Below are 71475 nucleotides of genomic sequence, written 5' to 3'. Positions count from 1 at the left end.
CATCCAGATAAATTAACACCTTGAGTGGCTTCCTTCTCTGAGCAGGTAACTCTTTTTTGACAAATTCTCACACTCATTTGATCAGACCTAGTTCTATTTTATTCAAGACAACACCTGCCTCCAGGTCACTGCACAAATATTGACTTTCCACTAATTTTTAATAGAAAGTGGGAGAAATTTTACTTATGCAGACTTCTGTCCCTCTTTAAGAGCCTTTTGCAATTTTTATGGGATTTTTGTCCTAACTCCTCACATTTCTGTTAGTATTATTATTGCTAAAGAAAAGGAAACATGAGCAATCATAGCAATTGTAATAATAATAGAAAAGTAATAATAATTAAGAAAAAATATGATGTCTTGCATCTTTCAGACTATAAAACCAGATTTCAGCCTTCTCTTTTTATCTTCACTCATTTTCTATTCTGGTTTTTCCTTCTGTCTTCTTCCTCTTTCATGAACCTACTATCCTATTTGTTCCCCTTTCTAGCAATTTTTTGCCTCACTCTGCTCTGGCCTTGTAACTCGCATGCTGGCCATTTACTTGCTGTTCCTGATCTTTGTTTCTCACACTAAAAAGAAAAACTCTCTGATTCCTCTGGAGCCTTCTAAAGACCACTACTCATCTCACATGCAAAGATGAATAAAATCCCTGATGATAACAAAGCCTGAGTTAATATCTTGGATTTGTTGGCTTCAGCAGACTTTCCCAACTGGATAAATGTGTTCATTTCAATATAACCATTAATCACATACTTTGAATTCTTTGTTGCTCAGAACCACTACCCAGCTGAATATGCAGAAAGAGCACTGAACCATGCAGGAGTATGGAAAAAGAAAAGGAAAGGCAAAAATCCTATAATTACACTAAAACACTATAAAGCACTTCAATGCACACAGAACTATGTATTGTTCCTAGGTTTACTGGAGCTTGGTTGAACTTTGGGAAGAAGATACTGAGCCAAAAGACACAGCTGCATTTTAAAATATATTTTAAAATAATTTGAATAATTTTAAAGTATATTAAAAAGGAAGAATCTATTTCTTTCAGAATACAATATATTTAATTCAACATTTGGTTGAAGTGATGTTGTCTGAAGGTTAATCGCTGATGTTTCCCTCTCACACAGCTGTGACTCTTACAAAATGTCTGTAGCACTCATGAGAAAAATTACAAAGGTTTATGTCACTTTCCTATTGCTTTGTTAAGGTTTGAGATTATTTTTTTATCTGCTACATTGTGTGAGGCCTGTGTAGGCAAAATTGATCTTGAGGGTGGGTCAGCCTAGAATGCAGTCTGTGCTAGGTGTTCTTCAGCCTCCTCTCATTCACTTTATGAATGGCCAGGAAGAAAGAAAGCCTATTTATTGAACATCCTCAGGAAAAATCCTCTCCATAAATATCAGCTATGGAAAGTCCGTGTCAGACCAGAAACCACCTTCCCAACAGAAATCAATGAAATGTGTTTATTTCCAACAAAACCAAATATTTTTTGAGAATTCACACTTTGCAGTGAACAGCTGTTTCACTGGAAAATTCCTGACCAGCAGCAGCATATGGAAAGACAAGGTCATCGTGACTCGGTGTTGTCATCTCCAATTCCTTGGAGGATTAATGTGGATCAGTAATAACGGCAGCAGCCAGAGCAATTAATAATTGAAAAGGCGCTAATGAGCGCATTGATGATGTCAGCAGAGTCAGACATTTCTTACTCACTTCTTACTCATAGTATTTTGGCTCTTTTTGATCCTTTTACACCATGTGCTGAGCAAAGAATGGAGTTTGTCTCCTTATGAGGCCTGACCATCCTTTATGAATGGAATTCTCTTTGATGATACTGTGACTGCAAGTAGATTCCTGGCCACTAAAATCCTGCAATCTGTGCTTATCTTTTGAAGTTCCATGTAGTCCATTAATTTAGGGACCCGAGATTATCTTTGTTCTGTGAATTACTTTATCTGTCAAATATGCAGGCCATCAAAGAGGGGTGGTGACTACACATTCCCTGTACATTTCCGTCTTTACCATTTAAGATGAGCAATCCTACCTGGTTAGGCCCTTTACAGTGCTTGCATGGCCTCTAGTAAGATCCACCACAAACAGAGGAAAATCTTAATCTCTAAATTCATCTGCCATCTTTGATGTAAAATCAGCTTGAGCTGTAATCCAGGAAATCCTTGCTAGATGCTCAGGCTGATGCTCTTAATGGTTTTGCTGTGCTGAAAGCTCTGGGCTGGATGGTGTCTCAATGAAATGACTGTGCTGCATAGGGGAGCTGCTGCCTCTCAGATTGACTCTGTGGGGAACAGAAAAGACCTGACCTTGGGGTCACCTCTTGTTGGTTAACTGCGGGATAAGGAATGATAGGGCAAAGGAGAAGCAAGAACAAGTAAGTAGCCTCATTTTCACAGCTGCCTCATCTCTTCCCTTTGCAAAATCATTTCAAAATTACATTCTTCCTACATAAAATGTCTTGGGGGCTTTATCAGGGATAATTTAAATTAGAATTTGCATTTTTTTTTGGTTATTGCAACTCTACATTTCATTTATGGCACCTGCACAATGCCACCTGTGCTTGACAGGGATTATTCTGCATGCAACACATGGATCAAATGGAATCTCTAGAGCCCTGAAAAGTGTTCTAAATGTATGCCATAACCATGAAGTTAAGAAAGAAATATGCAGCCTGCAAACCTAAAATTACACAGTGGCCATTAGCAGCCATGTGCCTGCTGGAGGAACCTGAAGTGCTCTGGGCTCCTGTGAAGGGATGAGGGAACAGAAAGAGGAGCATCAAGCTGCAGTTTGTGGGGCTGCAAGCAGAAATTTCTGTTTCCAGGAGGAAGAAACTAATTTGAAGAGATAAGAAACAGTACAGAATAATGTCTCTCTGTTCTCAGGAGCACTGGAACAGAGTAGTAAGTGCTCTGTCATGCCCACGAGGGCAAAGGCAGCAAAGCAGCATGTGGGAGGGAGCTGGGAAGGACTGTGTGTGGTTGATGGCATGCCATCCAGCTCCAAGTGACCCACTTAATGGCTGCACATTCCCAGCAAACATGACTAATGCAGATGAGGCAGATGGAATGCACATGCTCATACTAAGGAAGAAAAGAAATTCAATTATACTGTTCCAGTGCAATAATCCCATTAAACAAAAGTTGCACACCAAGAGGATGAGAAATCAAAGCAAGGAGCAATTGTAGGTATGGCTGAAAGATGCCGAGCTGTTCAGGTTGGGATCTAAGAGGAGTTCTCTTAAGGACCAAGCAAAGATGTGTAGATCTCTCCTTTGCTGATGCATGCCCTGCCTGCTGCTTAATCCCGGGGGACTTTTAATCCTTTTCCAATGGCTATGCAGGACTTTCAATACTTGCTTTTTTCCACAGATTTCCTGCAGTGTACAGACTCTTATCCAAACACTTCAACCAGTCTTGACAATATCCATCTAAGTCCAAAGCAACAAGTGAGTATTTTACAGACTATAAACCAACTTCATTATAATTTTCTGCTGAGTAATGCAAGAAGAAGATTAGGCCTGCAATCACCTATCGCTGCATCTGCTTCAATTCTTTTTCCAGAACATTCTGACAGAAAAAAAAAAAAACAAACCAAAACCCCACAACAAAAAAAACAAACAAAAACCCCAAAAGTGGTAAGTAAACTAGTGAGAGCAAAGATCATATTTTTACACACAGACAGTGCAAATAGTTAATTAGCTGAAGCAAATGAATTAAAATTCAAGAGGCCACACATTCTTATTTCCTTTGAAGCTGTTCTTTCATTTTAGCTATGTCAAAAGTGCCTTCTATTAAGGTACCAAAGTTCAAACAGAAAATAGTTGTTGTTTTAATGGTTGGAAAAACTTGTATATCTTTCATTACAGAACCCTCAGGTCCATGCAGCTGCACTTTGCTGTACCTGCTTTCCCAGCCACCACCTAGGAGATGTTTTCAGTTCCTTGGTAGGAGTACAGAAGCAAATAGGTGCAACGCTAGTGAGACCTTAGATGACAATTATCAGCCACAGTTATTGATTACAGGAACTGAAGGCTAAAGCTGGAGCCAGGAGCCAGGGGTAGGAGCCCCACTGAGCTGCAGAACAGCACCAAGGGGAACCACACAGGAGGGAGGCTTGAGCTGCTGCAGCCACACGCACCAGAATGGAGTTCAGAGGGCAGCACAGCAATGCTGCCCATTTTGGCACAGGACAAGGAGTCACTGGGACTGGGATTAGACTGATTGCTTGGCAGCAGGAAGGAGGGCAGCAGGAACAGAAGAATGGCTGGAATACTCAGCATCTAATGAGATCCTGAGAGAATGAAAAGCATTGGGGTGGCTGCTGCTGCCGTCTGCCTCGTGGGATTTGGGAGGAAGAGCTGTAGATGGAGATATTTTTGGAGTAAGCAATCAATTTAATGAATTAGGATTCCTCCAGTTCATTGACTGTCGAGAGCATATATTTGCAAAGCAGTATTTCATCAGTTCATATTTTGCCATTAAAAAAAACTAGAGCTTTGAGCATGCTAGACAATCATAAATATTTGGAGCACTGCTTGCCTATGAATTTATATTCCCTGTACAAATTACTTAATTATTGTATTCCTATTCCTCTAATACAAGTAATTCCACTTTAATGTTATAAAATGCCAGGTAACATGTAAGGTATTTTAAATACCGTGACATTTTAATGAATATATTCATGTCTGAATATCTAATAGGAAACAATATTATAAAAAAAATGCTTTACTGATGGACTGCACAATAAAACGTACTAGTTTATAGTAGTAAATATTTATATTAGTATTTTATAGTACATTATATATTGATATGTGAAATGCCAATACTTGGGTAGCTATGGAGAATTTAAAACCAATATGTTACCCTAAATGTAAAACTGGTTTGATAGAGAAATCCCAAGAGCTCCAAGGTAAAATTTATTTTGTGAACAGACAAATCTTCCCTAGAAATTTCTGAATTCCAGAATTTATTGAAGACATGTTGTCACCGTTGTCATAACATTTAATTGTGTACTGTTGAATTTACACAGAACACCTGATTTTTACAGAACAAATGTAATTATGCTGATCCAATCCTAAATAAAAGGTGGGAATCTTTTTTAAGATTCTTTTTTCTAAGTCTGTATTTCCCGTGATGGCTAATTCTTATAAATTATTTACGTTGTAATCATATTGTTTTTCATTGTGCATTAGCAGTGAATTAATGACTGGATGAACAGCTATTAAGAAGAAATTAAAGAATCTGGCCTTTGACATGTGGGGAAACTTTTTTTCAGAATCCCTTAAAGAATTTTGCAGAAAGGCTCTTTTCATCACGTCTTCTGAGTTCTTTGTTATTTTATCTACCATTTATTATTCCTTTTGAGCTGAAAAAAAAAAAAAAGCTATTCCACAGTGATGTTTTTTCAAGAAGTTGTTTACATAAGAGATGCACTTTTGGATTAACAAGTCTGCTTTCTGTCTTTTCTCTCTGCATAGCTTCTCTGTTGCATCAATTTGCCTCTTTACCTCTATGGTGTCTTGTTTGGATGAATTCCCCAGGCTTAAAAGCTGCTTCATAACCAGGTATTTCTATCTCAATGCAGATTTGTTCACCCAAGGGACAAATAACACATAGCAGTTCTAGGCTATCATCTAGACCTTCCAGGAATCTTGACCATCTTTAGTGTCCTTCTGGCATCAGCAACAATACTAAGATATGTTGCTTCCTAGAGTAGCAAATTAATAAGAAAAGGTATCTTGAGGACAAACACCTCATCTGCCCCAAAACAACAAAGCTGTGCTAAGGGAAAGGAGAAACACATCATATAATATTTGCACATCTGCCTACACCTGGAATTTTTCAGCCATCATAAAGTAGAATAATTCTGGAGCACCTGAGGAAACGGGACTTAGGGAGCCGGGTGAAATTGGGCAGAGATGTGATGCTTACAGATGCAAACACAAGCCAAACAACCTACTGACTGTATGTATACTCGCTGCATTTCAGACCCAGACACCACTGTGCAAAACAGAAAGGACAAATAATACTAATCTTGCAAAATAAATATCCTGGGCAATTTGTGTTCCAGGTGTTCTAGGGCACTCCATTCTGGCAATACAAGCTGCCCAGACTGCTTCTAATGTTCAGCTTTCTGTTCTTCACTTTTGGTGTGGAAAATAGTGCTAGAGAATTTATGTGGATTCGTTAAATGCACACACACATATTTTTGATCATCCTTCAGACCTTGTATTGTCAACAGACAAAAAAAGGCACTTCTAGAGCATAAGTCCTCCCACCTTCCAACAATTAAAACAGCCCAGGTGAGTTATACTGTATGAAGGCTTATCTTTCTCCATTATTAATGCAACACAGGAAAGTGGAGATATTCAAGTTGAGAACACCTGAAACAGGTGGAATTAATTCCACCTTATTTTTAAAGGCTTTGGTTACTTCACTCACCAAACTTCCTCTCCTTTGCTCTTCTCTCACACTTTGCAACTTCCCTTTATTTTTCTGCCTAGTTTCTGCCCTGCATCCTTTTTCAGCTGATGCAGCAATACCACAGAGTTCTTAAGAATCCCAAATCTGCTCATTGCAGTGAGAGATAGAGAAAGATGAAAAGCAAAAGCATCAAAATAAAGCAACAAAACAGAATGACAAGCCAAAAAGTCAAAGCAGTTTTAGCAGTACCATCAGCTTTTAAATACTAGTATATTTTATAAGAAAACAGCCTAAATTAGGCTACAGATATGATTTGAAATGAATAGAGATTGTAAGGCCAAATGATGCAGAAGCAGTCTGCTCTCCTACAGAACACTAAAATGTTATATTTATAGCTGGGACTCAGGGTGGCTTTCTAGAAAGTGACCTAATAAATAACAGAATACAGCCAAATTCCACTTCCCCAAGTATGAACGCTTTCTTTCCCTAGGCAAATCTGTCATGCAAGCCATAGTGAACAATTTTGATTTGCCTTCTTCATGGACATTTTGGAATTAATCAGATGACATGTGAGCTCTGAGTATGTCAGGCATGCTGTGCTACTGTTCTGGTGGTTTTGAACTAAAGGTATTACACTGCATTTTTCATAATGAAAACTTCAGCTGAGAGTGTTTTTCCAGCTTTTCCCTCTAACATCCTTGAACATCAAATGTCAACAAGGCTTTTACGTAAATATCATAGAAAAACAGAACAGTCATCCAGTCTAAATTCCTGCTCAAAGCAGGAACAGCTAGAGCAGGTTGCGGAGGGCTGTACTCAATTGGGGTTTGAGTATCTCCAAGGATTCAAACTGGTGTCCTGTGCCATTCATTTTCAGAGTGAACAAGTTTTCTCATATGTTTAAATGAGATTTACCATATTTCAATTTGTGTCTGTTGCCTGTTGTCTTTTCACTGAGCATCACTGAGAAGAGTTCGGCTCTTTTATTACCCCCAGGCAGGTGTGCATAAATATTGATAAAATTGCCCTTAGCCTGCTCAAGACTAACAGTCTCAGCTCTCTCAGCATTTTCTCATAGGAGAGATGCCCCAGTCTCCTAATCAGGACAGCTCTTTTCCAGAGCTGTCTTACTGAAGGACAGGACTCAGCACTGCAGATACATCTCACCACGGCAGACCAGAGGGGAAGGAACACCTCCCTAGACCTGATGAAACCCAGGAGGCTGTTGTGTCCAAACTTTCATCCTGTCTTCGGGGACCTGGAACTCCTGAAGGCAAATCTTATCTGTGCAAATTGAGGCAAAGGCAGCATTGTGCATCTTGGCCATTTTTGTGTCATTTGTCCTATTCAACACAGGGCCCTTCCTGCTGAGACACTTGTAGAAGCCCTTCTGGTAGCCTTTCATGTCCCTTAACAGAATCAAGTCCTGGTAGGCTTTGCCTTTTCTAATGGTATTCTTGCATGCTCAGACAGCATCTCTATATTCCTCACAGGTTACCTATCCCTACTCCCACCTCTTGTGATGCTTCCTTTACATGACAGTGTTTTTTGAGGAGCTCATTGTCCATGAAGACCTCCTGCCACCTTTGTTTGGCTTTCTGCAAGTCAGGATGGACTGCTCTTAAGCTTCAAGGAGGGAGTCCTTGAAAAATTAGTAAACTCACCTGGACCTCTCTTCTCTGCAGGCCCATCTTCTATGGGATTCATCTCAGTAGGTCCCCGAGCAGGTCTTTTACCACGAAAAGTGTGAGAGCTTCCCTCATAATGTTGTTAGCACTTTCTTATTTGGGTGTATATGCTCAAGGTTCCCTTCAGTCCTGCACTGCTGGTTCCAGTCAAAAGTGTGCTTTGGCTATTTCAGCCAACAGGATTTGAGCATTTGAGAACCCCATTGGTACAAACTCTTCCAGACACCCTCCGGACAGAACTGGTGTCAGCCCCTGACAGACTGTCCTAAGAATCCATATGCAAGATACTGCAGCCATTGACCCAGACTCAAAGATCTTCAGCACAATATCCTCACCTTTCCTTTCCTTTTGACTCCTCTCGGCTCTAGCCCCAAGGCAAAGCTACAGAGGAAGCATTACGGGAGCAAAGAGAGAAAATGAGCCTTATACAAAAGTTTTAAATATGCACCATTTCTTACAAATTTACTTAATAAAGCTTGTTCATATCCCTAAGTTGACATGCTTCAGGTGGCTTTTGCCATGCAGCTGATCAGCCTTTGAATGTCATCTACTTGAAGTGCTGTGTTTTGAACTGTAATTTGGAGGCACCCTTAATTTTTTTGCTGTCTGGAGTAGGCACAATTTTTCCACATGCATTCTCTACTGCTGTGTGGTGCCAAGACGCCTGTTTTGCTCATGTTGCTGAAGAAAACAAAGATTTAGAAAAATGCATTGAGCAAAGCAAGTAGTGTCTGTGTCTGTGCTCGTTGAAGGTTCATCATCTTCTGAGAAACCAGGCTACAAGAGGGGAAGGAAGTAGTTCTCCTGTGCCAGGTCATGCTCTAACTAGAGCTGATGAGAATTTTTATTTTAAAGGTCAAGGTCATAGATTAAATTTGTAATTGTCAATTCATTGAAAATAAATTGCTTGTCAAAAAGGACAAGCAAATTGTCTAAGCAAATGTTTCAACTTGATGTGTGTGTGGGACAAAAGTGCTAAAATTGTCAAAGTTTTATTTTGATATTTCAAAATAATAAATTGTAAGACTTAGCTTTATTGTGATTTTTAATTGCAAACATTGGAATTAATGCTAATAAAGAGATAGTGAAATAGAAGAATAAAACTAAACAATTGAAGATGATCTGAATGGAATGTTTGTAATTGCTCTATCTGTGACTTTTTTTAGAGGGGGGAAAAGCAGGGAGGGAATTCTGCCCACCAGAACAGGTCATTGTTTTTTCCCCCTTATTTGGGATGCTATTTTTTTTTTCATATGGCTCCAAACCATTTTCTCCCTCACTGTGAGGCTGAATATATATCCAGGGGTGCTACTGTGGGCACTTTAATAACAACAGAGAGTTCTGGTGTGGCTAGTATACTCTCTTACTGTGAAAAAACCAAACAAAATCAATCCCAACTCCAAATAATTAAACCTGGGAAGGTCAAAGAACCAGAGTAGTTTAAGGGAGTGAGCTCCCTCCTTTTATGTATAAGGTATTGGACACCATTTAAGCAATAGATTACTGGCATCCTTATGAGACCAAAGCAAGCCCCTGGACTATAACTATCCATTTCATGGCATTTATCTTATCAAGTGAAGTGACCAATAATACTAGACACAAAATGCCTCTGGACATAGTTTTACTGTTAGCGTTACAGATACTGTCTTAGTTTAAGATACATTAGCACCAATCAGAGACACTCCAAGAGATACAGCTTTTTTTCCTCTTATTACTTAACTAATTTACATATATTATAAAAAGATTTTTTCTAATGAAATTATTTAATAATTCATCAGTTTTCACATACAGCTTCTTTAAAAAGTCTGTTCTATGGTGACATTTCAGTTACCACTGATTTTTTCACAATAAAATTATTTCACAGTAAGTACAATATTTAAAAGAACCCAAACCTGCAGAAAGTGCTAGCCCCCAGAAATAACCCTAAAAACATCAAGTGTACTGTACTTGAGATTTTAACTTCTGTACTACCTCTAAAGTAATTGTACATACATTTCTTCATTGTTTTCAATACATCTAAACAATTTCATTTTTTTGCTCCAGCTTATCACTACACACCACATCCCTATATTCTGTCTCTCCTCTAGGTCTGGATTGGTGGGGTTTTTTTCATTCTGTTAGTTTTAATTTATACCTTCTGTATCTATGAGCAATCCCTCTAATGTAAGGAAAAGTCATAATTTAGTCCCTGGACAGTAAAAAATATTGAAAAATGAAAGATGTTAAAGGTTTATTGTATAAAAAAGTATATAGTCTTCTTTCAGCATTTCACTTTTTTTGAAACTATGTAATTTTTATTTGTCTTTTATTACAATATGTCAAAGGTTACACACACTGTATTTCTTTAGTTTGCTGCTACCCCTGTGTTCCCCGAGGGAAAATTTGCACTCATTTCACAAAAGCAGAAGTAAATACAAACCAGAAACCTATGAGAGCTGTTCACTCAGCTCTATGGGGGGATTTGCATGATTTGCCATGTGTTAGCTCAGCAGAACTTTCTATGCTGCCTGTGGCACTGTTTCTAAACTATGACTTGCTTTCTGGGATGATGTGTTTTCCTTTATAAAACAAGTAGCTCCTCAAAAAGTAAACAATACATGGAAAAACTAACCAGCTCTGTGGTGTGTCATTCATTGTCTGGCCATGTAATTTGGAATAATCATCCAGTGAGAGTTGAAAGAATTGCTTTTAGCCACACAAAAGCAATCTCATCTTGTTAAAGGAATACTCTGGACTCTCTGGTTTCACTGTGTACTGATAAACCTAGTAGTTCCACACAGGTTTGAGATTGTACTGAGGAAAAGGCATCTCTTTGTGACACTTGGAGTTTTTGCTCTGTAAATAGTTCAGTGAGTGTTCTCATTTCCAGTGACTGATGATAACTTCCATGGTGATTGCAGTTCAGCCAGCTACCAGAGACACAAGCACACAAGGAGCACTCATATCATCCATTGCTGTGACTCAGTGCCCACATCTGCCAACAGATTTCAGGAGAGGGTAACCTTGGAAAATTGGTCCTTTGGAAAACACTCAGAGCGAGCTGTTCTGAAATCTGCCATGATCAGAAGAAAATGTGTAGTAGTTTTTCATATATTGCAGGTCTGCAGTGTTGAGCAGGACATGAATCCTGTAAAACTGAGCCATTGTTAGGCGCCAAGCCTGTTGCCTAGTAGTCTGAAGGGGTGTCTAGGTGTTCAGGTAATCACATCCAGGTTCATACTAAGGACCTTCTGCATTTTTCAAGTAGTACAAAAGAGAATGAAAGCAGCTTTAATGGTCAATGAATCACCTGCCACAGTGGAGTTCTTGATTTGAAGTAAGCATACTAAGCTCCATGACCCACACATTTTTCTAAGCTAAGGCAGTGCTGCTTTAGCTTGGCTGCAGCCTGAATGCAGCACAAGCACGCTGAATGCTGTGCTTAGCAGGACTGAGCCTGGATCCCAGTGCCAAACCCATCTGTTGCAACAGGCTGTTACAGAAATACTGGTTTAGCCTCCTGCAATAGAATCAGTGCTTGACCTTCTTTAGGGCCCTCCATGTAGCAACCCAGAGCTGTGCTCTGTCCCTGGGTGCCCTCCAGGCTCCTGGAGACAGCCTCTGCTGGAGCCCCCCTCTACAGGCAAGGACTGAGTCAGTGATGCAAGCTCTGGGGGGCAGGATGCAAAGGGAGCATTCCTGATAAGTGCTAGGCACTGAGGCAGAGCTCAGATTCCTGCTATTGTGTAGCTCCATGTGTAAGACACTCAACTGGCACGTGAGGGACCTCATTCAAACTCTTCTGCTGATTTGGAGCAGCAATTTGACCTCAAGTCACTGTCCCCAGAAGACACATCCCAGCTTCTATGCCATAGGGCAGTTCTCCTAGTGTCTCTGTCAAGGCTCTTTGTCCCAGCTGGGAGAAAACGATGGCTCTCTGTGCACTCAGTGACCACATCTGAATGTTTCTTACACACATGTTCTCAGTCTTTTAAAAAAGCTTCAAGATGTAATATTAAAAAAAAAAAAAAAAAACCAAGATCACATTTACAAGGAAAATATATCCATGTCAATGTCTAAGGTATTCTCTGGTGATTTGATTCCCATTCTGCAAAAAATGGCATTAGTTTGATGTTCTGTGCAATTCCAAGGCAGTACTTCAACAATCCAGACAGACCGAAACCACAAGTTACAGAGCATGCCCATGGAAAACACACAAAAAGCAAAGAAAAACATATCAGCCATTAAAACTCAAGTTTTACTGAAGTTTATGTAATTTTCATGACTGTACAAATGTTAGGATGAGTTGAACCATTTGACAGCAAAACAACTGAAACTATAAAGTTTGAATGTGCATACAATTCAGGTAAGAAGTAAGTTTGTTTTCTCCTCTTACCACACATCTGTGATGGCAGATGCCATGTGGAAGCAAGAGCTGTGTCCTTATATCCTGTCTTTTGTCCCTTTCTAGCTGTTCACAGAAACTGCTTCTTACTGAAAAATGTTTCCATATCCGTTGTTCTTCCAAAACTGCTAAAAAGCCCTTGGTTAAGGACTTTGGTTTTATTTTGTCTTATGAGAATAATTCAAACCCCCAAAAGACATTTCTGAATTCTGGTTGGAAAGCATTTCCCTCCAACCTAGAGGTATGTTTCCAGCTTAGACATGCTTAGACTTGTGCCCAGTCTTTACCTGTGGCTGTTGACTACCTTACGCTCTCTACTCCACACTGCTGGCTTCTGCATGTCTCATTTCTCCTGTGCCCCTTCACAGGGGTCACTGGGTGTCACCAGGTGGCAGATGTCAGAAAGACAAGCAAGGCGAGCCACTGCCTTGTGAGTCACTTATTTACAGCGGATTGCCACTTTAGCTGATTGAATAAAGGCAACGCCTGCAATGGCACGTAATTGTTGTTGCAATAATAGCAATCGACTGCTCATTTTTACCACATGCCTGCTGTACTTCTCTGCCCTCTTCATATTCCCAAGCACCAAACACCTCGGATAAATAAGACATTAGTATCCAGTTTTAAAAGGGTTACAAGTGGGGGTACAGGTATTTTAATTTCAGAGTCATACGGCATCCCCATCTCTGTTTCTCCCTAATTGCTGTCACTCAGACTATGCTGTGCAGTCCTTGTCCTGGATCCTTCTTTTTCTTCCTTACAGCTTTGTGGTTTCAAACTATTTAAAATTGAATGATATAAAGAACCTTCAAAAAGTCAGTGTGCTGGGGAATAGGAGGGCATCCTTAAGTTCTCTCCATAAACTTCTGTCTTGCAGATGGGATTTATTTGCCACAAAGATATCTGCTTTTGGGGGCTGAGATTTTACTGCCAAACACCAGAACAAAGCTGGTGTGGGACCATACGGAATAGAATCCTTTATAGTTTCCTTGTTCTTAATATAGAAAATGTTGCAGATACTTGGCAGATCCACCACTTTTTTTTCCCTTTCTGTTGTCATTTTCATTATTTAAATAGATACATTCAGGCTGCAGATTGCTTTGACAAGTAGATGGAAGAATTTGGTAAATTCCAAAGAACACACAGTAGGTATTTGGCAGTATATCCTCAGCAAACAGCTCTAATGCCATCACACCCTGTGTCTGGCCATCCCACCTGATTGTATTTGGAATCACTGGCTCCTTCCAGCCAAGGGGAGCTGGAAGTCTCAAAGACATTTAGATCACAGATGTCTTCTCCAAGTGTGCTCCATGCTATTACTCAAGACCATGGGCATGGGAGTGAAACTCCAGAAAGGAATCCGTTTTAGGAATGGCATTGTTTGGAGCTCAAAGTCAGGCACGACAGGCACTTGCAGGAAACCAAGTCTCTGGCAAGGCAAAATGGGAGGGATGGAGCTGTTGCTGCCTTTGGCCGTTCATCCCAGCCAAGGCAGAAACGGTCGAAACTGCTGAACCACCGCGGTGCCCGGCTTGGTTTTTCAAGGTAAGCTAGTACTGACTGTGGTTTTATGGCACCTGCGGCCTCTGTGAATGCAGTTTACCTGTCCGACTAACTTCTATTTATGCTCAGGTGCCTTCAGGAGCCCCCGAGTCCAGGCTTAGGGCAGCACCGAAGCACTGGGGGTACATCGCCCCCTGAGCGGCGGGCGGCTCCGCCCTCGCCCCGCTCCTGCCGGGGCAGTACCGGGCGGCTTGGCCGGCGGCGAGGGGCCCGTTCCCGGGCGGCCGGTACGTGAGCGGGCGCGCGTCCGGAGGGTGGCACGGGCGCGTGGCCGGGGGTGCCAGCGCGGGCGGCTCCGCGCGCGCCGCCGCTCGGGCCCAACGGCCCTCGGCCAACGGCCGGCGCGCGCTCCCGGGGCGGGCGGGCGGCGCGAGGGCGCGCGCACGCGTTGCCATGAGACGCGGGCGGCGGGGGAGGGGGGTTACGTGGTGACGTTAATTCTATATGAGCGCGAGCGGCGGGAGCGCGGGTCCTTTCACCGCCGGCCGCGCGGCGCCTCCGCCTCGCTGCTCCTGAGTCACCGCCGCCCGCCGGCCGCGCAGGTACCGCCGGAGCGCGGCCGCTGCCGCCGCCCCGGGCTGGGGGTCAGGGGGGCACGGGGGGCGCCCGGGGGGCGCTGGGCCCTCCGCTCTCTCGCGGGGAGGCCGTGGCTGCCGGCCCGGCCTAGCGGGGCCCCTGGGCTGGCGGGACGCGGAGGGCCGGCGGTGCCCGTGCCACACCGCGTACCGGCCCGCGGGGCGGCCACGCCGCTGCTCGCCCCTCGGGCCCGCAGCGAGAGCAGCGCTTCTCGCCGCCTCCCGCGCGTCCCTCCGCTGCGCCCCGCGGAGCGCCCGGGCCGCGCTAGGCCGGGGCCCGTGGCGTGGCCGGCGCTGGGGGGAGGCGGGTCGGCCCCGCAACACGTGGGCGCCCGAGCGGGGCCGCGCCCGGCGCGGCCGGGGACCGGGAGGGCGGCGGGGCCGGAAAGCGGCGCGGGGAGGAGCGGATGAGCGTCCGGCCGGGCGCGGGGAGGGCGCGGGAGGGGCTCGGTGCCGGTGCGGCGCGGGGCCCCGCGCGGTAAGTGCGCACATGGCGGAGCGGAGCGGCGATGGCTGCGCGCCGTGGCCTTGTGCCGCCTCCCGCGCCTTGTTCCCGCTCCGAGCGGAGCCGCGGCGCGGGTGTGCTGTGCTCTGCTGCTGGCAGGGGGACCCAGAGATTCAGCCAGCGGACGGGCTGCTCCCTGCTTCGGGGTACTGTGGTGTCCGGGAGCTCAACATGTCGCTTCTCCGGGCGCCTCTTAGCTGGTATCACTCTGAATAGTGTCCCCAAGGAAGGCTGAGACACTACCTGGATGATTTAGTAATTACAAGTGGAACTACTATCTTGTGTTCAGCATTCATTTAGATGTATAAAACATACTGTATTCCATATTGAATGTTTTGGGGCCTTACACTATCAATACTTGTGAGACTTTAAATATTGGCTGAAAAACCGACATCGTCTGCTTGCAGAAAAAAACGCAAATCTTTTTTGAAGCAACTGGCATAGTGATAATGCAGCAGCACCTTCCACATTTTGTCTCCAAGCTCTCTGCAGTTAGGTATATGTTTGAAGTCCTGTTGAGATACACTTTGAGTGTATCTCACTCTAGTGAGAGCATTTCGTGTTCTACCTCACTTGTGGAGGGTAAGAGAAGTGGGCACAGTGTCTGCAGGGTATGACAAATACTCTCCTTTGCTCAGCGCCTCTTGGGATTTTAACATCTGCTGGTAGATGCTACATTAATCAGGCAGGAGATAATGCCTGATAATTTTAATTACAGTCATGAAATGAAACTTGAGGGAAAAGTTAAGGCCTAAGGCTGTGAACTGCTGAAGGTAGTTTTTGACAAACATGTTGGTAGCTTTTTAGCAGCCTTCCTGCTGAGCCCATTTTACAGTGGTACTCTTTAAAGAATGAGAGAATCACTGTACTTTGATTGAAGCAAGCTGAGTGGTTTCCAGTCTCTTGCAAATCCAGAAACTATACTAACCCTTAGAGGAACATAGTATTTAAAATATACATACATGGAAGTCTAAGTGACTTGGATGCTTCTGTACCAGACAGAAGTTGAGGCCGCGCAGGCTGTGAGTACCTGAAACATTGATAGAAGTGCTTAGAACAGGCCACTGACACCTGAGCTTGTGTGTGTCCCACTTTGTCCCGTGAGAGTGATACATGTTAGCAGTGTTACTGCCCTCCACTTTTTCTGTGCTTTGTGACAAGTCTTGGATATCGTGTGCTCTTGGTTTCTGAGGACCGAATGTTGGTCCTGTGCACAGGTAGTAGATTGGTGTTTTTCAGAGCTCCTGGTCTTTCTCTGCCTTGGACAGACTAGGGAGTGAATGTTGGGAGCATGCAGAAGTTCTGTGCTGCATCTGTGCTGCCAGCCCAGTGTTTCAGAAGTGCCCGATCTGCTGCAGCTCTGCCTGTTTACACGTACACAGCAATGCTCCCACCATCCTGGTGCATCATCTACCGCCTGCCTCACTCAGAAACTAATCCTGGGAGCAGGTGGGGGACTTGTTATGGTCACCTGCTTACTAAACACCCTGGAAAGGGGTGGTGTGGTTTTTTCCTTAGCTTTGAGCATGTGTGCACAAGCGAAACTGAAACCAAGGTGGTGTGGGCATGGTGTTATAAACCTCTGTTAACAGGGTTTTCACAACCCTGAGTGAGACCTGGATCTTCCAGGCTGAGGCCGTGTCCTCTAATAGAGAACTCCACATCTATGAGGAAACTTTGGCTTACTCTGTACATTTGAGAAAAACCTCTTTATTCACTAGGCTCCTAAAAGTTAAAGCAATGCTAACATGAAGAGCTTGACTTATCATGGCAGAAATTGTATTCCTTCAGGGAGTAAAATAGCTTGAGGATATTAATTTCAATAGTGAAAAATTTTAGTGGGGGAAATAAGAATCTTCTATTTTGAATTTTTGTTCAATCCTTTGGTGGAAGCCAGTTTATTCCAGTAGAACATCAGGTATTATGAACATGTCTCTGGTATCTTCACCTTTTTGCTAATGTAGTTGTAATGCAGTTCATATTGAGGTTCTTGTGAAACAGCTGCAAACACGACATATCTCTAACTAAGGATCTGATTCTAAAGGAAACTGCAGGAATTGGACAGGTTACAGAAAATGGAGGTGCAGGTGTTCTTTCAATGCCTGTTTGTTTTTCTGTGTCCCTGTATACATTCAGTGCAACTTAAGCTCTGGGATTTTCGATGAGCTGGGAGTGCTTTGGTATTTGTGAAGTACAAATAGCTATTTACACAGAAGACAGAACTTTGCAAACAGAAGCAAGACTTTTTAATGCTAGTTTTATTTTAGTACAGCTGAGGAGTCTTCTCAACTGCTCTGGGCAACTGCATTGCTTTGAGCTTCTGCTTAGGGAGGTGGCTAGTAAATAACAGAGTGGAACTTCTTAGTACGTGTTTAATCCAAGGAGGGGTTGTGATGATGGGTTTAATGCTTATAGGTCAGTTTTCATTTGTAAATTGCTTGGCGTTCAAAAGTGATTATAATTAAAGCTAATTCAATCTAGCTGATTCTCACTCAGCTCAGAGGTTAGTGCCTTTCCTCATCACCCAACATTGTTAATCTGGAGAGTAGGTCTGGTGTCATGATGTATTTGTCTAGAAAACCGGACATGCCTGGAAGGCATCACAGAAGTTGCTTGGGGATTCATTTGATGACCTTCTGAAAAATTAAGCTATTTAGAAGCACCGTGTGAGGGCTTTGAGGGCTTCCTACACTAAATTATTATATTATTTTCTGAATCAGCAAAGTTAATGCAGAAGTAAAAATCCTAATTATTGATATACTTGTGTATTTAGCCATAATTTTTGACCTTAAGTTTTCAGGAAGACTTCACATATTGCAGATTAAATCTTCAGTTGCAGTCAATTAAAAAAGTTTGCTGGTTTACCTTTGATACTCCAGAATTATTTAAAAATATAAATATTTATAGATATGAACTTCCTGAAAGATTAATATTATAGATGAATTTGCATCATCTGCTTAAATGAAGACATCTGCATCCTAACTACTTGTCAAAGGTTAAACTGCAGGTCTTTCCTGGATAGAAAGCTGTTTCTGTGAGGTTTTCTGTGGAAAATACAATGCATCTGGGGGCTGTGTGCTTAAGTGTACGTCTGCACAGACATGACTTGCAATTGTGATGTTTGTCTTGCAATTGTGCATCAATTGTTTCACCTTGTCATTGAGGACTATAGAAGAAAGTACTACCAGTTGCTCCTTGGTAGATTTTTATGTTCAATGAAAGCCAATTTTAGATAGAAAAGCTTGGTTTTGGATGTACCTGTATCTTTGAAGCATTCAGTTGATGATTTTATATTTATTCTTTAAAAAACTATCACTACCAAATAACAAACAAGCAATGAGGGAACCTTCACCCAAAACATGAGAGATACTAGAATTAACTGAGTGTTGGAGAGTCTTGTTATGAAGTTTGACAAAGTGGGTGCCTGGAATCTGGAATGGACAAACCCCTAAACTTCTACGACCCAGGATAGAAACATAAGTGTTATCTTTTCTGACCATCTGCACTACAATTGGTTCAATCCACTACTTTATTTAGTTATTGTTTAATATGCAGTGTTTCAAAGAACAGAGAAGCAGTTCTTTCAGATTTCTTGTGGGATGACTTGCCCATAAGGGAAAGTTTTGGTTTAGTTCAGGCCCTCGTTAAACCTGATAGACATTGAAAAGTCAAGTTGAGGAACGCAGGGAGGGTCCATGAAAAAAAATTGTTCATATTGAAACCAAGTTTGAATCAGTTATTTTTGAACTTCTTGTTAATGTACATATTTTTGTGTCATTTCTTGTTGCTCTTCACTCAAATGCTATTAATACAAAATGTGAACTGCTTCTGTTGCTCAGGTATTCATGTTGCTAGGCCCTTAGCTGAGCTAGTTCCTCTCTTCAGTGTTGAGCAGTGGATACAGTATTTTCATTAAGGATACATTACTGAAGTGCAGGATGATCATATTTTGTAATTGTGTGTTTTAGTCACCATGGATTCATTTCAGATCTTGCCACTTTTGCATGTTGAGAAGAAGTCTTCAGTGGACTGCGTGCCATTATATATGTCTTTACATAGCAGGTTTTTGATTTTTTGAATTCTAAAGCAGTTGGAATTGCATCTTTTTATTTGTTCTTTTAGATTTAAATACTATTTATTTTGCCTCACTTGACTCACCCTTTTAAGCAGTAGTTAAATCGTGATACTACAGTTTTGGAAATAACTCATCTTTGAATGAAAGTTTCAACTGGTATAGTGCTTTATGCTGTTTCTTGTGTGTGCAGGGTGGCTTTATCAGATGCATGCTTGCTATGCTTGAGCTGGGGAGGTCTTCATGACACAGCCTCTTGATTCTTTAACCACCATCTTCAGTGTTTTGGATGTACCACATACTTCCGTATTGCTGCTGAAGGCAAGATTGAGTGAAATTCACAAGAGAGTATTTCTGAAGATAACTTTGTAAACAGTGCTCAAGTTCCATGATTCAAGTTTTCCGTAGCCCTACTACATGTTTACAATTGCTTTTTAAACTGCACCTGTATTCATTTGAAGGTGACTGGCTGAAACCATAACCATGGGCATTCCTCTGTTGGGTCTCTACTGCCAATTGTAACATCTCATCCCAGTAGCCTCCAAAATGTGTTAAAGTTCTGGTTGTGTTCTTTTTTAGTGCACGCTAACTTGTTGGTTGAAAACTGTGTGCTTTAAAGTTGGTAGTCTAATAGTGGCCTGGCTTCCATAGGAAAAATACTAAACAGAAGCTAACAAAGAAGTTGCTAAATACATTTAGGAATTTCAGTGGCTTCTTGATTAGTGAATGAATTTAAAATTGCATTCATCAGATGTTCTAGCAAAAAGCACACTTCTGAAGCATGTACATTTTTTTCAGTATTTTGTAACTTTCTTTTCACAGAAGGATGCTTAGATGTTTTTGAAGTCAAATTGGATAAAAACTTGAATGCTGCAGCGTGTGAGTTTTGAAGATAGCAATGTAATTGCCAATATGGTTGTGTTTGATTATGTGGCCATCTAGGCAGCCAATTAATGCTCTTTCCCATTGTTTGATGTTGTGGCACGCGCAAGTTTGGTTTTCATTAAGTTGTTACAGTGCACCCTGCTACCTGAAGAACTTTGTTTAAAGACAATTTTTTTTTATTACTTTGCCACTTTTTAACAAACTGAATACCTGAAAACATGAACTGTATTGGGAAATACTGTCATAGGAAATTTCAAATATTTCTTTATACACAAAGACTTTGATTTCAACCCTCTAGGATGGCTGCAGTTCTTCCCGTTATCCATGATGGAAAGTAAAACCATAAAAACACTATAGTAAGTAGTTTGTTTTAAAAAAAAGTAAAGATCCTTGTTAATTTTTCCAGGTTTGTATTTAAACTTGTTACTTACCTAATAACGAAAGATTGTTCTAAGTAGAAATTGTTAGGTTTTTTGCTGCAGAATCTTGGCATTCAGAACAAAGACAACATTGTCTGCTAATTACCCTATTTTTAGAACATGATCACGGAGCTCAGGTCAGTAGCATAGACAAGCATGCAGATGTAGTTTAGTTCTGATTTTAATTTGTAATTTGGTAGTCCATCTCCTTCTTGGTATGGAGGCTCTTTTCTGCTGAAAGAGTAAACAGGCACTATCTAAAATGCAGTTAAAATACTACAGAGAGAGGAGTTCAGTATTTGTTGATTGAATCCTCATTTCCTGATAGAAAAATTAGTTCAGGGGAAAGCTTACAGTGGGGTTCTACATGAATGAAAACAAATCCTGAGGTTACTAATAGCTGAGTAATATTATTACTTATGTATATGATCCCTTTGCTTTGTTTTGCAGAATTTGACTTTTTTCCCATCAACTGGCATTCTCATACAAGTGTAGAGCACTTCTAAGTTGAAATGTGTAAAATGTGTTTTCATGCTGTAACATGTATACATGTATTGTGCAGAGGCCTGCAAGGACTAATGAAATAGTTGCATTGGCAAATGAAATTGATGCCTTTACCTCAGGAGTTACTAGGGAGTGCAAGATAATACCGCTTGAAGGGGAAAGAGCAGTTTCAGTTGTGTTGTGTTACTTGGTTCAGCATTCTAATGTTTTTGTCATGTTTATTTGTTGTCTACAGTCAGAATCTGGATTTTTCCACATTATCATAAGCCAGATGTATCAGTACAGTGTCACAGTAACTTCAAACTTGCCTAACCCTTTTCATGAGTTATAAAAGGTACTTGCCTATGACAGCCTCTGTCTCTTGACCCTGCTGATACTCGGCAACTGAAGGTCTAACACTGTACAACGAAATGCTTTCAACAGTTTTTAACTTTACTGTCATTCAGACATTGATGGAAGGAAGGGAGTATGCATAGCTGAGGAAGAACTACAATAAACTTTTCCAGCAGGGTTTACTTTCTCTGACTTGAAGATCATTCAGAAGAGAAACTGGCTGTTCCCTTTATGAAAGGAATGTATCTCTCACATGATGATATGAGTGCTTCCCATCTCGGATATTTAAGCTCACAGGCATAGCTACAAGTTGTTCTGAGTGTTTTGTGAGACGCCGCTTCTTGTTTGAATTTCTTGGGCTTTTCTGCTTTGTCAGGACACCTTACTTCAGCTTCTGCTCAAGATTCCTATATGTCTCCATGCCAGTTAGCATGTCTGCTGTTAACTGTATATGTTTTTGGCACATAGTGGATGAGTTGGTGCTAGCACAGTAAGTTGTGTCAAAATGATGTTATTTGAGTTACTGCAAGAGTCCAGTGTCGCCTTGTTACTGTATTGAGGCACCTGGGTTCCTTGCTTCCACTGACCTTTAGCTCCTTAGTCTCTTTATGCAGAACTTTATAGCTTTTATATTAGTATTGTGTTCCTTATTAGATCATGCTCCCTTGTTCTGTGCTTATATTTGGGCAGACAATTTTAATTATCTATTCTAGATTTGCAAATTTAAATAAATTTTGTCAATTTTTGTTCCTACATTAACAGTTAGAAATCTTTAGTTAACAGAATAACTTTGCAGCACTAATAAAGGAATTGTTTCTGGAGAGTTCAGTGGCTGATAAAGTCTTTCATTACACAGATGTGATATGTTGATGTTGTAGCACTGCACTACTCTGCTCATTTGATTGAGATTGATTTTCTTTTGGACCTTCAGCTTTCTTAAGAAGGCATATTTTTTCCTTAAGATGAATGATAATGTGTTTATCTGTTTAACATGTTTATCTGCTGTGTTAATCATAGAAACATGGAATTGTTTAGGTTGAAAAAGGCCTCTCCTCTAAGACTGAGTCCAGCTGTTAACCCAGCCCTGCTGTGTTCACTGCTAAACCCTGTCCCCAAGTGCCACATCAACACATCTTTTGAGCACTTACAGGGATGGTGATTGCACCACTTTCCTAGGCTGCTTGTTTCAGTGCCTGACAACCTTTTCAGTGAAGAAAGTTTTCCTAATATCTCATCTAAACAAGCACTGGCATAACTTGAGGCCATTTCCTCTCATCCTGTTGTTAACATCGGGAAAGAGATCACTCCCCACCCAGCTACAGCCTGCTTTTGGGTTGTAGCAGGGAGTGATAGGTCTCCCCTCAGGGTAGTAATAGGTACAACATCCCTTAGTTTCATGACCACTTTTCATGCTAGTGGCAATGGATGCATGAATTTGATCTCATAGGTATAAAGGAAACACTCGGTCTTCTGCTTTATTCCCTTTTAAAATGACATTTTAAACCTGATACATTATTCCATTGCTTCTTTTTGAAGAAGAGCTAAATTTTCTCCTGGTTACTATTGAACTGTATGATCTTCTCTTTCATAATGATTTCCCTACCCCGTGAATGCTACCATAGCTTCTACTAACAGTTTTGGAATGAGTGATGCATTTTTTGGGTTGTAATCCCAAGACATCTGAAGTGTGAAACTCTGTACCATGTACTGTGCACTTCTTAAACAGTCAGTTCTCACAGAATTGTTTAGGTTGGAAAAGACCTTTAAGATCACTATGCAGAGCATCTGAGCTCTTTAAAGTTACAAACTTGTGTTAGAGATTTTGAGCAAAATACCCCAGACAATTGTTTTGACCATGTGCAGTCAAGGAGCGTTTTCTAATTGATCTCTACAATATTTTAATTTTTGTTTCCTGTATTTATTGATGATGATGTAAGGAGAAATCTTACAAGTTACGAAGAAAAATCTTACTGATGATGATGTAAGAGAAATCTTACAAGTTAAGAATTCTAGGCAAGAACATCAGTTAGAAGTAACTTCTAGTGAATGTATTGCTCTTGAGTTTCCCAGTCTTTAGTGAGAGTTGAACTTGGTTGGTATGATGTCATTTGTCTGGCACCTTTGGTTTCTGCACACATTGCAAATAGTTTACCAGACTTAATCCTGATGATTTTTTTTAATACAACGAGCTGTCCTCCTGTGTGATCAGTTTGTCTGGAGAAGGGGAAGAGGTGTTTGCTGAAAGGGGAGGCTATGGGTTCTGTTGTTGGTGTGGTGCGCTCAGAGCTGCTGAACAGCTGAGATGTGCTGTCAGCCTGGCAGCCCTGGGGCTTGTGCAGAAATGCTGTTGTTTTGCTGGAGGAGCTGTGTCTCAGGAATGTCTTGCTGCCTCAGCTGACTTGTAGTTCACCTCGCTGTGACCTGCCTTCCTGAGGGCGAGCGGATGTCCGGGTAATCTAATAGCCTGTGCTTACTTGGGACATGTAAAGCTGATCTGAACGAGAGAAGGCTTCTCACCAAAGCCTCTGTCCTAGCTGTAACATGGCTGGTGCCTCTGTGCAAGCTCAGGTTCGTTTCTCTGTGGATAAAGAAAAGATTAGGAGGCACTGAACACTTGGAGTTGGTATTTCTATCTTCACTTATGCAAAATCACTCAGTGAAGAAATGAAAACCCTTGAAAACTGAAAGCTCACTAATGACTTGAGGATGAACACGTGAACATTCTGCTTGTGTCAAACTCCATTTTGTAAAAAAACATGACAGTTTAACAAGATTGTGTCCTTTAGGCCTAATGAAAATAACAAATTGTCACACAGTTTTGATAAGTTTTAAATTTTAGGGGAGTTTTGCTAATTTTTAGTAATTCTGGAGGATACACTCAAAACAGTGGGTAAGCTAGTGCTGGATTAAGTCTTCCAACCTTTTGATTTTGATAAAGAATGTGCTTTCTTGTGATGGCAGGCAAGCTTAAGGTACCTGTATGAAAGAGGTTTTTAATTTAAACCTATAGGAAGCTTGCACTGTAGCTTGCTTTTCTGTACTTTTGCTTTCTTTTTGTAGCATGAACTTCCTACACATTCTCTTTCAAGCCCTGAAAAGATAACTGTTGCTTTTCTTCTGCATATTTTTACAATGAGCAGCAAAACATTGTAAGTAAAGCCAGTGGGTGCCTCTGTATTTGATGATAATGCATCTACTGCATTCAAACAGTTAGTGGCTGTAGCTGTTCAAGTAAGAGGGAAATGAAATATTTTACTAAGGTGTATATTTCTATTTTTAAGGTTTTTTGCATGCTGGCTTTATGCAGGGGTGTAGATTACCCTTTACCTGTGCTCATAAGCCTCTTCATGCAGTCAGGACTCCTATATTCCAAGCAGTATCTTAGTCCAAAACAGTTACCTGGACACTGAGGCTTGAAGTAATACACCAGGTGTATCCAGGTTTGTTATAATCCTGCAGTGACAACTGGTGAACTGATATCTCCCTGGCACTACTTCAGGGATTGATGCTAGTTAGTGGTTATGTTGCTCACAGGCCAAGGTGTAGCTGCTGTTTATGAAAGTAAATGCACCCATGAATGAACTGTGTCTTATGGAAAGTGGATTGATAGGAGTTCTATATTTAAATATTAATTGCTGGGGAGATCCTGCAAAATAAATACTGCAGTGATCTATTAAAATTTTATTGATTGTGGTATGTAGTGTATTTGAAACTCTGAAGACTAGGCCAGGACCTTGAGCTGGGCACTGCTCAGAGATAGTGGAGGTTGTTTGCTCTCATGGAATGCATTTTCTCAGTGCTTTTTTGCAGTGTTTTTGTTTCTGTTTGGGTTTTTTTAGCCAGTTGAGCTGTGTTTGCAGAGAAACTTATGGTTAAGTAAATGACAGTAAACAAAATGTGGTGCAACTACATCTCTTCCATGCTAGTGGGTTGCACAGATTAGCCTAAGTGTCTGCCAGCATAGTTTTCTTGGCAGTGCCTTGTAGTCTCCTTACTCAAGAACAGTTGTCTAGAGCTGGCAGATAATTGTCATGACAGACACTAGTATCTCCTCAGTTTGCAGAAGAACTCTTCCAACTGTGTACATTCTGATACTGAGTTGTGTAAAAAATGGAGGGAAGATTAAAGGATGGGACATGAAAAAGACTGCTGCAAGGAGAATAGGAAAAATTGGATGAGAGAGAGAAATGCACTGGAGGGAGGCTCTGAAGCTGACAGCTGCTTGATACAGTCTATTTTAATTTCAAAAAAATCTTTGAAGAATGTTATTCAAACTCTCTGAGTAAACTGGGCCCTAATTTGAAACCATACAGTGCTTGCAGGGATTGTTTTAAGAGTCAGGAAGCAGAGGGTGATAACTGCCCATTGCAATGAGGAGAGAGGCACATGCTGGAGTCCCACAGGGTGCTGTGTAGCAAGATGAATGCCTTTAGCATAGTCAGAAATGATCTTGGAAAGAGGATGAGCAGTGAGAGGATGGAGGAAAGTTTGTGATGACAAGTAGTTGTTCAGAGGTTGAAAATAAGGGCCCAGTGAGGAATTCAGTAACGGGAGACTGTTGGTGAAACTTTCTCTGCTACACAGTTGCATAGTGTAGAAAAATCATTGAACTGATCTCTGAGCTGAATATTGCACCTGAGAAACTTGAGTGATATCATCAACTTACCTGCTGGTTCTAGGGAAAATGAGGACTAGTTTCTGAAATAAAAATTTGTTCTGACATTGTCAAATACCTGCACTTCTGATCCAGTGTGTTTTTGCTGAACGTAATTGAAAGCTACAAGTGTTTCTGGGAGAATTCTTACCATGAATTTTTTCCAATGTATTGGCTTTTTTCCAATGTATTGGCTAATGGCCCTTGTTGGAGGTGAGATGGATGTTTCTTAAAGTTTTTAGGCATCATTTGTTTATAGCCGCTCTTGTATTCATTTGGGAAAAAATGTTTAAATGAACTGTGGAAGTTGGTCTCTCAGAAAACCTCTAAGGTGTTTCAGCTGCTGTTTGATCTAGCCCATTGACTTGGAGAGACCACAGGGTTTGTGCTGCCACTGGTCTCTTGTTTGTTGAAAGAACTACCTCCTGTGTTATGGAAATTAAAGTGTTTTTTGATAGGGAGAACAGAGAAAGGAACTGCTGGTCTCTGCAAGGAGCATCACTATGTTGGATTTGCAGAAAAATGTATGAGAGGCAGGTGAGCTGTGCATCTTGTGCTCTTTTGCACAGCAATGCTATCAGTCTTCTTGAAATGCATTAAAAACAAGTTAAGAGGAAGTGTGTAAGGAAAAAGTAGTATGTTTTTCATGGATGCAATATTGTGTACATCAAAAATAATGCTAATTGTTACATTGCTCAAGTAGAACAGGGCCCTGTATGTGAGAGTTGTAATTGTAGTCTGTTGTTTCTGTAGGTCTTCAGTGTATGCTATCTTTGAGAATGATATTCAAAGGAGAGTCTTTTGAGTTGTTGCAGGGAATTGTTACATGGGTAAAACTGAAATCGCAAGACAAGGAAATGTGATCTGAATAAAATGAGTCAAGAATATTGCTGTAATTCTTCTTACTGAATTGTTAGATTTTCTTTGATTTATTGCAGTGCTGCCATCCTATTTATTAGCAAATACTGTATTATTTTTCTGAAATAGATGGCTTTGGTTCTCTAGTTTTTCTGCATATTAAGGAATTGAATCTTTATGGTTACATTCTAGATCTTTATTTGGCACTATGAAGTTGTGGTCCTAAATGAGGAGGACATCAGATACCTTCTTTCCATGTAATTCTTGGGAAGTATTTATGACACCAGAAAAACTATATTTAGATTATATTTACATAAAATGTGGGAGTTTATTTCTGAAGATTCTAAGATGTTTCTTCATATTGACTGTTAATTACTGGGATTGTGTTTTTGTGTTACACTTCAGTAGATCAAATGCAGTTTTCTCTTTTTCTGGAACACATCCATGCAACACTTTGCTAAAATTCCCATTTGAATGCATTGTAGGGAGTTGAAATTTCTGAAGGAAATTTCAATTTGTTTAGCTTACAGGAGAGCAGGTAAAATGGAGACTCCAAAGCATTCGTTTCCTTGCTTTCTGGGCCAGCAAATTATTCTTGGTAGTTGGAGCCTCCTGAATTCCTGGCAGTTGGTAATAACAGGACAGTGTTTTCTTGTGCATAGTATTGTGTTAGACTTCAAGTTACCTGAAAGATCTTTTTGGAGAATATACTCCCAAGTACTGTTTTGCTGGTAGAAAATGTTACTCATTTTAAAATATATTTGAGAACATGGGTTCTTCATGGTATGCAAGATTTGCAATAGTCTCAATATTAAATGCTTCTAGTTACTGTGTATGGAATATGTTTATGATTTCACTAAGATATTTAAGAAAATTGTGATCATTCTGAGCATGGGAATTGGTCATGTTAAAAAATTTTATCCTGGCACCTGGCATAATTTTTTTTGTAAAATGTTGCCATATTGTGGCTATTCTGAGGAATGACTTGGATTGGTTTTGTAAAGTTGGGATTAAAAGTAAAGCCACGAAAAGGTGTCTTCATTCTCAAATTGTTTTAGCTGTAAGTATGTTCTGTCTGCAATCACATGCTGGAAATGATTAAACAGTTACCAGCACCCTTTTTGCTTCAGTTTTTCTCAGGTTTTATTCCAGTTTTATACTTAGGACTAATTTTCAGTCAGTGATATTAGAACAGTCCTACAATCCAAAACTCAACATGGTGTTTTGCTGGTAGTTGGTACTTCAGTTTATGTGAGTAGATCTATGGGTTCTAAACCAGAATGAAGTTTTTCAAAATTTCTGTATGTTTTAAAGACTGACAGCTCAAAATGTGCAAGGGAGATGTGCCATGCTTCAGACTATAATATATATTTATCACGTTTCATAAAGCTGACATGATTTTGTTTCTTTTGGTATTATGGCATGTGGCCGTAGAGTTTATAACTGAAATCTAGTGCTCCTGTTCTAATGTGGTTTTTTTCTTTTTTTTTCCCTAGTGTTTGAAGTCTTGCAGAATGGCAGACGTAGACAAGTAAGTAAAATCTGTCCATGATTTTACTGCTGCTCTGAGTGTGTCCTGTGCTGTACTTGACATGGCTGGGCTCTCCAGATACTGGATAGGCAGGGTCTACACACTGACCTTGAGCACTGTGGCAAGACCTGAGGAGGAAAGCTTATTTTGTTCATGATAAATGGGTTTGTGATCTTAATTGTAAGTAAATAAGAAAGTGGAAGAAGGCATGAGTCAACTTCCTATATTAGTTGGAATTCTGGAGGGGAAAACCAGATAATATTGCCCATTCCTATTGTTTCACTCCATGTAGGGTTCTTTCTATACTTTGAGTGCTCTTATTTTGTGGCATTCAAAGTATAATGTAGGTGATCCTACCCACTCTTAAGGAAGATATGTGGAGCAGAGGGAGGCTTTGACTGGTTAATAAGAGCAGGAGATGAAGGAGTTTTTTATAGAAAGAAACTTTGTAATCCTGGAAAGTTGCTAATTCTGTAAACTGTTCTGGGATTGTCAAAAGGGGAACTTCTGTGAAGACAAATTTGGTTCTGTTTGTCTATTAAGACTTGCTTGTCAAAGGTCAAAAGATGCAACAGTTTGTTTCTACCCACATAACCTCTAGTTTGAGCTCTTTAAGCTCCTTAGAGTATATTATAAAATTAACTACTTGATTGAATGAACTTGTTACTGAATATTTCTAATAGCAAAGAACAGTCTGAACTTGATCAGCAGGATATGGAGGATGTTGAAGAAGTAGAAGAAGAAGAAACTGGTGAAGATGCCAACAGTAAAGGTAATGTTGAAACGAAGAGTTTCTAAACTTCTAAGCGTATGTGCTTTCTAGTTTGTTAAAAAGTTTTTACTGCAAAAAAAATAGGAAGTGGTAAAACAATTTCAGATGGGCCATTGTGTTTAAGTTCTGAAGCAAGGACTTTTTCTTTCAAATTGAGTGATTTTTATTAGTTGCAGTTACTCATTGTAGTCATGTTTAATACCAGGTTCATGCGGTGCCAGCCACCTGTATAATTGGAAAAGACAGGATTATTGTGGATATGTAACAGGATTATTTAAAAACTTCACACACGTGAAGTTTTGAGTATAAAAAATTAATGCGTGCATATGTGTGTATGTGTATCTCTTACTTTTGATTAGTTGCTAATAATTTGCTGTTGAGTTGGCAGTGAACAGAACAAATCATGCTTAGTGTTACCACTCTTGAAATTAATAAATTCTTTTTTAATCCCCCCTCAACAAATAATGTAAGCACATATCAGAATACTTGTTTTGTCAGTGCTGAACAGTCTTACTCATGCTTTGTATTTGAAGTGTGGGGGCACAGATGGAATCTAAAGAGCAACTAGCCAAAAGAGAAATAACTAATAATCTCTGCAATAAAATTACTTGGACTGCTGATAGTGCCATGTTTCAAGTTTGCCCGAGCAGAATAATAACATTAAAATAGAACATTTTGCTCAAGGTGGTATACGTCGCTAATCTATCGAAAGAAGTGTTTTCAAAACTGGATTGCAAAATTTTGGGGAGCGCTAATTAGCTGAAGTAATTAAATGGCCTACAGTAATTAAATGGTAAGTATTCAGGTGTCCCACAGGAGCCTAGAGATGAATAATGTGTATTTTCAGTGATTTCCCAGTTATTTTAGGTGAGAATCAGAGGGGAAATTATACTCTAGAAATCCTAGACAGAAATCAGATTTTATAAATCAGAAACGTATTTTGGTATTAGGGAGACTTCACACAGTTTTAAACAGTTCTTCTGCACCTGTAATTCTTGCTTGTCTAATTTTCTTTATTTTATGCACAATTCTTTCTTTCAAGATTGGTCCCAGAAGATGCACTTTGTGCTTACTTAATCTTCTTTTTTAATTCAGCTCGGCAGTTGACTGTGCAGATGATGCAAAATCCTCAGATTCTTGCAGCCCTTCAGGAAAGACTTGATGGTCTGGTAGGAACATCTGCAGGATATGTAGAAAGGTACAGCATTGGTTTAGTATGAGCAGAGTGTTAAAATGGTTCTTTTAAAATGTTTTCTGAACAGTGCTATCTATGGTTTATGGTCATAAACTACTGTTTATGTGGTTTTATCTGCTCAGATAGCAGAAAAACTGATATAGTCTGTTTGTAGTGCATCTCAGAATTAAAGAGCTTTTAGTTGAAGTTTCATGAAGACTGCTAATATTTAGCATTTAGTGGCTGATGTTTTCATCTGCAATTACAGTATGGCACACTTGTTAGGATACTTTCCTGATCCTTGGAATCTCTTTTGTAGCTTTGCCTTGGTCATGAAACAGTTATTTAAACTGGACAGATGCTTGGAGGCCTGGTGTCTCTAGCATAGTAATTTTATGCTTAGACTGTAAGCATTAGCTGATACAGCAATGTTATTAGCAGTACTTCATGTGGTTTTCTCAGTATCAAAACTTGCTATAAATTCTTGCCAAAATTTTCTGTAGTTGATCTGCATTTATGAGGCATGTAGTAATAGCTTTCCTTTTGCACATTTGTAGTACAGTGGCTCATTTAGCAAACCAGTTCATGCTCACTTTGGATCAGACAGTGTGTTTAAAGACAGTGCTATTAGCTGCTGCACTCAGTGAAACAAAGCAGCAAATTTTGAAGAGTAAATATCTAAGCAAAAAATAACAACTGTCTTGAACTTTTTCATAAAACCAAACAAATTAATGGTGAGACCTTTCTTAGTTGTACTCAATACTGTGATTTTACTTTGTAACTCATTAATAATGTAGAACTTGTTTTTAGAAGGAAGATTTATTGCACAAATTTCTCTCATGATTTACCCAGGTGTTTGGAATACTCTGGTTCTAACTGTGGTTGAGCCTCAGTTTAAGAGTTTGTGCTAAGGATTTCAATGTCATTGGTGAAAGTGGTTGCAGCTTTGATTTAAACTTTCTGAAGCTTAAAACAGAGTGTAAAATGTGTTGTGGTACAAGTTGGTTAACTTGCAAGGGGTCTGGTTAAGGAGAGATCAATATGTGCTTAAAATGCAGTGTTGGTAACAGTTCTGTCACTGAATTTTTCAGCTTGCCTAAAGTTGTTAAAAGACGTGTGAATGCTCTCAAGAATCTTCAAGTTCAGTGTGCACAGATAGAAGCAAAGTTCTATGAGGAAGTTCATGAGCTGGAAAGAAAGTATGCTGCTCTCTATCAGCCCTTATTTGACAAGGTATTTTAGTGCTACTCTGATTTGTACTTTAAAGCTTCATCTAAAATACAGCAAGGGATTGTAAAAACCAGAACACTTACTCATGCTCCAAATTACTTTGGTCTCATATGTGCCCCTTCAATTCAATTGATACAATTTTGCCATTCAAGTGAATATAACTAAGATTGAGAGAGTGAAAAGTTAAGTCTGTTCCATAGTTACCAAAATGACTTCAGTATATCAAACCTCATTTTAATTGAGCAAATGTCAGATGATACTGTAACTTTTCTGGGACTTTGGTGTTTATTTTAGTGTGTTGTAAACCTCCTAACTGCTGAATCAATCTTCTAGAGCCATAAGAAAAGGTAGATAGTTAATGTATTACTAATTGTGTAATTTAGGATTAGGAATTTATTGGTTAGGGCATTGCTGATTGCAATGACTAGGAAATTAAAAACTATTCTTGGTTTAATCTTCCAGCGAAGTGAAATCATCAATGCCATTTATGAACCTACAGAAGAAGAATGTGAATGGAAAGCAGATGCTGACGAAGAAATTTCAGTGAGTATCTTAATTAGTTCTCATCAATGTCTCAAGCTTTAGCATGAAACAAGAGGTTTGTAATGATTATTTGCTATTAGTAATGATCCTGATTCTTAATGGTTGCTTAAACATCCACATGACACTGGTATCAGCAAAGAACTGATGAACCTTATCATGAACCTCTTAAAATTAGGAAACCAAATATTTTTATTTTATCAAGGATGAAATGAAAGAGAAAGCTAAGCTTGAAGAAGAAAAAAAAGATGAAGAAAAAGAAGACCCTAAAGGAATCCCTGAGTTTTGGCTGACAGTATTCAAGAATGTGGACTTACTCAGTGATATGGTTCAGGTAGGCAGTGGTCTAGCTTTGTTTAAAGTTGCATTGGTAATTAATCCAAGTGTCTTTAAGAAAGCAGTGGAAACACTTTGATACTCTATATGTCTGTTGGAGAGCAATAATGGAACTGTTACTTGGATGTCATCTCTGGTAACTTTTCAAGTGAGAGTACAGAGTACTGAAATACCTCCCTGCTGTTTTATTTCTTGAACCTATTCTATGATACTAATGAATTTTTGGTGTTTATAGAAGTGTGTGTGACAAGTGTGTTAGACATGACTAAAAACTGTTTGTGGTGTTAGCGTGGGTTTTGGTTGTATACTGTACTGGGGACTCTGTAACAGCCATTGTTGCCATCTGCTGGTCATGTTCATGGAAGTTTTTCAGTGTTGTAACAAGGTTTTTTTTCCTAAGTCAAACTTGTTCTAAACATGGCTTTTTATCTCTGTGAGGCCTTAAATCTGTGTGTAATTGAATGTTATGAAAATTAAATACACTGTGTTTTCTCTGCAGGAACATGATGAACCTATCCTGAAATACTTAAAAGATATAAAAGTGAAATTTTCAGAAGTTGGACAACCTATGGTGAGTTTGACTTATTAAACAAGATTACTTTTATGTTATCTTAAGAATTATTTGTATTTTAGCAACATGGTCTGTGATAGCCAATTGTCTTGTGGAAATCATGAGAAAATATACAGCTGCTGCTTCTGAGAAAGCAGTACAAGGTCTAGTGCTAATCTTGCATCACCCTGTGAATGGTGTATACTGAATTTAGCCTTCAGCTTCTGATGAGATTTGCCTTAACAGCTGATAATTTAGGTTTCACCATTGCATTTTGATACCTTTGGGTACTTTTTGTGTAACTGCTGTAATTTCATATATTTCCCTGGCAGAAATCAGACCATTTTCTAAGTTATAATATTTTTAAATTTAGAAATTCTCCCTATACATTAGTAGCTGGAAATCTGTGTGCTGGGAGATCTGTCATTACTGCCAGCAGTACAATAACTAGAAAGTGCAAGATCAAGTAAATGAAAAGATTTGAAGATCTTTGTACAACTTGGGTGGCAAATTCTAGAATAAGTTATGCGTGTATTGGAGAAAGGTGTATTCTGTTGCATGTGTACTGCTTGGATTTAGGTGTTAAGAATTTAAAGGTGTTTGTAAATAATTAAAGTTACTGTTCTGCAATTCTTTTTAAGAGTTTCACATTAGAATTTCATTTTGAACCAAACGACTACTTCACAAATGAAGTGTTGACAAAGACGTATAGAATGAGGTCAGAGCCAGATGATTCTGATCCCTTTTCCTTTGACGGACCAGAAATCATGGGTTGTACAGGGTAAGTGCTAATAGATACTATTAAGGCAATATAGCAGCTTTGCCCTTAGCATTATCCAGCTGTAGAGTTTTACAGCATCTTGGGGTGGTGCTGGAAAAGATACTTCCCCTAGTAACTTGGGAACAGCTAGGTTTGATATGAGTTTTTTTGTTGTTACCAATAACTTCGATACAATGTAGAAAAACATTATTTGTATTGCATAATTTATAAGCATATATATTATATAAGCATATAAATAAAAATATAGTCAGTATTTGTTTAGAACTACTGTTCTGCAGTCACTAAAGGGGAATTGAAATCTTTTAGTATCTTTTAGTAGGCCTGTATAGCTTTTGCTAGAATTTGTTTGATTGCTTTTATTAATATTTTTGTATTTCTGACATGCCGCATTTTGGGGAATTTATATCAGATTTATTCTTTATATTGCAGTTGTCCATTTTGTTTTATAAGCGTTGAATGTTTGCCTTTGAATTTCTGTCTATTTGAGAAATGGAGAATAGTCCTCATAATTCCAGGTTACTCTTTTTAAAAAGCTGTCACACTGCTTTCGTTGTGAAATCTTCTGTTTTAAATTAGTTAAGTAATTTTTTCCGCTGCATTTCCCTTTTTTGTGAACAGAGGGATGAGAGAAAACTATGTTGTACATAACTATTCTTATGAGTACACTTGGGCCTGTTCAGTAACTTTTGTGTTCAAGTCTCCAGTGTTCTGACTGTTCTTTTGAGTGATAACAACTGAGTTACAGACTATCACTGCATAGTCAGTGTTGGTTTTGCTCTTAAATTAATCTCCAGTTGCTCACACTGACTTTTTGTCTCTTTATTTCCCAGTCACTTAACATATTTTCCAAAGTCCTGTAAGATTTAATTTTAAATGCCTGGGTAGCTTTGATTAAACTGTTTTGTCTTCCCCAGTTTGGACTGATTGGCAAATCATGAATGTTGACAGGGTTTGGTGTGAGTTGCCACTGCTTCTATAAAAATTATTAACTCCTAGTCCTTGTTTTCTCTTGTAGCTAGGATGGCCCCTTCTTGTCCCAAAGCAACTCACTGAATTCCTTTGAGTCTGTAAAAGAATCTAATCCAGAAACTTCTGCAAATGCAGTTACTTTCACTGATGTGACTTTTCATTTACTTGTCACCAGAATGCTTTGACTGCTAGGGAAGCCTGTAGGCATGATTTTGCTCTGTAAGCAGAATAGAGTTAAAAAACCCAAAAAAACCAAAACCCAAACAAATGAATATAACACAAGACAACAAAACCCCCACAAACAACTCAAAATCAGCCAAAACCTACATGCTTGTTTGATGCATTGTTTTAGGGACTTACTGGCTATAATGATAGGTATGGTGAACTTTGGCATATTACTAATATGCCCAAATATGACATTGCTTTACAATGGATGGGAGGCTCTAAAATTGGTGCAGTACTAGCTGTTGATAGAAAGCTAGGCACTATTTGGTAGCTAATGAAAATTAGCATTTCAGAGATTGAGTGGAGAAGGAAAAAATTCTGGATGGAAATAATCCTAAAATTAACCTGTTACTCTTGTTCTCAACCGATAAACTAATGAAAAGATAGGACTAAATAAATACTAACTTAATATTCTTTCTTCCCTGTATCTCTTGCAGTTGTGATAGTCTCAGTAGATACTCGTAACAAGGGGAATGGTATTAAGCTGCAGGTGGTTGTGGGTTTTTTCCCTGTAATTTGGTTTTTTTTTTTTTACTCTTTAGTTGCCAAATAGACTGGAAAAAAGGAAAGAATGTTACTTTGAAAACCATTAAGAAGAAGCAAAAACATAAGGGCCGTGGAACTGTCAGGACGGTTACAAAAACTGTTTCCAATGACTCTTTCTTCAACTTCTTCAGTCCTCCTGAAGGTAAACTAAGCATTAGTAGTATAACACTAGTTAATGCTACATGTATTAACTTTAGATGTAGAATGTATCTCACTCCCTTGTTTCTTCTGCTTTTTTTTCCTACAGTTCCTGAAAGTGGAGATCTGGTAAGTTGGCTTATTTAAAAAATAATGATGGTGTGTTTATGGAATTTTAAAATTTGTTAAACAGCCTCAGCTTTAACTGCTTCTGTCTTTAACTGAGACTACTTATGAAGACTAGTATGTATTTGAGTTTTCTTTTTCAGGAGGAATGTTTGAGTTGGATGGTAGAGTTTAGTTTAGTCAACTTTAATAGCTTATGTTTCCTGAAAGCTACCTTGTGGATTGTTAACAGTTATAGAAATGTAGTGATCTACGTTATTAGTCTTTGATCTAATGGGTGGTGTAAGTCTCTCCCTTCAGGTGTTCTTTGGATGATTTTATCTAATGGCTGAATGTATCCAGTTTGTATTTTATTCTGTTAAAAATTTCTCAAGCTGTTAACTCTTGAAAGTAACAAAACAGCAACAGAAAACTGCAAGAGCCTGCTTTTCTGTGTGCTCACTGTGGTAATAACCCATCGTTTTTGTAACGAGAAAAACTACCAAAAATACTTAACAGTAGGGAATATATTATGCAGTTTGAGTGAGAAATACGAAATTAAAGGTTCCAGAGGCATGCTGTTAGAACTCTAGTTGGCATGGACACCAAAAGCTGTGTGTTCATAACATTTAGAAAAACAAAAAGTAATTGCTCAGATGGGAGACAGCAGAACACTTGGTATGAAAACAAGAGGAGTGAAAGTCTCAGATTGGATCAGAGAGCATTTTGAAGTGTTCAAGTGCTTCAGTAGTGGCTTTGTCTAATGGGAATCAAGGGGATGCACTGTAGGAATCAGAAGTAGGTTGTAAAATCTTTATTGTGATAGGCTTACCTGGCTATTGTTCACTTATTTAAGAGTATTGTGCATATGAACTGAAAGTCTATGGGAGATATTAAATAATCTTTATACTTGGAATAAAAGAAACTCCAGAATGGTATATAATTAGGCTTTCTGAAGCAGCAGCTCCTCCCTGTGTAATGTAGGTGGGCTGTTCAGAGTGTCGAGCTTGGCTCCTCAGGTTTAGTTCTCTAAAGCAGCTCCTGGAACAAAAAAATCAGTAACGGGATCTGTGTAAATCTGACCACATCAAAATCATGTAACTTGTGTGTATGTATCAAAAGTAGTTACCATCTTATAGTTTAGGAAATAATACTGTTTTCTGCAGGATGATGATTCCGAGGCAATCCTTGCTGCAGACTTTGAAATAGGTCACTTCTTGCGTGAACGTATAGTGCCCCGGTCAGTACTGTACTTCACTGGAGAAGCTATTGAAGATGATGATGATGATGTAAGTATAATATTCATTCAGAGCACTAAAAACCTTCAAATAATGCTGTTTCATGCTTGGGTAATTTCTTACATTGGTATCTTTAGAATGGAATGTTAGTTGCAGCAGACCTTCCTAGATTGTTCAGGAAGAGCGGTATAAAAATAATTCTTCTTTGAAGCAGTGACTTCAGAGTTTTTTGGCAAAAGCAGTGGTAGAAGCTGATCATCTAGAGGATGTCATAGTAGCATTTTGTATTTAAGGCATTCCTAGAGAAGTGTACCCAATACTTTGTGGAACTGTAATGAACTGCCAGAGAACAAATGAGACTTTTTCTAGCTGCTAAGCCTGTTCTTTGTGCTTACAGTGACATTGGGCTATGAAGTTTTCAAGTCTCGTCCTTTCAAAAGTACTCTCTTACTTTAAAAAAAAAAGCTAGATAAGCACATTCAAAGCATGCCAAAATAATCAAAGCAAGTTCTGCAAAAGCTTAAGTGTTTTAAAAGAGCTAAGCTTGAAATTGTCAAAACATGAGACCTCAGAACTTTATACAGGTATAAAAGATTTTTTCTGTCACTGCTTGGGCTAAACAAGGACAGTTTGACTGTTAAGATGGCTTAGATATATGCCATCTTAAAAATAAATGTTTAGAATCTAAACTGCTGTCCCTCGTTGCAAAGGCTTGGCTGGGGCTGCGGAGGAGGGAGGTACTGACAGGACGGCTGCTTTGGGCTCCGCTGTCCCCTGCTGTCCCCCAGTGGTACTGCAGGGCAGTCAGCTCCTCCCGGGCTGCACGGAACGGGACAGTCTGCTGCTCTGCCAGAGCTCACCGGGGGAAGTTGAACATTGCTCATGCAAAAAGTGTTTTTAAATCTGACAGACACAGGAGCTTCTTGGTTCAAATTAAAAGAGACTAGATTTAGATTAGGTTGGATGAGACTCTGAGCAACCTGGTCTAGTGGAAGGTTTCCCTGCCCATGGCAGGGTGGTTAGAGCTGATGACCCTCAAGGCCCCGTCCACCCCAAACCATTGTATGATTCTCTTAAGATCACAATATGGAGTGGTCTCTGGCATCTACTTGAGCTATAGATAGCTGCATTTATGATATTATCAAAACTATTTATTTTCTTTTCTAGTATGATGAAGAAGGTGAAGAGGCAGATGATGAGGTAAGATGACAGATGCCCCTGATTCAAATAGTTTGAGTTGTAGTTTGTTATCTAGAATAAGAGTTCCTTTAGTTTTTGAGTGCTGTGGACGCTAAGAATTACTTCTGAAATAAGATAGAGCATACTGTTTGGTGGCTCTCAGATTAATAATTTAAAAAACCCAAAAACAAAACAGACAACCAGCAAGACAACGGCAACAAAAAACCCAAACCAAGCTAAGACAATGTTCAAGGTATCTTAAAAATTAAGCTGCCACTGATTTCAAAAGATACACATTATTGGAGGATAAACTAATACAATATGTATAACATAAAGTGGTAATGGATGTATTTCTGAGTACAGTTTAATCTTAATTTTCATGAAAATGGCTCCGGAAGCTGAATGTGGTTAAGCTAGAGAAATATTAAGTGTTTTTTTTTCAGGAGGGAGAAGAAGAAGCAGATGAAGAAAATGATCCTGATTATGAACCAAAAGTAAGGAATTAAAATGAATGTTTAAAGTTTGTGTATGCATAGAGACATTTAAAATTTTATGTATGTTGAATCTTGATTTTAGATTAAGTATTTAACCAATAGTTCCTATGGGTGAGCATGTTTTGTTTTGAGGCTGTTTCGGGCCTAATTCTGACAGAGTAGAATTGGTAGAGAAACTTTGTAAAAGTTCTTTCTCCAGGAGTCATTTTGTAAAAGTAACTTTTGGCTTTGAGCATTGAGGTTAGTCAGGCTTGGTTTTCTATAAACTTGTCTTGCACCAATTTGCTGCCTAATGAACATTGCAAAATGGTTGTAAGGACGTGGAGAGAATTGTGTCATCCAGCTTCAGTTTTTGGGGACTTGCTACAAGCTGGCTCTGGCACAGGTTTTCCCAGCAGAATACAAAATACACTCTTTCATGTTAGGTCAATGGCAAATCTTTCATTGTTTGAGGTAGCAGAAGTCAAGGTTCAGCAATGCATCTACAGCCAAGTCCTAAAATGTGAACAGCCAAGAGCAACTGGAAGCTTTCTGATTCCATGAGAAGGGAAAAATTATTAATCAGGCTGGAAAAACAATTGTGAGCCATTCAATTCATAGCTTTTTGATAGCTGAGAGAAAGGAGCCTCTGGCCACATGAAAGCATCTGATGTGGCAGGTGAAAGTTGCAGTCATGAAGTCTGAAGTGCTCCAAAATGTCTGCTGTTAAAAGGGCTTGTCATTTCAAATTAGTGTTTTTCAGTAGGAATGGCTTGAGCTGCTATCAAAGTACTGTTGAGAAAATTGCATTAATCTTAGCTTTGTACATAGAAAGGCAGGGTACAAACTTGTGATCGAAATGTGCAGCCATCTTGGTGATGTTTGATCTGCTATAGTGTATTCAGATTGGTTCCTAGTCAAGAAAGTTTTGAAATCCAAATGAAACAGCTGCAAGTTGGACTTATTTCCACCATTTGAGATTGCTTTTCTCCGTGAAACAAAACTGAGAAAGGGCTAGACTAGGCTCAGAGAGCTGCTCAAAGACTAGAGATAGGAGTAGTGCTATAGTGGTGTACCAGCTGATCTCAGGCTGTAAGCCACCTGAATTTATTGAAGTACTGTGCTCCTAGAATAGCTATCCAGACCAAGGAAGGTGATGGAGTAAAAACTGCAACTGAACTCTGCCCCTCCCAGAAACTTTCTTGAATTCCCATATTACTGTGACATATTAATGGCTGCCTGTTTCACGAACAGAACTTTTCCGTGTTAGAATTTTTAAACTGGAATTTATTGCAAAAGATGCTTCCAGGGCATTGGGAACTGTGATTTGGCATTTCATTGCATTACTGTACAGTGTCTTCTGGCATAAGGCCATGCTCTTGTTACCACCCATAGGAAGTTTCTTTTGTCTCAAACTGTGAAGAGGGTCTGCATGCTTCTTCTGAGCTTGGTTGTTTGTTACTGCACCTCACTCTTCTCCTTTTTCCAGTTACAGTGTCTTTTAGAGTACTTCACCACACTTAGTTCTGAACAGGTTTTTATTCTGGATTGTATCCTGATGTGCCAACAAAGTCAGAATAAATGCAGTGTGGATATTGCTGCATCCAATGACAGTAGTGTTGCAGGTGCTAGACAATTAATGCAAGGGATAAGATGGAAGAACTTTAGAAGAATATTGCAGCTTGAGAAAGCATGCTTAGCAATATTAATAGTTCTTCTTAAATACTGTTTCTCTAAACTGTATTTCCTTTTTTTTTCAACAGAAGGATCAAAACCCAGCAGAATGCAAGCAGCAGTGAAGCAGTGTGTCTGTGGCCTTGAGGATTACCTGCACTGTAATAGCCTAAACACAACTATTAGTTACTTACAGCCTTATGTTTTGTATCTTGGTAGAATTAAGTAACCAATTTGTTAAAAAAAGAAATCGAACACTTAAGAACCAGTTTAAAATGTAGGTTCAATCTACCTAGCATTTTAACAGTATAATTTTCTGCCAATATGTAGAATGCAGTAAATGCCCTAAAGCATGAATGTTAATTCATTGCTACATAGTTTGGTTCTTGTGAAGTCTTTGTCATGTAGCTATTAGACTGCAGCTGTGAAGATGATCAGAACTGTTAACTGAGACCAATATTTGTTTAGAGAAAACTCTCTCCTGAAGAACCAACCAAAGTATTTTTTCAGCCCAGTAGTCTGAACGGGTTTAAGTCTGCTTGCACTAGCTGTGCCTTCATTACTTTGTTATAGAAATGGCAGTGACTTGTACTAACGGAGATGATGATGCATTTTAAATTTGACTACTTGAGAAGACTAGTATAACTTGTTTTAATTTCCTGACGAGATCACATTAAACATTCATAACTGTAGCTTGTTTATGCTATGGATTTTGTATTTTATGTGACATAGTGATCTACAAAAGAAACCTAGTCATCATATTAGGGTTATTGTTTACCACAGGGGTGTGAATAAAACCTTGTATTTTAAGAAGCTAGTCTTGTTTTATTACTTGTGTATCTGCATGTGTAAACTGGTAATGCATATCTTACATGCTGCAGTTCATGTTTTACTAGAAAAAAAAGCTGATAATTACTGAAAAGTAAATTATATAGCATTTGAAAAACAAACACAGTAGTTTGGAAAGTTTGATCCATACTTTGCACTTGCAGTGTGATACTTGTGAATCTGAGCTCAATGTTTCAGTGATTGGTCCACACTGCCATTTTAGAGAAGACAAGTTCTTAGAAGTGGGGCTAGATCTGATAAAGGACTTCGGTGCTGCTGTGCCTGACCCTAAGGCATTGCCTATTAGTATGAAATCTGGAGTGAAGTGCCTTGGATTTTCAGTCTGTGTAGATGGAACTAGGTGGTCCTGAGCAAAGCATGCCCTGCAGTCAAAGGGAGTGCTGGCGACACATGGCTGTATTCTAGTTTGTCCTCACTGTATCAAAAAACTATGAGGAAACCAACCCAAAGAAATTCTGCTTTCTTCACCTAATGTTCTGTTCACTGTGCTTGTGTTTGCTCATTCTGGTTCATACTTTGTCCATATTGGATATTTTTGTCAGTTGAAACACATGGGCTAGAAGATCTTTCTCGTCTCATTCTTACCTTGCCTGTAGCCTAGCAGCGGAGGTGCTTGGTGAGATGTGTACTTAAACATACTGAGCAGAAAGAGGCTATGAACTGATGTATTCTGAGTTTTGCTGGTCAATAGCATGCTAGTGTAGTCCATGCTGTCTTGTCCTTCACACAACTAAATATATATTCTAATCTTCTAAGCAAGTAGATAGCTTTTTCAGGGATGGAATAGTCCTTGTAGTGTTGGAAATTGATCTATTTCTGCAGTAGCTACTGTTTTTTGTGCCACTTACACACTTAGCCATAAAGGTTTTAAAAGAGCGGGACAAGGAGGAGGCAATGACCACGTGAGGCTAGGGCTGATGGAAGAGTTTCTGTAGCATGTCTCTTCCCTGGAGGGTAAGTAATACAGAATGAAGCTTATCCCAAGTGCCCTTCTAAATCCTCAGCCCCCCCTCAAGAAGATGTGGGTCTAGTGTCCTCTGACTAAAATGTTTTAGTTTTTTTATTGATTTTTCTTTTTAATTCCTTGAAGGCCTAAATACCACACTGCTTCATTTCAGAATCCCTGTCAGGCTTCTCCTCTCCAGGTATCTGTGGATTTGGGAGAAGGAGCTCATTATCTATAGCTGTATGTAAAGCAGGACCATTGAAGCTGTGATCTTAGGTGGTTTTTAGGTAACACAGATTATAGCGTAGAAAAAGCAGTTATGAAAGGTTAACAAATACTCTCAGTAGCTATGTGTTAAAGTAGATATGGTTGTGTTTTTTGTGCTATCAGAATATGCTTATGCTTATCCTTTATCCCTGACCCTGCCAGGTGTTTGGGTTTCACATGATCTCTTCTCTGAACATCTCCCAAGGTTAGGTTTCAGCTTGAGGACATAGAGAGACCAAACTGTGATGGTATGTTCTGAGCTTGAGAAGTCATTAGGATGGGGCTTTGGAGTTCATATATCTGGATATGGGAAGTCTCTGAAGTCCTTACTTAGATCTAGCCCATTTTTGCTAACAGCATCTGGTAACTGTATTTTTAAAAGAAAATGAACTGTTAAAAGTAAGTTTCAAAATTCACTACTTAACAAATTTGGCTTGCTTTTTGATTACTTTCTCATTTAACACCTTCATAACATGCAATGGGATACAATATTTGAAAAGGGGAGTTGTTAGATGCACACCTGCAGCCTGCAAGATCCAGGGTCATGAATACATCCTATTGACAGATTTTGGTAAGCTTCTCTCCAGATTGACATGCTAGTTCTAAATCAGCAGTTCTTGTGCTCTCCAGACTGCAGCAAAAAGAAGAATATAAATGAGGTGCCAGTTCTTATGGCATTGGTTAAATTAAAACTGTTCTGGTGCTTACTGTAGTTTTGTTATTAATGACACTCTTGTTTAGCAGTTCTGAAAGGCAGTATGTAGCAGGAACATTAAACTTTCAACATTGATTGGAGTGTCGTGACTCATTCTTTTCACTTTCCATTTATACCAGGTGTAGAGAATCTCCTCTAATATTTGAGGAGGGTAATTTACCTTGTTAACAGGCTCTGACTGGGAAAATGTGTCACTGAAATAGGAACTGCTGTCTTTGGCAGCAGTTGCAGAAATGCACCATAATTTAACAGCTGTGTAAATAGTGTCTTCTGTCCAGTTTTGTTTGCTGTATTGAAGGGAGAATTGTTTGGGGGGGGGGGGGAAGTGGGAGGTGGGTGAGGAAAGAGGAGAGAATTAAGTGAGACTTTGGATGACAGGGAAGGGGTTTTTGGGGCTTATGCTTGATGGAGACGGAGGCTTCTTTGCAATTCTTTCCTAATTGCTTTTAGCAATCTGGATTAGATTAGAATTGAGGAGTTTGCCTGTCTGAAACAACTTTGTTCATGTTAAAAAAAGGAAAAAAATAACAGCATCCTGAAAAAAGGAGCCCAGATTTAAGCTTAGCATTCCAAAGTTTTAATTTTTGGAGTTAGAAGTGTTAGAAGTTTACTTTTTGGTGCAGTTACAAGTGTTACCTTGGATTATTTGAACACTGGGCATAGCAACACTGCTGCTAGTGTCTCCTAGCTTCATAAGCTTGGATGCTCTTCTGGGTTATTGAAATTGATGTTCCTGAAACTAATAGCTGATACTGTAATTCTGCAATGTTTTGCTTTTTAAGTGGAAAAAGCCAGCAGAATGTAGAAAACTGGAGAGAATTAATGTGTTCACCTTCAAGCTGATACTCAAAACTTTCCCTGTGTTTCAGGGCCCATTGTTAACCTGATGTGGAAATTGATATGAAACGTATATGCAGATGAATGATTAACCCTTCTGCTAAAGGTTTCCTATTTCCAAAGGTGTCTATGCAGCAGTTGTTTACCAAATGCCTTCTTTTGGGCAGAGGATTGTGCTGTGACACTCTCAGCAGCTTAAGGAAGCAAAATACGACACCCTTCAGTACAAAAGGGACAGCCTGATAATGAAAGCATGAATAGCCTTGATGGTCTGCTAGGTTGGGTCCAGAGCCACATGGATGTTGCAATAGGTAGACTCAGCTCTACAGCACTTTCTCTTTTTTTCTGTACAGATTTGGTCTTCTCTAATCCAAGATTTTTACAGTTCAGAGAAGTTGCAACCACATCTCCATTTTTGTTTCTTAATAGTTGCTCAGTAACCTGTTTGAGGTTCCCCACAACATCAAGAGGATGTTGAATTGACTTTTAATTGGTAATGCTTGCCTAAATTGAGCATAAATTATCTACTGAAAATAATAAAGTCTTCTATACACTAACAAGAAGAGGTAGAAATTTGTCCATGTGGCATTTGTCTCATTGCTCTTAAAAATCCCCTTGTCAGACCTTTGCTCAGGCCTGGTAGTGTTTCACATGTGCTCCGCATCTCAGCTTTTGTAGGAAAGTCAGAATGAGTAAAGCAGACAAGATAGGGTACACCAGGCACAGATAAGCTGTTTATTCCATATTTTTCTGTGCCTGTGTACACCAGGGACAGGCACACAAGGTTTGAGAGGCTATGGCAGAAGGGCTCTTGTGTTCGCAGGTGTCTGACTAAAGCCTGTGAATTGTCAACACGAGTTGGTTCTGCAGCTGCAGGAGGGGCTGAGTCCTGAACTTTCTCTTATGAGCTTTGCTTCTGTGTGCTCAAGTGTTGGCAAGTAATTGCTCAAACTTACATTTGCCCTGCAGTGTGTTCTGAACTCATAGCATGTTTTACTGCAGTGGTCAAATTTGAGAACCTTAAAAGCTCCTTTACAGCCTAGTTTGTCTCTACAATGTGTGAGCTTAAGTTGGAATATTTTTGGAAAACCACTGCCTTGGAAGTGCTGCAAAGGACTTTGAAAAAGCCAGGCTGGAGAAGCTGCTATGCCAGTAGCTGGTGAATTGCCTACAGTTTATTTATTTGGTAGTTCCAGGGGTTTTAGGGAATGCTAAGGCCTGGCACAGTGTGGTTGTTAGTTATGGTAAATGTTTCATTTATGCTTTGTTTACTGAGGGGTATATACAGGTATCTGTGAGATGGAGTTGCTGACAGGAAAGGTCTACACCCAAGGTCACATTTTCAGACTGTAGTGTTTCAGGTTTGACAGTAGGAGGCATCTTCACATCAGCTATTTCTGGAATGGCTGCAGAACCTGCCTGGTATTTACTGAAACTTCAATAATGGTAGCAGATGTGAAGCATTTTATATAAATGCAATGGTTTAAATATGTATTTCAAGAAAAGTAATGTAAAATCTCAGTGTGATATTGTAGTGTGCCTAGCTGTTGAATGTGGTTTCTCAAAATAGTAATGCAAGAAACATTTGCAGAAGTTCAGTTGTGACTTGCATCTAGGAAAACAAAGTTTGTTATTCTTTATTGGCAAATTCTGCACAATATTTTATTTTATCGTGGAACTGTCAGTGTTTTATCTTGCACTAGTCTTGTAGCTTTTGACTGATCTGGATTTTTTGGTCAAACATAGTGTGTTTTAAATGGCTGTTAATATTTGTTGGCTTACAGAGTACAAATTTAAATGGATGTTTTGCGTGTTTGCTTCTGACCACATGCTTAGGTGAATTTCACCAGGAATAAAGAGTGCTGTGAGTCTGTATATTAGAGTATGTCCATCAGTGTTTGGAGTTGGGTTCAAAATCTGACATTCAGTGCTTTGTCATGGAAAGGTGAAGTAGAATGAATGTAGTAATTCTTTCTCCTGTATGTTTGATGAAAATATTGGCTTTCCACACTAGTCTCCATTTTTTCATATGATTAATTGCAGTTTACTGTCAGTACTGAGAACAAGAAAAAGTTCACCTTAAATTATACAGATAGAGGGTGTGTGTTAATGTCCTTAAGTGTTACAGTGCAATGTTGTGGGGTGGGGGCAGAGTTTTTTGAGTGCTGTTACAGTGTAACATGGCACTCTCAATTCAAATGTGAGTTTCTTCACTACTGGTTAGTGCATTTACCTGGAATCAAATGGCTGTTTGCTTACAACAGTGGAGCAGCAACCAAAACTGAACAGGTAAATTGTTAGAAATTGGTCTTCTGAAGGTTTAGCCTAGTGTCCTATGCCTTACATAAACTCAGTATTTTATTAAGCTGCTCTATATAGGTGAATGCATTTTAACCTGTTTGCTTTAGTGGGAGAGTTTCAAGATTGTGTGTCACATGAGCAGAGACCTCATCAGGAGCAAAGAAATCAGTGCAAAACACAGGTGGAAAGGCAGGAATTCTCTTACATTGCTCAAACTGTTTTTGAGGTACCTTGTATTTGCACAGTCAGCTGGAGACACAGGTATTTGTGCAAGGAATTTAGGTTCAAATGGCTGTGAACTGCTGGTGGAGGCAATTGGTGAATGGTGTTCAGATCTTTTGAAAATTAGCATTTGCCTCTGTTAAAACAGGCATAAAATGGTTGTGAGAATGAACTGTATCTTACAGTCTATCCATTCAGCTCTAAGGAGAAGGGACTATTCTTTTTATAAATGGATGGTTTAGGATATTGATTTCCTTTTCTGCCTAATTTATGGCTAGTCAAGTTGCCTTTGTTCCTGAGTGTTTTCCAGTTACCTCGAAAAGGGCAAACCAGCTAAATTTTAATTGCTTTTATTGCCTTAAACTGTTTACCCCTCAGCAATTTATCAAAATTACCTTTGAACTTCAAGAGGAAAAGATTATAAGAGGAAATCCTTTTTAAAATGTTATCAGAGATAAACTCCATTGATGCTATTATCATTCTTGATTTTTTTCTCTAATCTGTTAGAACACAGCACATGCTGCAGCATGATCTGCTTCCTAGCTGACAAGATTGATGTGAGGAGAGTTTTTTTATGGCCATGATAAATGTATGTTTAAAAACAGTGCTCTCAGACATAGTATGAAACTTCTAGCATTCAGTTTACATTGGCTTTGTCAGCCAAATTCAGCTATGTGGGATTTTGATTTACATCTAATACATCAGAGGATTAAGAATGAAATAGTTTCATATTAACCTTAGGTCACTTTACTTTTCTACTCATTTATTCAAAAGCTAACCTCGGGGGATAATCCAAACAATAAGCAAATGTGTGGCAAAAAAGCAGAGTGATAAAAATGCTCTTAGCTGCTTGCCAGTTTGATTTTGTTTGGTTGGTTTATTTTTTCCCCAAGTCTGTTTTTGCAATTTCCATGCATTGAGGTCCTGCTGTTTCCTTAGGGCAGTAGTACAGATGTCTTTCTTTAGACATTATTCAAACTGCTGCAGAAAGTAAAGATTTATTTTATATGTACAGTTGAAGCTGCTTCTCCCCAGGCCAGGGTAGGAATCAAGGTCTTGTATCGGTTCTTTCAGGCTTTCTTTTGTTTAATGGGGCGATGATCGCTTAAATATCAGGGTTCCGCTGGAAACTGGCGGTCTTTTACTGGGCTTGAATCGAAAACGTGCAGAAGAGGGCCCTTTACTGCTCTTGCCCAAGAAGGCAGGATGAGGAACTACATTTCAACTAAATAGTGCGGGAACACCCCGAGGAAGGCAAAGGAGCACTTTGGCGCATTTGCCGTGTCCTGGTAATCTCCGTGTATCATTCTAGCGCTGGCTAATACGGCGGGGAACCCCTTGCCTCCGCAGCCGTGCGGTGCCGTAGCCCCGGGCGGGGAGCCGGGCCGGGCTCGCTGCCGGGGAGCGCAGCCCCCGCCCCGCCCCGCCCGGCGGGCGGCCCCGCCGCGCCTCCGGCTCTGCTGCTCGCACCGCGCTGGGCTTCCCCGCGGCCGGCGGGCGGGAGGAGCCGCTCTTTCCGCTGGGTGTCACTCTGGGGTGGGAGAGACGCATTCAAAAGCGGGAGGGGAGGGAAAAGCCCGCCGACAACCCCGGCCGCCCGCACCGGCAGCGCCCGCCGCTCGCCACGCCGCGGCACGGGCGGCAGCCGCTCCGCTTCCTGCGGGCCGGAGCGCTCCCGGCCCTCCGCCTCGGAGCCGGCGCCCGGCGGAGAGTGTTCGGCTGGTGCCGCCTGCACCCCGAGCCCAGCCCCTGCGGGCGGAGGCCGTCGAACCCTTCCAGAAGGATGCTGGAGAGCGGCTGTAAGGCGGTGAAGGAGGGCATGCTGGAGAAGAGGAGCGACGGGCTGCTGCAGCTCTGGAAGAAGAAGCGCTGTATCCTCACCGAGGAGGGGCTGCTCCTCATCCCCCCCAAGCACCCCCCGCCGCCGCAGCAGCAGCAGCAGCCGGCCGAGCCGGCGGCCAAGATCAAGGAGCTTCACTTCTCCAACATGAAGACGGTGGACTGCGTGGAGCGGAAGGGCAAGTACGTGTACTTCACGGTGGTGATGGCCGAGGGGAAGGAGATCGACTTTCGGTGCGCACAGGAGCAGGGCTGGAACGCGGCGATCACGCTGCAGATGGTGCAGTACAAGAACCGCCAGGCCATCCTGGCCGTGCGCTCCACCCGGCAGAAGCAGCAGCACCTGGCGGCGCCCCACGGGTCGCGGCTCCGCGGCGCCTCCAACTCTGCCTAGCGCAGGTACGGACCCGGCTCCGCCGCTCCGGCTCCGCGGGGCTGCCCGCCCCGGCCGCCTCTTCGCCTGACGGGTGCCCTGTGTGCTCTCTTCTCGCTGCAGGTCACGGTCACGGAGCGCTGCCGAGGAGAGGGACAGAGCGCGTTCGTGGCGGACCTGCCCCAGGGGCTCAGAAACTGGGCGGACGCCGGAGGTGCGGGTACAGCGGAGAGAAGCGGCTCAAGAGCCCGAGCCTCAGCCAGCTGCTGCTGCTGCTTTGCCGCCCTCGGTGCCGAGAAGCATTTCAAATCCATTATTTATGAACCTTGGAAAGGATCCTTTGGTGCGATGGGACTTCTAGGAGACATGATGTACTGTAACTTTATTTTAATGTATTTTATTTTATTTATTAGGGTTTTCTTTTGGTTTTGTTTTCCTTTTTTTTTTTTTTTTTTTTTTTTTTTTTGTTTAAGGCTTGTTTGCAAGACATTTCTGAATGTAGGCCATATCAAAAAAGTAAAGGAAAAAACCAATATGCATGTAAGCTCCCTGAAACAATGGAGAAGTTCTGGGTACTTTGACTGTGTGCAATTTGACAAAAAGTTATTCATCTTTTACCCAAAATACACTATATTCCACCAGCATGGAAAATGTGATGTGTGTTTCAAAATTTGGCTGAAACCTGTACTGCATATGAAACCTATTTTCTCTAATGAGAACGACAACTATAATTTGGGGCTTAATTGATTATTTTTTAATATTAAACGTGGTGGAAGATGATAAAAAGTTATTCATGCTTGGCTATTCAAAAAAGCAATGTTGCTTGTCATTCTGGGATTGAAACCAACCTGTTTAATGTATGAACAGAAGGAATCTGACCAACTTCTTTTGTGCTACAGGAATCTGAGCTGGATTCCAGCTGTCTGTGTGGTGTGCTTGCTCCTAGGCTGGTGGGCCAGGGCTGGGAAGTGTTCATGAATGTTTCTTAGCTTCCAAGTCCAGGACTCCCTCTGCACGCTCAATTTTCAGAGTGATCGGGACTCTCAACCTGTGTTGCATTTTCATGGCAGTTTTTTAATGTCTTGCATTAAAGCAGTCTGTAGTTTATAATTTTATGTATGTTTTAGCGTGCAAATGGATTATTTTGGTCACAGTTTTTATAAGCTGAAAGTTGCTCTCTAGCTGAGATGAACTAGATTAATTTTGGTGTTTAGCACTGTCAGATGTTGAGAGAGGCGTGCTATCTTGCCTCTAAAAACGTTGATGAAGCCATGAAGTTGGAAAACAAAGGGCTAATTGCACAGCTGGTGTGTGTTTCTCTGCCTCTTAGAAGTCAGTGGGATTGGGCTGCCGATGCCGGTCGGAGCTCCTTGCCCAGTGCAGAGGAGGCAGTCGGGCACGGGCAGGGACATTTCCAGGACAGGGCCCTTCTGACGGTGGCTGCTTCACCTCGGGTGCTGCTGCCGCCCAGGTTCTCCGGTTTAAATGAAAGGGGGAGGCTGCAATGGGACAGAGCAATGTGGCCCATTATCTATGGTCCAAGGTAAAATGTCAATGCTGTGGAGATATTTATTTTAGTTAGTGTGGTGAGGAAAATGACTTTTGGCCCCTTTACAATTTACATTAATATAAACAAAATCTTTTAAAGCTACACATCCAACACTTTTTGTGTAAATGAGCAAGAGCCTTACATTCTTGGTGCAAACTTGTTTCTGTCAGTGTTTAAAGAAAAAAACTGATGTCATGCTCAAAGGGAGATTTTAGAATTCACTATGGTGTCCGTCAGTCCCTTCCTCTGCACTCTAAGATTAAGTCAGTCCTGTAAGGGAGTAAGTTGAGGTCTGTGCTAGCCCTTGTCTTTTGTTCCCTCCTCCAGGTGTCAGGGTCACAGATCTGGACAAGTAAAGCATGGTATGGTGCAGATCAAAACCCTGACAATGCTCTGTAGTTACTCCTGAGCACTTCTTTTCAACCTGGCCCTCTCCAGGGCTGCGTGGTGAACTTGGGGTGGTGGATTACAGCTGTCCTAACTAACTAAATCACTGTTTGGCCATTAATTGAAATCGAAGGTGCCCCTCATCTTCTAGGATTAGGTTCGCTGGCTTGGCAATCATAACACTGAATTTCCACTTCTCTGTACGTCTGCCATTATCATTCTGCTAACGCTTGGATGTTAGAGCTGCAAGGGGATTCTCTAATGAGCTAGTCAGAGACTCACAAAATAGACTGTAATCTGGCTCCTCTCTTTACAGTGATTAACAACGGTTTACTGAGAAACTAATCCACCTTTTCAGGTATACAGATGTATTGCTGATCTCACCTACTAAAATACATTTTAGCCTACTGAAGGATAAATGTAACTGATGAGAATTAATTCCTATTTGATGAGAGACACGTGTATTTCTCTGAGAGAGGCAGTTATTCTTGTCCTCGGTGGATGCAAGCCTCTATATGCCACAAAAGTCTGTGGATGTAGTCTAAAGCTGACATTTTACTGTTCTTCTGGAAGTACTTGTACTTTGAAAGCTAAAGATGATCATTTTAGTGAGAAAATTAACATGAAGGTATGAGGAAACTACGTTCATTTCAAATTTGCTATTCTTTTTCACTGGTTAAAGTCAATACCCGCTTTCATGTTTCTTGTTTCAAGTTGGCCTAAAGGAGGATCTGAAAACCTTTTGGACTGATGTAGTTCAACAAACTTTTGTTCCTGTCATTGTCTGCTGTGTTACCTGTTTGGAAACTTTGGTGTCAGCCAGCCTCCTAGTGTGAGAGGTGGTCACATCACAAAATCTACCCTGATACCTCCAGCCTGAGTGGGTGGGATGAGTGTAAGGATCAAACTTTTCCCTCGTGTCTCCGAACTGTCTCCTGGAAACTGAATGGGAACAAATTGGCTGGGGTTCCCTGGGGACAGTTGGACCATGTGGCTCATGCCCTGTCAGTGTAAATAAGGCTAAATTGTCTGATGGGGACAGTCTGACAGTTTTCTCACGCTCTGAATTCCATGGCGTGTGGGGATTTTAGGGCTTTGGGGTTTTGTTTTGTTGTTTTGTTTTGTTTCGGTTTACTTTTTTTTTTTTTCCTTGACTGATAGTAATTTTAGACCAAGAAATTGTTTGATGTTATAAGAGGTACTTCTGGGGTTTTTTTCATCTTGCTCCCCTGTTACTACATAGTCTTCATTTGAACATCTGGATTTAATACTGTCTGTTACTGCATTGTAAGCAATGCCTATGAAAATAGGTTCAGCACAGCATGCTCCATCTTATTAGAGCTTTGCAGATAAATAAATTAAGTTGTCCTTCCTCTTCCAAAAAAAAAGAAAAAAACCCAGAAAGCAATCTGACAGCACATGGCTGAAGTAAATTCATTACAGAATAAACAAAAATACTGGTAAAACACACACAGGCAAATGCTTGATATAGATAGCAAAAGTGGGAACAGCATTCATAAAAAGGTTAAAATTACTTGTTGTAATAAAAAAGAAAAAAGTAATCAAGGGGTGGATTTAGCAAGAAAATCCAAACTGTGGTGACCAAGACAATTTAGGAACTGGGGGAAAAGGAAGATCAAGTGGATGCTGTTTCTGTGACATCCTGAAGTAATTCCTCTTTTTTAAGGTTCATGGTATTCAGATGCCAGCTTCTGAATTATAGCTGCAGTGATGTACGAAATGTTTTCTAGCAAATCCTCTTGTGAGCAGAAATACCAGTGTCGTCAAAAAAAATTGTGTGTAAATATGACTCAAAAATGATTTCTCAGAGATGTGATTTATTTTTCATATTTTTCAAGATACATTCCATTTCAAATAAAGAGGTATCTATTGAAAGAGCTCTCAATATGTTGGAAGAATGGTTGTTTGGTGGGCTATTTGTGATGATTAAAGCCTGGTATAAGCTTTTCCAATGTCTTAAGCTCAGTCTAAGAGCCTAAGAGGAACACTTTGAACCTGGGTAGGTACTCTCTGAAGACCCATTCAGATGCTCCAATTAATCTTTATATATATAGCACCATGATGAGATTCAGAGTCCTCAGTTTTGCTTCTTGCAGTATGTGATGTGTGAGCACCCACACCAAGTGTAGCTGATTTCTGCAACACTCAGGTTCACAGTTCATGTACAGCAGGTCTTTGGGGCACAGAATTCAGGCTCATCACTGTCACCTGTAAATGCCTTGCTCTGTGTGACATTAGGAGGCCTTAAATGTGCCTTGTTTCTCTTTTTCTCAGATCTTAAGCACTATGATTGAATTGCAAGTAACCTGAAATTAATCCAGAAAAAAACCACTTCCACCATCTGGCATAAACTCTGACCTGTTCTTTTCTAGCTTCTTGGGAAAAGAAATTAGGTGTAACAAGAAACATGTGCTGCTCTGGGCTCTCTGTAGTGCTGCAGCTGCTCAGATGTCTTGGGCTCCCTTGATATGTATTTGTATGGTAGCAGATCCTCATTTCCAAGCATCTGCTGAAGGTGTATTACTTTCAGGGACACAGGGTGCATTGACCTAGACGTGTTGGTGCTGTTTGCCTTCACTGGGGAGATGTCAGTAACCTCTTCCATAAGAAGGCTTTTATTGTAAAAAGTACAAGTTCTCTTTTCAATAGCAAACACCCTAAAATATAGGCATTTGAACTTAATATTGATATGCAAATTATAGCTTCAAGATCTGGCCTCTCACAAGTGCTGGTGCTCAGCAGCTTTGAAAAGTCAGTTAAGCATCTCTAAATTTATTATCTATTCAAGGACCCACTGCTCCTTACAGCTGTTGGAGGTATCCCTTATAAGCTTTTAATAGCAGTGGTAAGTGTCTTTGTAAGGACATAAATATAGAACAAGAGTTTTATAATTGGTGGTTGTTTCTGCTCCAGCACCAATGGTGATATCTTCACAAAGGTACATCAATACATGCTTCTCTGCTTTAACTTTTGATTAAGAGGATGTGAAATAAGACTGCTTATGTATTTGTGGTCCGTATGAAATGGTCCTAGAAAATAGGTCATTATTTTCCTAACAGGGGATGTTGTCTTATTAGTATTTTCTCTTAAGTTTTTTCTCATCTGAAGTACAATGTGGGGTAGGTACAGAGAGATAATCTGGATCTGATTCAAAGTTCATTGAAATCAACCAGAATTTTTCCAGACTGGGACAGATGTTGGCCTTTTTCACAAATGGTGGCTGCTTCTCTTTTGTTTTAAAACCCCAGAAGCAAGACCTTTGCCTATGATCTGTGTCAGTATTGATGGTGTGTGATTAGGGTAACACTGACATTCTGCCTTTTCATATTTCCCAATTAAATGATGGGGAGAGGAAGTTGAAATAGTGCCTATGCTTTTTGAGCAAAACAAAATACAAAGGAAGGCCAATCTAAATGTGTGTGTGTCCTCCTTCCCCCAGATGAAATCTAGACCAGAATGCAATTTCACTGAATTCACAGCACACCTCAAACTGAACTATTTTCTTTGTAATTGAACCCAAACCAGAATTCAATGAAACCTTTGCTCCTCTGAGTGCTTGTTTCTATCAGGAACAACTCAGTCCTTTTTAGAAAGTGCCAAATTACTTCCACACCTATCCACATTTTTAAAAAAATAAAATTAACCATCATAAACATTTTCAGCTTAAGTCTTCTATAAATTTGAAATAAGCATTAAAAAAATAAAAGTCATGAACAGTACCATGGGTGTTTGTTCTGGTTTTTTCTGCCTTTCCAGTGTGGGATTTTTGATGTGTTAAGTGAGGACCCTGGTACACGCTTCTCACAGTGTTGCTTTGTGCCTTCTGTGCTGAAGATGAGCAGAGGCACCTTTGGGCCTGCTAAGAGCTCAACATCCTCAAGGTGTCCTGGCACCCAAAGGAGCTGGGAGCTGCCTGGGACCTCAGCATGAGGCTCAGTTACTTGTGGAGTCTTGGCCTAATGGTGCATACCAAATTGACAAGGAAAGGGACATCAGCTCCTCTATGAAGCACTGGGAAGTGAGGCTGTACTGCCAGCTGGTGTCTGCATGGATCTTGTGCTCTGTCTCTACAGCCTAGTTGGATTGCAGTACCTACAAGCTTTCCTCAGGAGACTTGTAGAAAAAGCCAGGGGTGAGGTTTCTGTGCTTATGTGCTTGGGGGTTTTTTTGGTTTTGTTTAGGCTTTTAGAAAAACATCAAAGGAGAGATGTGTATCCCAGTAGAGGCCCATCACAGGAAATTTAAATTAGCTACTCTTGCAGCCTTTCCTGGTCTTCTCTTAGATGTCTCTGGCTATGCCAGCCACCAGCGCAGGGGAAATGATTGTTTGAATGGGGGTTAGATTCACCTTTTGTGTTGTACTGTGCTATGACTACAGTGGATTTCTGATAAACAAAATTTCTAATGACCCTGCTTCCTAATCTTTGCCTTGCAATAGTTTGTGAGCAGCCATAGTAGATTAACTAAACCAGAAAATATGTTTAGAATGACTAACCATTACAATGAAGCATACAGCCCTCTGTGGTCAGCAGAATATTTCAATTGAGACAATTTACCCCATGTTTTGTAAGGCTTTCAGCGAGATGAAGAAATCACTGCTTTTGTTTTTAAGATCTTGTCTGTGTTTTGTAAATATTTCTGATATTTATGACTGTACATATGGCTTCAATTTTAACTTAGGCTCAAGAGCTGGGTTGCATACCATCTAGGAGGAGATTACTTAATTATTGTTCATTTTTGTCAGGTTTTGAGGCTCAGCCTTTAGGACCTTTTGTGCCTACAAAAGTAAAAGTATAGCAGTGAACCTGCAGCTCAGAGAGCACATACAACCTGTGCTTGGGTTGGGTGCCAGAGCCAGGGTCCTTTGAGGGAATAGCTCTTCATGTTGCTGTGTGCCTTGGAGCTGGGCCTGGGATGATAATTCTCTGTGCCAGCGATAGCACCTCTCTACAAGGCCCTCAGCCCACTTGTATATCATATCTCTGTTTTGGAGAAGAGGAAACTCGGGACCAGAGAGCCCCTGCTGCCTGCCCAAGGTCATGCCTTGGGAGCCAGAGAGCAGTGTTCCATTGTTCCATCCATAGCCAGGTTCCCTGTCCCTGTGTGAGAAGGGCTGCCTCTCACAGCACAGCCTGCTTCATTTCCAGGGCTTGATAGAGACCTTCCAGTGTCCAATCCCCCTGCCAGTGCCACGGCTCCTTGGATGGAGCCCTCAATGGGTGACTGCCTTGCCTTCTAAGTTCCAGCCTTAAAGATTCATTGTATTGCAGTTACTTGCTCCTCGGAGACAAGAGCAAGGCAGAAACACTTGGGCTTCACTTGGGATTTAGCAGAATCTTGGATGACTTCAGATTATTAAATCAGCTTCTGGCTATTCCCAGCACTAGGCATTGTGCAAACGGCGTATAGGGATCTGTGAGTTGTTCCCTATTTCCTGAGCAATTAAGCTCCTCTATTTGCTGTGGATTACAAGGACAAAGAGAGGTTATCAGCCCCATAATAACTTGAAAGGACTCTGTAGATATGAATCCAGTGTTAACGCAGCTTTTCCAGCTTTGACTAAAACACAGAAAATAAAGGGGGGAGAAATAATTTTCTTTCTCTACTATTCTCTGTCATTTAACCACTTCACTCAGAAAGAAGGAGCTTTGAGAGAAATCTCTTTAGTCAGAGACACTCATCCCAATCTTGTTTTTCTAGCATGAAAAACCTAAACTGACTGGTGGACAAAGCTGTAGGAGCCAACCCACTTATCCTAGCTTGCTGCTGGACGGTGATGGGGCTGTGTGAGTGGATCTTTGTGGGCTTTCACAACAGCTCCTTCAACCATCTGTGGACCTGAAAACTCCATGACTTTTCCTGTGCCAGCAGCTACTGCAATATGCAGATGACTTTGCACAGGGGCTTTTCTTGTATGCAGATGAACACATGAAAAATTACTGTTCTTTTAAAAGTCAGCCTTGAACTGGAAAAGCTATTCTTTATTGTTTGCTTTGGAGGCTGCTGCTACTCTCAGCCAGTCAGAGAGCTGTGCCTCCAGCTGAGTTAAATGTGTACGGGCTGCTTTTTTCATTTTTATCACAGATTGTTAATATTTCCTGTTCCACTAAGCCACGTTTCCCTGGTACTCTTTCCTAGTGCTTGGCTCCTAAACAAAGTCACAGCTCTTGTCACAAGGCAGTGAACTGCATACTTATCCTTTATGTGAGTGTTGACTGAGGGCTCAGCAGTAGGGAAGTAATGCTGACAGCTCTGCTCCAGGACAGCAGATTGTCAGCATTCCTCACCAGGGCACCCAGCTGGCCTGGGAAAAGGCTGCTGTTTTGGGGGTGGGGGCTGGGCCTCTAAAATAAACTGCCTGTCCTTCCAGAACTGAGGAAGATGGAGAGGGATGGTCAGATGGCCTCTTTCTGGTCAGAGGGAGGGTCAGACCTATGCATCTACAGAACCCAAAGTGAACACTGCAATTCTGCAGGCACAAGCTGAGTTGTTGGGTGCAAAGAGAGAGGGGTGTCTGATGGCTGAGATGGCAGTAAGACACCATAACACAATGCTCATGTATTTATGGTCCATATGAAATGGTCCTAGAAATAGGCCATTATTTTCCTATAATTGTTCCTAATTATGAACAATTAGCCATTTTCCCCCTCCACCCCCCTCCTCATTAAGAGAAAAGTGTAGCTTGCATTAGTGGAGAGGATAACAGGTGGGCCTGTTCCTGTGCTGAAGATTAGCCCAGGCAGTTGGGAGCAGCAGCTGCAAAGGAGCACTCAGCTTCTGCTGCCGCAGGGAAGCTGCTACAGTCACTCCCAAGCAATTTGGAAAGTGTTCCTGTGTGTTTTCCTGAGGGCTTAAGAAGCTTGCAGTCCTGGCCCACAGATGGCTGGAGTTGTGAAACTGCAGCCATGGGGCAATCAGCTGCCTGCCACCCTGCCTTCATCCTTAGTCATCTGGGAGAGAGGCTGAGGAGGGGCTCCCCAGGCAGGGGCTGCCTCCCAGAGGGACTTGGGGCAGCCAGATGGGTGGGCTCTGGACCCACCTCTGTCCTTCTGCTAGGTACATCTGACCAGGGAAGCCTTCCTGGCCCACACTCGCTCCAAAGGCCTCTGCCCCACAGAACAAGCTTTGTCATGGATGCCATTGAAGGCACTTGCCAGCCCCCTGGGCTGTGTCATGCCACTGGCTTGCAGGCAGCTTCACCTGTGCTGCCATTCCTCACCAGGGTGCTGTGAGCTCTAACACTGCAATGAGCACCTGGGTGAGGTCTGAAAGCTTCACAGGGCTCTGCAGAACACCTTTAACCTGCAGTTCTGCTGCTGATAAACTCAGAAACGGCTGCACTGACGTTTCTTGCGTTGGTCTGGGGGAAGTTGGTGCTCTGAGCTGAAGGTGCAAGGCAAACATACCTTGAGGACAGAGGTCCCCAGGGCTGGGTGCTAGTCATCCCGGGGGTGGGACTGTAGCATCCATGCTTGGTGGCACTTGCAGGGTTGGGGTTTTCCTAGTTTTTCCCTAATTCCGCTGGTTTCAGCCACAGAGCCACCTACCAAAGGGTATTTTCTTCTCAAAGGAAATTCTAAATAACTTAATCAATTTTCCTGACTGTAGAAAATCCTCAGCAATCTCTTTTGCTGCTGAAACATGGTGCAAAAAGGTGAATGCTTATGCAGGTAACCTTAATATAATATTTCATTTTTGTCTGGGCAATGGCAGAGATCTAACACCATGCAAAGCTTGCATAAAAGTAAAGATTATATGTATTTGCAAATCTGTCATGGTTACAAACATCATTTTGCTGCCTTTGATTCCCTAATGTTTTAATTTAACTGAATCTAAGCAGATTTAATGGTTAATTTTCAGAATATTCTCTTAAGGATTTTTTTCACTCAAAGTTGAAATCTTAAATCAAGCTGAGTTTGGGAGAAGTAATTTACTTTTGCTCAGCTCTGGATATGCTTTGTCGTTCTTCAGCCCTCTTTTTTCTTTTCGTCATTCCTGAGCTTGCAGCATTTAGTGGGACCCGCGATGAGAGCAGCTGCTCCCATACCCACTCTGTGCCCCTTGCTGATGTAAGAGTCTCCTAAAGCTATGGTAGCCCTGGAGCAGCCACAGCCGTGTCCTCTGCTCAGTCTCTATGCAGCCATCCTCCATTAGATTTGCCCTTGTGAAATGAAATTCTGGCATAGCTGGAGCTTGCTCTGAATTCAGCTGTCACAGTCTGCACTGAACTGGCCCAGGGGTACTTGGAGGCAAAGCCCTACAGAAGCACTCTGCACCAGTGTCCTTCAGGAAGGTCTTTTATTGCCCCACCTCTGCTGCAGTCACTGGAAAGCATTCACAGACATTAAGGAGGTGGGATGGGTCTCCCCCTCTCCCAGCTGCCAGCACTGCTTTCCACATGTGATTGATTAAGGCGAAAGCTGGTTTGCCTTTGCCGCCCTCACCGCTGCCCTTGTGCTGCAGGCAGGAGTTACAGGGCACTGAAAGGCAGGAATGGTCTGAGAGCACAGGGTATTTATGTGATACTCCTAATGGGTCTGCCAGTACTCTGTGTGTGGCCTTTCTCTAGCCCAGACCTCACAGAGCTGCTGTAAAATCCAGTACCTCACTGACCTGTAGCCTGGGAGAGGTCAGGGTGGCAAGGTTTGTATGTGCCACTTGGAAAAGAAAAATGCTTTTATAACACAGAATTCCCAGTTTGTGAGGCAATGCAAGCCAGATCTTGTTTAGTATGATTCTTATGCAGGTGCCTGACTTCTGATAGCACTGATAGCATTCTCTGGAGCTGGCAGGGTTAGCCCAGATTTAGGGCCTCTCATGAGGGCCACCCCTGTTCCTGTGCACAAAGGGGAGGATATATACCAGGATACAGCTGTTTTCAGCTCCCAGATGTTGTCTACATGACACTGGAAAACTGTATCTTAAATTTACTACTGCTGGTCTATTTAACAGTGTTGCTATAGATGCTACAATTCCAGTGGGCTAAATAGCTCAGAACTGCAGCGAACTGTATTAATTGCTGTCCACTCTCAACCCATGAAATCCTCAGCTTTTATAAATCCTGTCTCTTTTTCTCCAGCCCTCTACATCCTTTACTAGCTTTCTGAAGAGGAAAGCTCAGTTTTTGTATACTTCGCCTCCCTTCTCCAAGAAACCTTGCTCTTAATTTTGTCAGCAGCTTCAAAGAGATCTTCAGCCCCCGGGTTTGCACAAAACCTACTCAGGGTGTTCAGTTCCTTCATGTTCACAGAACACATGCAAGTGTGGTGCTAGGAATGAGGAAAAATTAGTCTATTCAGCAGCCAGAGATGCTCAGTAGATGCCCACCCTTGACAAGCTGTCATATTTCTACATTTTGCAGCTCAGGACATAGGAAATGTTCAAATTTTTCATATTGGATGATTTCAAAGCCCTTGGGTCTGTTCTGCTGGAGAAATTAACCCCTGTATTTCAGTATGCATGGAGGCGTGCACAGCAGTGGAATTCCTGCATCCCATGGGTGGGATGGAGCACAGAGGGCTCACAGCAGGTGCCAGAGGCCAGCTGCCCACAGAGGAGGTGAGTGCCTGACAGACACATCAGGATTCCTCCTCTCTGGTGACCCTGCAAGGCTCTTCTGCAGAGGATGGGTTTGTTGCTGGCATGTTGATGGAAAGTGGATGGTGGAGGGGCTGCATAACTCACTCTCCTTCCTCCGACTTACAGCCTGGCCTCCTTGGCAATCTGATCTCAGGCTGGCCCAGGGGAAGGACACACCGTACTTTAACACTTGCCCTCCAGCCTGAACATTACCCAGGGGCACAGGGAGGGCCCCGGGCCTTTGGTGGGAGCTACACATTAGTGAAATGGCTCGAGACACAGTGCCCTCAAACACAGCGGCTCCATGAAAGGTCTGCAGGATATGGGACACCAAGGCCTCTCCCTGCCCCTCCCTGGCCTTGTAACCAGATAGAGCCCATTTCTGAGGGAGTCTTTCTAGGAGACTTCAAAACACCCTGGTGGAAGCTGTAGTGGAGACCAGACTTGGCTTTCCTCAGGTGGGCACCACCCACAGAGATCCCTTCAGCCCCAGGTCAACGTTTCTGCTGCAGCCACCTTTGCCATGCTAGCAGCAGTGATTAAGCTGTTCCAAAAATTCAGAACAGCTAAAGTGAATGGGGCATTCAGGAAAATAAAGAATAAAGCTCCAGAGGTATAATTACGGCACTGCTGAAGTCTGTGACAGAATGTCACTGACTTCACTGAAGGACTTGTCTCTTTAGGAAATCTGCGATCAAAATGGGAATCTTGAGATTTTTCATATCAAAAGCTTCTTAGGAAGATTTTGATATGAAAAATATGTTGCAAAAAAATCAGTTGCATTTGTCATAGTTTGCCATAGGTACTCAGGTATTGGGAGGAGATTTAGGAACCCAAAGGGAAAGGTACCAGATATTTGAGTTTTCACCATCTGATAAGATGATTTCTGAGAAACACTGTTGGTGTCAGAAGAAGCTCCAGTGCTTGTTTAGATAATGAAGAAAGAGCTTCATTGGCACATGGTACCCAGTTGTGCACCCTTGAAGGGACAACTGGCCTACGTCCAAGTCTTCAGCAGCCATTTCAACACAGTTCCAGTTTCCCAACTGTCTCTGGGAATTCAACATTTGTCAGTGGCAACAAAATAGGTATTGTTCAATAATCATGAAAGTTTGCTATCTTTCTCTTTACTTACATTTCTCTGCAGGATGCTGCAGTTGAGAATGTGCTTTGAGAACATCAGAGAGGAAGGTAAACCTCTGTCATACTGGCAGAGATGGGTCTACATGGCACCAAGAGGCTGGAATGCTGCTCTTGGTCACTGGCTCCCCAGAACTCTGGCTTATCTGGGTACCTCTGCCTGCTTGCCAACAACTGCCTAAAAATTCTTTTCACTGTGCAGCATAAATAATTACTGAGCTGTCTTCTCCTCTGTTGCTCCCCCTGCTTTTGAGCCAGCCCTTGGAACCAGAGTTGCATTTATGCTGTTGCTGAGTCTGCCTGCAAGCCCTGACACGCTGTCCCACGCAGCCTGCAGGAAAGCTGTGCAGGGGGGTGCTTGCCACCAGGAACACCAGGGAGGAGGTGGCACTGTCCCACCCACATGGCTGCCTGGGGATGCTCTGCCAGGCAGCTGCTGCTCCTGGGCAGCCAGCACCCTGTGCCCCCCAAACTTGGGGTGGATTCACAGCTGCTCCCTCCTCTGCAAAAACATTGCCGCTGCTGGGGGAAAAACGTGGAAGTCCAAATTTGTCACAGGGTACTGGGAGCAGGAGCAGGTCCTTAACGTGCCTTTGCATGGTCCTACATGCCCCACCCTAGCTGCAAGTCCGTGCCCTCGTGCTGTCACACGTAGGACTGGGTGGTCAGGAGCTGGCTACCTGGGGGCAAGCCACGGCAATGCTGGGGCGCTGCCACCCCAAACTCCAGCACAGCAGTGCCCATGCAGCCTGCCACACTGGGGACTGGCTGCCAGCCCCACTGCAGGCTGGCCAGAGCTGTGTGCTACAGCTGGGGCCACCCCAATGCTCCAGCTTGAAGAGAAGCGCCGCCTATAAAGCCTGCAGCTTTCCCTGTGGGTGCACATTGGCTGTTATCCCCTCTGTCCACTCCCTGTGTCCCAAGGTGGAGGTCCTGTTATGTCTGGTACCTGAAGAGCAGCTTGTACCTAGATGCCATATCATTAGAGGCAGCTCTCACTAAAGGACAGTGAGCACTTTGCCATTACTCTCTTCCTCTGTGGCAACTCCTCACAGAAGTATGGACTTAAAACCAAGGAGCAAGTCTCTTTTGCCTGGTTGGGGTGATATTCTTACTAGTTTAATTAGGCATTTCTGGTGATGGATGTATAAGGCATGCTGCAGGACCTGGAAAATGCTCTGCTGAACAGAGTTGAAGCCCAAGATGGTGTGATAAAGAAATGAAAATCTTGATCCTTTTGCCTGTCTTTGTATTTGGACTGAAATAAATTCTGGGATGCTTAAACTGGGAAGTTTCAATGAGAGGTCTGCCTAGAAGTGGGGAGGACCTCCAAGGTCATGAGGATGGTTCTCAAGGGAGACAAAGAGGTATCCATCCTTTCCTTTTGCATTTGCCTCCCATCTGCTGCACCCAGTCCTGAGACAGGAGCTTGAGCTTTGAGTGCTTTGGGTCCCAGCCCCTCATCACTTCATGATTGTGCAGCATGTCGATGACAGGCTGCAAACCCAAGGCTGGGCATCCTGTGTTCTGAGGAAGTTGCAAATAATAACAAAGCAATATTATTCTTTAGTGACTGCTGACCTGGCACTGTGAATTCCATAGACTGGGTGTGGCATGAAGGATATCAGTTTTATTAAGTATATCTATTTTTCTATGAGACATTGACTTCACATATCTGCAAAGAGGAGACTGAGGGATTTCATCCAGCTCTGACCCTTCTTTTTCAACCTCCCCTGTTCTGAGTCACCTTCTCCTTGCCTAATTTGTCTGTTTTGCCCCAGTTATGTTCTCCTGTGAGTGTGCCTGGCTCACAGCAAACATCTCCACCATTAGCAGAGGCAAGGAAGTGGTTGCGTGATGTTGCCGTCAGTAGATGGTTTATCTAGTTGTAATTCCCATGGCTCCAGCTCTGAGAGTGCTTATACATAGACCTCATTTTGCAGGGGTGGCAAGGGGAAAGGTCAGTATTCATGAATCATTTCCTCCTGGCTGTGGCAACGAGGTTGGTTTATCGAGTGAGTCATGGAAGAGCAGCCTGGAGAGGCAATGATCTCCAAGCAAAAGACCTTCAGATCCTTAGTGACCCTTGAACACTGCAGCCAAGTTACCATCATCATTTCACATCCCCAGCCACAAATACCTTTAGTTACTTAAAATGCTCTGTAGGTATCATCTACCATGTCTGTGAGAAATCTTATTTTTTCCGGAAGTATGGCAAGGACTAAATATATGACTGCCCGATGGCTAATCAATTATCACATGGCAAAAAGACAGAGGGAAGCCTATCACTCATTACTCTGTTATAAAGGTGGACTTGTGTTTGTGTGCATGTCTCCATGCCTTTGTCATGGAGAGGGAGAGGTTTCCCAAAGGGAAGTGACCTGATGAAACAGAGTGGTTGAGGCTGGATTGATTACTGCTTGGAACGAAGTTTCCATGTTAGTGCAGAAGTGATTCGGCTGCAGGGTTTTATCTTTGTATTAACACTGAGAAGCCAGTGTAGTACTGCTGTGTTATCAGCTGCAAAAACTTGGAACAAGCCCATCCCCACAATGCAGAGCATAAAAAATGGAATGACTGAGATGCTGAGAGAAGTTGTACATGATCCACCTCAACACTTTTGAAATAGCATCAGCAAATTACTGCCCAAAGAATGCATCCTCTCACTCAAGAGATCCAGTTTTAGTGCAGACTTCCAGGGAAAACATTTAGTTCCCTGTATTAAAATATTTTCCAGAAGAGCTGCCCAGCTGCAAGCTCTAAAATGTTCAGAACTTCCTCCAGAGTAGAGCTATTTATTTTTGCTGCCCTGTTTCCCCCATGCTCTCTATTGCTGCCATTAGGACTATTTGGAGCTGCAGTGGTGAGTCAGGCTCCTTCATCACCAGCTCCTTTAGAGGTTTCCAGCCTGCCCTTTTGTCTTGGCACATGGGGGCTGGCAGTGCCAGGACAGGTGCAGAGAGCAGGGCTGAGTTTTCTTCAGTGCTCGTCAGGGTCCAGACACATTTGGTGGAACAGAGCCTGGCCAGTCCTAAACTGTCCCTGCTGCAGGTGCCTGGTACCTCTTGGCTGTTGGACATCTGAGAGGGAAGCATGTCCTTCCCATCCCCACCCTGGTGTGGGAGTGCTCCTGCAGAAGCTGGAGCCAATATCTCCCTGCTTGTCCAGTCACAGGGCACAGGTCTGAGGGGCTAAGAGTAGAGGGGGAGCATGTCAGCTGGTGGTGGCTCCTGGGTGAGCCACTTCCAAATTATATTGCCAGCTGTTTCCCTGACAGGGCATCCATCTGAACATCATCCTGGAGCCACACAGGACCTTCTGCTCGGCCTTTCTCGCTGCCACCACAAGGCCATGGCCCTACAGCAATAATTGTTAGCTGAAGACAGGAGATGTAATTAAAAGGGAGATGAGCTACCAGGGGATAACACACGGTGTGCTTCCTCTCTGAAGGCAGAGAAGGCAGCGAGGAGAGGGCTCGGGCTGGGCTGTGCAAGGGCTGGGAGGCTCAGAACTCCTGCCAAGCTGCTTCCAAGCATGGTGCTTGCTGCACTGAGCATAGGGGAACCTCTGGCACCTCTGGTTGCTCTTGCACTGTGTAGGAATACATTCCTTGCAGGACTATCTCATCTTTGGCCAAAGAGCTTCCATTTACCATGACCTTGAAGGCTCTCAGCAGGAGAAGGACCCTGGCAGTGGAGGGTTTGCACTGCTACTGATGGGATGACATGAACTGAACTTGCCTGGGGATCCTGCCTGCCTTGTCAGCTGGTGGTGCTTGAGACTGCCAGGAAACAATTGTGCTTGTGCATTATGGCTTGCCCACTGCAGCAGGGCTTGGCTGGGCATCTTCTGCAGCACATCCCTGTGCAGGGACAGTGCCCACCAAGCCAGCATGGCCACAGGGAAAGCGTGGCTGCTGGCAGTCTCGGCTGGGTGATGGGCTGTTGGCACTGCAACCCTGCCTGGGGCAGCCTCCAGAGAGTCTGACCATGTAGTGGGAAAGGAGGCTTTATTTAGGAATGGAAAGCACAAAATGAGGCACCCACCTCTGGCCTCCTGCAAATGATGCCATTGTGACTTGAGCAGCTGAGCTGGTCTTGCTGCCACCATGCTGGCTGTGACTGACACTGGCAGCATGAGGTCTCAGCATTTCACACATCTGAAGGCCTGATTGTTTTCTCTGAAAGCAGTCCATAGCCACCTCTGACCACCACAGAAACACAATAGTTGTCTTAATATTGCAATGAAACAAATAAATGGATTATTTTTCTCTCCAAGATAGCATTGGCCAGTTAAGTCAAAGAAAACACCTCACAGATACATTAGAAACTAAAGACAGTCTTAAAATTAAGCATTAAATTAACTGTCATTGTAAGAAAGTCGAGATAACAGTGAGAACGACTCTAACATTGACAAATTGCCCTTAAGATATTTACTGACAATCTTCAGCAGCAAAAAGGTCTCCTTGGTTCTTGCAAAAATGTTAACTGTTTTTGTATACTTCCTACCTCCAACCCAAATAACAGTACCACCTGTGATTTATCTGTAGGGGGGTAAACTCAGCCCAAAGGTTCAATTTTCTTTGTTGTGGGGTTCTGTTCTGTTTTTAAAGGGTTTTCTGTTGGGCATAAAAGGGTTTTTGGTTGGAGTGGGGGAAAGGCTGTTGGGAGTGGTGCTTATCAAATGCCATTACCAGCACAAGAATTTTGTTTTAGTATTTACATGTATCTTTAAGGACATATACATATTTAATGACTTATATCTTTTTCCCTCCAATATGCAGAAAATTGCTTCCTCTCGAAGGTCTGCTACTCATTGATGTGAGTTCTGCATGGTAAAATAACTTTTAGGTCAAAGCTTAATTCAGCTATGTAAAACAAATTAAAAAAATAAGAACTGCAGTCTTTCCAAGTGAATGAGTAACAAGAGCAATGGTGAATGCTTTTAGTGCTGGTGGCTGCACCATGATTAGCAAAGAGGCACAGTAATGGTCAATTGTCAATCCCAAATCACAACAGGAATTGTCACGTATGCAGGCAGGTATTGTTCATCCTCAGGGATTCAAGGCTCTGTGGAACAGTATTAACAAATATAATCCCTCCATTCAGTTTAGTACTTGAAGTCTTTCTCATGTATCTTCAGAACCTTCAGAACAGCTAGCTAATTCACAGGAAAGGCCTGAATGTGAAACACATGTTTCAGCAGAGTTTTAAATCCTCACAGTCAACATTTGGCTGGCTCTTTTTATTTCCCTCAGGAGCTTATTGATACTGTTGTTCTGTACACAGTAACCCTTGGAGGGTTTTGCTTCCTTTGTGCCTGCTGAAAGGCAGCAGGTTTGCCTTACTGACTGATCAGCTGTAATTGAGGAAGGGATATGAGATAATTTTGAAGTTGCACAGAGCTTTTCCAGGTTGGACTCTGCTCAGTTTCTTGGCGCTTCAGTCTTCCACTGGGTATCCACACTGTCCACAAAACAGTAGCATGAAATTCCTGGACTTCAAAAATCCTTCCTTCATTTTTGCCCTAGTCACATCTATTTGGCATATTTTTCTTTACGTGCCTTGATGGTGAATCCCCTGATTTAAACAAAATATTTAAGACTTCGTACTTCAAATATGTTACTAGCATTGAGGAGATGTGTATGGTCATGATCAGCACTATCTTATCTATTCTGTATCATCACTGTTTGGATCATCCATTGTGTAAGTCAATGAGAGGGCTTTTTTCAACTTTCTTTTTTTGGCTTCTTGTCTTTCTTTGCTTGAAGTTTCTTGTCATAAACCTATTTAGGGAAGGCAGGGTGAAATGCTCCACCTGTCCTTAGAACTACACAGCTCTCAGGGCTGTATGGTCTTACTCCTGAGTGTGAATTGAGTCCATTCAAACACTTGGCATTGGCCTTGGGGAGAGGCAGGAGATGGGTAGATGTGCCCAGACTGAAAGTGAAAGGGTTCTGAGCTATCAAATCTGTCTTTCTTTTAGGTGTGAAGAGCAGGATCTTACTCCCAGAAATCGAGTGCCATTTTCTGTACTGTATGAAGTACCCACTTATGTGTGTATTTCTCCTGTGAAATGGTTGCTTTTCTTGCTGTCCCCACCTTCTGCCTCCCAACACATTGTCAGAAGAAAGCCCAGAGATAAGTGTTCAAGCATTTCCTGAGCTTATAACTCTGTCTCCTGAGGGACAGTTGTTCTGATCCATTCGAAAGCTTGAGTACCAAGTGTCATTCTGTCTCTTACATGCATACTGACTGAAATTTTGAATGCTTTTTTACAGCGCTGAATAAAACACATAAAGTGCTCCTCTCTCTGCAACTGCCAGGTGGCAGGGGCATTTTTGCTATAATATTGTGCATCACATATCTAAATATAATGATATTCTACATATATATGTACATACACACACAGCATATAGTTAAAAACCATTAGTAGCTGTTTTCAGCTTTTTTGGGGATGTGAGGAGCTTTTATCACCCATGAGGCTTGTTGGACTCAAGCAATGGTTTAAAACTCGTGGTCTGTGGATAACTGAAGGATCATAAATTGGACTACAGGACAAAAGCAAAAGCCACTAGACTTAAAAGTTTCTACGCAGGGCTCTACATATCATGGACTGGAAAAATATTATGGCACTGACAGTTGTAAGAGGTTGAAATGCATTGGTCTGTGACCTTGTTTCTGGTGCTTGGTAAGTGTACCCAGACTACTCAAAGAAGAGACATTGGGGCAACTGATGCATATATTTAAAAGGAGATTCCTCCCAATTATCCGCCTGCTACTAAGCCTTGTCCCATGGTTGTCAATCCTTTACTTATATTCTACCTGCCTATTTTCACCCATCCACTTATATGGAAGCTATTTAGGTTTCCTGTAAGACAAAAAGAAAAACTCAGCTCTTAAACTGAAGTTGTGCCAAATCTTATTTCCAGCCAGCAAATCTTTTCTTCTTTTATTTTGATTTATTTTTTTATCCCAGCCCAGTATATTGTTTCATTGCATGAAGAAAATGTTATTACAGTGGGTTCATAGAACACCTGTTGCATAAATCTTGGTGATTTTCAGAATGTGAACTCCTGCTGGCAGAGACAGCTGTGTCTCACATTAAACACAGAGTATAAGGTATTCAAGGAGGAAGGAGAGAAAAAAAGGGCTTAAGATAAGAAAACAGTACATCAGTGGCCAGAATCTGTTGTCAAGATTTATAAGCTAAATGAGTTACAGTTGAAGAGGATATTAAAAGAAAGCCATTCTATTCCTAGAAGACAAAATGTGTTTTCATAGAGGGATTCCCAGAGGACTTTTCATTTCTGACAGCAGACAGAGCAGACAGCTGGTCCACATAAAAATGTACGTGGTAATTAACCTATCCCTCCCATTACACCCAGAAAATATTTAACAAGCAGAGACATTGCTGAGGAGTACTGACAAAATTTGAGGGGCTTCCTTGCACTGTGCCAAATTCTTCTAACTTTTTATTCAAGGCCCTGTCTTGTTGGTTCAGCAACAAGTCCCTGGCACAAGGAAGGAATGTAAGGAGCGCTGCCTTAATCAGCAGAACTTTGCAAATCTTGGGGTATGTTTTTTTCTGTGCAGTTCAGTCTCCTCCTCCTCTCCAGAGCAAATTCTGCTGCCTGCTGACAGGAGCAGGGCCACCAAGTCAGGTGGCTGCTAGCCCTCCAGACTGCCCCATTCTGTGTGAGTTGTTCCCCTAAGGAGGGTGCTCAAGCCCTGGCTGTGGTGGATTGGAGTGCCAGCATTGGTGTTCTCTGGCAGAAGTGAGATGTATAGGCTCCCTCCACCCACATTTTTCTTCACACCTTGCAAGGCCATGGGGCTGCCCCTCATCTGGACTCTGGGTTGGAGATAAGGACGGGACTCCCTAGCCCTGCCAAGGAATTGATATTTCCAGCACCTTCCACAGCAGTATGGTGTGAACACCATGGGGCATCTAAAACCTAGGAACCAAATTTAAGTTGAAAGAGTTAACTCAGCACAAGGAGCTGCTGTCAGAAGGAAACACATCATAGTAAAAAACAACTCTCGGAGGCAGCAGTGGAAATTTTGTCTCTGCACAAAGGGGAATTAGGTCTTCGGGGAACAGCCTTAGAAGCAAATTAGAATAACACTCTAGGAAGGAGTGATGGTATGAGAGAGGTCAATGTTTGCAACTAGATCAGAATGGACTTTTTCCTTCAGTGTTTGATTATTTGTGCTATTACTTAGATCACGTCAAGTTTATTCAAGCATAGTCGTAGTGTTCTCCAAAAGCTTATCCCAAATATTTTAATTCACTTATTTCTCTCATCCGCTTCCCTTTCCTCTTCCACTTCACTATTACAGATGTCAGATCAACAAATAAAGTGTGTGGGCAGAACAATGAAACTATTCTCTTGTAAAAAATGAAGAGATTATTTCATTCTCCTGCTATTAACTTTAAAAGAAAAGGCCTTTTGTACCTTTTATACAAGCGTGTGCAATGATACGATTGTGTACCTCATCTCCTTAACTTCAGAGGAAATGATTCATGAAGAACAGTATATGGTTGTAAAGGCTCTGGGTATACCCTGAAATTCCTCTTACCTCATAACTGTTTTCAAGTAAGAAATAATAATTCCTGAGCTTAATGTGACGCAAGTAACCTGAACTGAAGTCCTTCTATCCCCTTTCACCCTACTCCAGAATCCTGACTGGGCTGAGAAAGGGTCTGAGCAGTTGTCCATCTATTTATATACATTACCTGATTTTCCTTACTCTCCACATTAAATTTTTTATTGTGAGAATAGGGAAATGGGAGGGAAATGGGAGAAGAAAAGGCTAGCTAGACTGAGAGAGGAAAAACTGGGATTTTTTTAGAAAAAAGATGTTGATATTTTTCCTGATGTGTATTATCTATCCAGAGAAATTAATAAGAAAATCAATAACTATTTTGATGTAAGCTATCAATTTTTTTTTGGTGCCAGAAATTTTGTTATTGCTACTGTAAACTTTGATAATAAGAACACGTATACCGTGGCACTGAAAACACGAATAATATTTTTCTAATCAGAAGACGCCATGATTTTTTCTCATATCTTGAATTATTGTCTCTCCATTCTTGGCATGGAATGTGGGCTGCTGTGAGTATTTCGACACCACTCTGCCTTTCATGAGGGCACGTTTCATATGGGGCCAGCTGGGTTTGGTGCCAGACCTTTCAGGCAGTTTATCAGTGCAAGGACAACAAAATCCTGCTGAACATGGCAGCCGCTCTTCCAGTCGTGGTGCCCTTCTCCACAGGCCTCTTCTCTGTGACCTCTCTCTGCAGCAGCTCCCATTACCTGCTTGGCCATCCTGGCATGTGGAAAAACGATGTGTCTCCAGAGGAAGAGGGTTTAAATTGGCCAAGAATGCCCCCACAAGAATGCTCTGTGCTGGTACCAGCAGCAGCTGTGCTGTTCAGCGCTCTGAGGGGGCACAGCTCTGGTGCCGCCATGGAGCGGGGCGGGCACGGCTCCTCTGCTGGCACCGGGCCCTGCGCGGCTCCTGGGCATGAGTCACACGGCCCGTGTCCCTGATAAGGACCGACATTACTCATCAGAATGCCACGGACCCCATGCGGCAAAAGTGTCACCACGGGCTATTTTGAAAATGTTATCTCATGCTCATTTCCTTGTGCATCAGGCCTTGGTCTCAGCAATGGGCCGCTAAAATAGCATATTATTTGTTTCCAGGAAAGATATTCTGCTACTCGCTGTCTTTCAGTGGGCTTTGTTTGTGCACGACCACCTGTAATAAGGACTGAATTTCGTTCAGGGATCCAGTAGGATTGCTGGAAGCTGATGGATGTCCCGCCTCTGAGAGCAGAGCTGCTCACCAAGTCCAGTGGCAAGAGCTCAGTCTGTCCTGCCAACATGTCTGAGTGCTTTCTCCTGCACCCAGCTTTCACTGGGGGTTACCATTTCTGCCCAGGTTTTGTTTAGAGGATTGTTTAATCCACCACAGTTCATTTCTTCTCTTGTTTCAGATTTTGATGCCATTCAGGTCATGACCAGTATTCATATTAGCTCAGTACTGGGGTTTTAATTAAACACCGGCCTGTGTGATTAATTATAGTTTTGCAAACAATCTCAG

At 41.6% G+C, this 71475-nt stretch overlaps 2 protein-coding genes across 2 annotated transcripts; both read left to right on the top strand.

Annotated features, from left to right (window-relative positions):
- The first annotated feature begins 14512 nt into the window (after positions 1 to 14512).
- On the top strand, positions 14513 to 41016 carry NAP1L1 (nucleosome assembly protein 1 like 1). Its single transcript, XM_054272827.1, has 15 exons — positions 14513 to 14614; positions 28374 to 28408; positions 29092 to 29180; positions 30276 to 30378; positions 31446 to 31587; positions 32047 to 32127; positions 32330 to 32458; positions 32960 to 33031; positions 33652 to 33791; positions 35528 to 35673; positions 35779 to 35798; positions 36941 to 37063; positions 38180 to 38212; positions 38635 to 38685; positions 40428 to 41016. Exons 2-15 carry the CDS (start codon positions 28392 to 28394, stop codon positions 40461 to 40463), a joined length of 1182 nt encoding a protein of 393 aa, XP_054128802.1. The 5' UTR covers positions 14513 to 14614; positions 28374 to 28391; the 3' UTR covers positions 40464 to 41016.
- A 7108-nt stretch (positions 41017 to 48124) lies between these two features.
- On the top strand, positions 48125 to 48844 carry PHLDA1 (pleckstrin homology like domain family A member 1). The gene is made up of 2 exons (XM_054278459.1): positions 48125 to 48713; positions 48811 to 48844. Exon 1 carries the CDS (start codon positions 48259 to 48261, stop codon positions 48706 to 48708), a length of 450 nt encoding a protein of 149 aa, XP_054134434.1. The 5' UTR covers positions 48125 to 48258; the 3' UTR covers positions 48709 to 48713; positions 48811 to 48844.
- Positions 48845 to 71475: the final 22631 nt, after the last annotated feature.

The sequence above is a fragment of the Melozone crissalis genome, unplaced genomic scaffold, assembly GCF_028551555.1.
Source record: "Melozone crissalis strain CALT ecotype California unplaced genomic scaffold, PUWL_Pcris_2 ptg000004l_1, whole genome shotgun sequence".
In the NCBI taxonomy this organism is placed as follows: Eukaryota; Metazoa; Chordata; class Aves; order Passeriformes; family Passerellidae; genus Melozone; species Melozone crissalis.
This window is presented reverse-complemented; position numbering and strand designations above follow the sequence as displayed.

Bases quoted from the DNA above. Each gene is read 5' to 3' on its own strand.
- NAP1L1 (XM_054272827.1), top strand. The intron at 30,379-31,445 runs GTACAGCATTGG...TGAATTTTTCAG, and splicing joins TCTGCAGGATATGTAGAAAG to CTTGCCTAAAGTTGTTAAAA. The intron at 32,128-32,329 runs GTGAGTATCTTA...TATTTTATCAAG, and splicing joins ATGCTGACGAAGAAATTTCA to GATGAAATGAAAGAGAAAGC.
- PHLDA1 (XM_054278459.1), top strand. From the start codon at position 48,259: ATGCTGGAGAGCGGCTGTAAGGCGGTGAAGGAGGGCATGCTGGAGAAG.